A 72,089-nucleotide genomic window follows, 5' to 3' on the forward strand; every position below is an offset into this window, starting at 1 on the left:
TTTATGAACAAGAGCTTGCAAAGTGTATCATTTAGATATGAATTCTGTTACTGTAGAGTTGGTTTCGAATGCTTCCTTTGATTGTTATCCAAATAATACATTAAGTTCTTTTACAAACTTTCTTCCGGAACAAATTAATCTCGAAGGAGAATGGGAGGTTGCAATTACAGAACTATCTTATCCTTCCTTGTACCAAAACATCACGGAAGGGAAATTTTTCTATCTAGATGAAGCAAAACCGAATACAAAACCATCAGACTATTACACACTTGATCCAGGTCTATATCCTTCGATCTCTGATATTGTAAACGAAATGAACAAAAAAGTTCAAGAACGAGAAAAGTATGAAAAAACACCAATCAGATTACACGTTAACAAAATTACACAGCGAACTTCTTTGAGTCTTCCCAATGAGAATTCTTTACTTGTTATTTTTAGTGCTGATCTTTGTCATGTCTTTGGATGTGAAGAAGCTGTTTATGGGATGGTGTTTTCATGAGTGGTGCTGGTCCACTTTTTCCCAAGTTCCCTTATGACATTGTACGAATACATACTTTGATGATATATAGTGATATTGTTGAATACAACATTGTGGGTGATACAAAAGCTGCTCTTTTACGATGCATTCCTTTTATATCAAAGGTTAAGAATGGAGACATCATCTCAACTGGCCAATACATGAATTATCAAAATTTTCCAAACCTACAGTTTAAAAAAATTCTGAAAAAATCATTCCACAGCATAAAATTAGAGCTCCGAGACTCTTATGGTGAAAAAGTACCTTTCAACTCTGTTGGAGTAACTAGAGCAGTACTAATGTTTAGAAAAACTTCTGAAAATCATTTTTAGAATTAAGACTGTAAAAAATGGTTGCTGATAGTGATTTACCGTATTTTCGCGGATATGCCAGACAAAGGGGTAAGGGATTTGGAGCTTTAGCGCAAACAATTGGGAGGACAGCAATTCCGTTTTTGAGACGATATGTTGTCCCAGCAGCAAAAAGAGTGGGAGCTGATTTAATTGAAATGGCTGCTCCTGAAATTGGAAATGTTTTGACTGGGAAGAAAAAACTCAAATCTGTCGCTGCTGATGTTGGAAAGAAAACTTTACGTAAACAGCTAGGTGCAGGAAAAACAAGAAAACGTCGCATTATTCGTAGATCACCTCCAAAAACCAGTCGACGTCGTCGAACGAGAAAAGATATTTTTGCTAATCTAAAATGAATTCTAGATCAACAAACGATTCCAATTTTCGATATGGACACTTTACAAACTCTTGCTTGGAGATTTTTGACAAAATTCCTGTTTTGGAACCAATTGAATCTTCTCATGTTCAAGAAGTTTATCCTAGTACTTCACTGGATGAAAGCAGCATTGAATTTGAATTTGAAACAGATAGAAGCATCTATCTTGATATGAGAGATATCCACCTTCAAATCAAAGTTGGACTACAAAAGGGAAGATTGTTTGATGACTTTATGAAAAAAGATGAGCATGGAAAACCAGATATGGGTATGTCTTTCACAGATGACGATTTACATTATCTAACTCATGTCAACAATATTTTACACTCACTCTTCTCCAACTGTGAAGTGTATCTGAACAATCAACAAGTGTACAACTCAAATGGTCTCTATGGACACAAGGCTTTAATTTCCAATGAATTTAATGCTTCAACGAGAAATAATGAAGGCATTTTGGCTTGTCATTGATACGAATTTGAAAAAGAACCTAGTGATTATGAGAAGAGCCCGTTTATAGACCGAGAGGAAGAACTTCTGCTGAAAAATGGAAGCACTTACTACGGTAAATTAGCAATTGACCTGTTTCAATGTGAAAATTTACTGCTTCCAAATACAAAAGTAAGATTGAAATTGATTCGTGCAAGACCAAATTTTAACATGATTTCCTACAATCCTCACGTTTCCCTTAAGTTTCTTGACTGTTCCTTATTTACACGACGCGTGGTTGTTAACGAAGTGTATCACCAGACTATCCAATACCAATTAACTCATCAACTTGCTTGTTACAACTTTATGGAAACCATTGCACGTACATTTATTATTCCCTCAGGACAGAACCAGTTTATTCAGGAAAATGTTTTTAACAATGCTCCGATCAGAAGAGTAGCTATTGCGATGAACACCAATTCGGCATTCACAGGACATTTTCAAGAAAATCCTTTCCATTATTAGAAATTTGGTTTGCGAGAACTTAGAATTGTTCGCGGAGGTATAGCTTGATACAACTAATGACTGTAGAGCATACGTAACAACAATGAAAGCAATGAATTTTAACGAGGAAACTCCTGCGTTACCGAATCATCAGTTTCAGAACCACTACATACTTGTATTCGATCTCACTTCACTTCAAGATGCTGGCGAAAATATTCATTACCCTGAACTCAGTGGTGAAAGTATTCGATTGGAAATGTTTTTTGATCGTTCACTAAGAAACGTAACAGAAATCATTGTTCTGGGAGAAAGGATGTCCACTGTCAAAATTGATCAGTTTGGGATTGTTGCTAAAAATGTCTAATAATTTTTCATCATTTTTTCAATTTTATGTATTTTGTTGGAACATTTGTAGGCTTAACCTCTCTATCTAGCTGTTGTTCTCTACATCAATTGTTAATTAACTAATGGATGTGAACTGGGGTAGACTAACTTCAAATATATATATTTATGTTCCTTTGCTAATTTTCCTTGGACGTTTTATAATTATTGTTTTGTTTCATCCCAGCACCCAGGACGAAACGGTTGACAAAATCACAAAATCCAAAGATTGTTGCTTCTCTCAACAGAACGAAAGTTTTCAACTTGATTGCTCTGTCAGGAATCCTTGTACAAACGGAGCTTGTGAGATAAAGAAAAGAAAACTTATTTGTCATGGATAACACCTCACTTCGTGACATTATTGAACGTATTCCAGAGCTTAAATTCCGGTATATTGGATCCTTTCCAGCAGATTTTGTTCCAAATTTGCCCAAATTTACTTTTGCAATCATCAAAACTTCCCCAAGCAGTGAAAATGGTGAACATTGGATAATGATTCGTCGCCTCAATAGGAACTATTACTATGCGGATTCTCTAGCACGATCAATCACACAATACAAATTTTTGAATAAAAAGTATCAGAAAATGATACACAGAACACTCCAGAAACTTGTGTGGGTTCTACACTATTTATGCTGCTTTTCATCTATTTAAATTTTTACAAACAAACTTGAACAATGTTCATGATGTGCATGTACTAAATTTTATTAGTAACTATATGTAAATTTGATTACTGGGGTATACACTAAGCTGGTGCCCAATAAAGTCGACATTAGTTTTTAACAATTGTACCTTTTACTCAGTTAGCTACGCAAGTTTTTCCTTTTTGTCGAATTTATTAACCCACTCGGCTAAATGTACCTCGGTTTTCACTTATTTTAATAACAATTTATACCAATTTAATGTAAATGTTTGAGTGATTTTGTATTTTGATGTGCATAATTTATACTATGTCTGTTATTTATAACTTTTTCAATTCAATTTTTTTAAAAAGCTGTCATTTTTAACCAATCAGAAGAGAATATTTAGAAATTATTGAAAAAACGGTGTAAAGATGTACAAAAATCTCAACAATTTTTCAAAAAATACCCCTAATCTTAATATATGTCAGCGGATATAAATAATCTTAAAACATGTCAACCGCTATAACTAATCTTAATACATGTCGACCGCCATAACTAATCTTAATACATGTCGACCGCTATAACTAATCTTAATACATGTCGACCGCTATAACTAATCTTAATACATGTCGATCGCTATAACTAATCTTAATACATGTTGGCCGCTATGACTAATCTTAATACATGGCGGCTATACACAATCTTAATACATGGATAATCCATTCCTAATCTTAATACATGGAGATTCTATTCCTAATCTTAATACATGGAGATTCTATTCCTAATCTTAATACATGGAGATTCTATCCCTAATCTTAATACATGGAGATTCTATTCCTAATCTTAATACATGTACGCGCCTATACCCTATCTTAATACATGGAGATTCTATTCCCTATCTTAATACATGGAAGGGGACCCTACTCCGAAAATACCGCTATACCCTATCTTAATACATGGGGTCCCCACCCCCCCCCCCCGGGGACTATCACTCACTCTATTACTACTTAAGGTTGCTCACACAGATATTCTGACATCTCAGTTTTTTTTCTAATCACACTTTGTCAACAAATTTGAATTCAAAGAAATCGATTTTATCAACGAGCACTCTAAAATGAAAGATACATCCAAACTTATTCTAGGAATATCCTTGTTTTTATTTGAAATTGAATTATATAACACCGGTTAAACTCACAAAAAAACTTTAATAATTCGTCAGCAAATTCCGTTATCGGTTAAACATTTATATAAAAACAAATCTAAATGTTCTTTTTTATCTTTTTTATTTTGATTTTTCAGAAATCCAAAAAAATCATGATTAGAAGTGTTTGAGTTGTCGGATTCTGTTATATGGTAATGTAGGGTATATTTTAAACATTACTGTTTTTTAAGTTTTATCCAAGGCAAACATTAATTTTACGCAAATTAAATTTTATCATTTGTTGATCTGTTGGAAGCATTTATATGCAAACGACACTCTTTGCATCCAATAGGAAATATAGTTGTCTTGCATGATATGTGGATAAGGGGGTACCGACCAGCCATCCCCCATTCCCCCACAGGCTCTCCGCATATGGGGAAACGGGCCTAATTGCGCTTCTAATCGGTACCCCTTTCATCGACTACTACACCCACAAATTTATTCATCATAAAACACAGTAAATTTATTCGTAGTACGGCTAAATCTATATCTATGTAAAGAAAGACATAATCTGCATTTGTTTGTTTAACACACACACACATTTCTCATTCCCATACATTTTAAAATTACCATTTCTTGTCTCACTTAGTGCAATCCACTAGTATCGAGTTAAGCTGCTAATTAACCGTTATCAGACGGATAGTTTGGGTTCTATCCCCCTGTCTCCAGAGGACGTATCCCACAGATCTAGTGTAAATAGTGAGACCGTGTAAAAAGCACGTAAAACAAACCTGCGAAAATAACTTGAACAAAAAACCGGCTTAACTCTACAGTTTTAGATAAAGCAAGTTATTTTGCTTATTTTTGTCTGTTTTAAATCTAAAATAAAAAATATTTAGGATATTATCACAAAATATTAGAATAAGCACACTCGCATGATAAGCATAAACCTCTACCTAAAATCATGCTTTAATGCTTATTATGCTTTTTATCCTTATTGAGATGAAGGTCTAATCGAAATTTATCGAAGATCTAATCGCTTTTTTTCGAAATTTCTATTAAGTCATCAATGTCAATACAACTAGCTTCAAGTTTAGAAAATAGAAAATAATATTTACAAGAGCAACCTGGCTCTTTATTAAAATAACCACAGTAAGGCGTAAGGCAAAGGCTGAAAAATCTAACTTTGGGTTAGATCGATAATTACACTCAATGTTACTCACAGAAATGCCAAGTGATAGCTTTAACATGATTCTTATTAGGTACACATTATAATCACAATTGTCACAATTGTCAAAGAGAAAATTATCTCTCTTTCGTGATAAACTGGGCATTTTAAAAAACAATTTGGATTTTTTTCAGAAAATCATTTAACAAACGAAGATTTGTAGGGCAAAAAATTGGACGGTTCATGTAAAATTCACAAGACGTTGTCGCGCAGAACCCGAATAATCATAAATGATAACATTAATACTTTGCTTATAGTTGATTTGTCTAAGGTTTCACGCAGAAATAGCTTTTGTTTTTTTAATGAAAATCGGGATCTATTCTGTTCTGATCCCCCTTTCAGTGTTTTTCACGCCCCCGTTTTAAATTGTACGTTGTTATACAACACATAAATCTTTAAAAACAATAGCACGTGCGCCTGGGGGCATAAAAAATATGAGCCCACTAAGCTGGGTGGGGGGGGGGCAAAATATATCCCCAAGTCGAATTCAGTTACAGTTTGAGGACTACAATGACGTTTATCTCAATCTTTGAGTCCAAATTTGATTTCAAAGTGCTTCTTCGGGCGTTGAACTTTTGATGTTTGTAATGAATTTAGAGTAGTCTTTGAAACTGACTCTGCCGTCTCCGTCCAAATCAGCCATTCTCACCATATTACTAGCATCTTCGTCTGTGATATCTTCTCCGAGTGATTGCAACGACATCTGAACAAAAAAGACACCTTAAAATTTCCGAGAAATAATTGATGCTATCAAGGACAAGTTGACTTTTGATCGATTTCGAGGAAAATGCCGGCAAAACAAAAACACAAATTATTTTCAAAACCTGAGGGAAGTAGTCGACTTCTCAAAACCTTTTATAGCAACAAAACAAGCGAAACAAAACAAATCAAATTTAATTTTACTTTAATAATACACAATCAAAATTGTCCTAAGCATCCCCCATCCCAACATAATTAATTAACATTTTTGTAGGTTCCGGTATTTGGTAGGTATTGGTTTTGGTAGGTATTGGTAGGTTCCGGCTTTTGGTAGGCATGGGTAGTTTCCGGTATTTGGTAGGTATTGGTTTTAGTAGGTATTGGTAGGTTCCGGCTTTTGGTAGGTTTTTGGTAGGTATTGCTATTTCGTAGGTATTGGTTGGTTCTAACACCTGTTAGGCATTGATTCCGATAGCTATTGTTATCTTCTGGCAGTAAAAATTACTGTAACCACCAAATCATTTCTGATTCTACTCGGTTTGTCTGCATAACTGACTTCTCATTATTGGTTGAGACGAAGTCAACTTCAAACAATACACTGCCCAAAATGAGTACTAACTCATCCGATTCCCCGGATAAAACAATGTTAACTCAACAATCCGTTGGTGACTCAACAGCAATCAAGTCAAGTCAAATGAACAGAAGCGATTAGAAACGTCACAACTAATGGTTGAAAATGACACAAAGCTTCATATTGACTACATGCTTTCCAAATTTGAAGCTTCGGACGATTTGGAAAGTTTAAACGAAACAACAGAAGACATAAGAGCAACGCAACAGAGACTTGAGCCCATAATTCTTGAATTGCTAATTTTCGTTGAACTTGACGAACAAGATCGGATGTCCAGAGACTACTAAAAATAAACATAAAAATGACTTTCACGCTGTTAAGAGAACAATTTAAACAAGTTAAACACAAGAATCTAGCAAAAAACGACTGCTTCAGAACCGGACCCCAAGAAAAGTATCGTCCATGATGACAATATAATGCCACATCAACAACAACAGCCTCGTCTCAATTTTGTTTTTGTTGACTCCGTTACTGAAAAAACTCAATTACTTAATTCCGCTTCAGCGCCCGCTGGAAGCTCTTTTGCCGTTAGTTCAAGTTTTACTGCACCCGGTGGTTCAACTTATAATGGCCACACAACGTCTTCTTTTTTGAGATTGTCAACTGCTCCCTGCAGCGCATCTCAACATCTTCCGTGAGTGTTCCAGTCGGATATCCGCCAACAAATGTCACATCTCTCATTCAAAACTACCTTAGCACTCCCAATCCACCAACTTTCAGTAGTTTCTCGCAATCTATTGCTTCACAAATGCCACAATTTTCTGGACAATCAGTATCGATGTCCACTTGTTTCCAGTAATCTGCACCAAAATTAAATGCAGATCATTTCAATGGTAATCCTTTGAGTTGGATGAAATGGTTCAGCACATTTCAGGCTACTGTTGACCGAGCTACAATGACATCACCCGAAGAAATAATTCCTTTACGGTCGCTATTGACCGGCGAAGCCAAGGCCCTTGAGGACGGTTATGGTTGCAACGTTGACCTATACGTTTCAGCAATAAATCGCCTCCAAGAGCATTTTGTTAACCCAAAACGTATTGTAAACGCAAGTTTTTCTCGAAAAACTCTTAAGTTTCAAAGCCCCAAACCTAGCTCATCCAGAAAACTACACACAGTTCTCCTCTTTCTTTTAACAATGGTGGACACCTTCTCCCTTTAGGTTTTATTAACGATGTACATTCAACAAATAATCTGAATGTTGCACTCGCAAAATTTCCAACCCTGTACGGCTCGAGTGGAACAAATTTGTTTTGGAGAAAAACTATCAACAACCGTCTCTCCAAACACTATCTGAGTGGCTTCTCAACTTCTTTGAAGCATGAAATGATTTGAGCTCTATAAATCACGTTACGCAAAACAAATTCAAAACACCTGGGAAACCAGTTTTTTAGCGGATATAATAACGTTACCAATGACAAGAAAAAAGTTACCAGAAGCAATTGGGAAACAAGGTAAGTGATTATTCGCAGTCTGAGAACAAACAGACAGCAATCAAGCCATGCCCCAGCAATGAAAAATGTCAATTACTGTATAAAAGCACGCATTTCCAGTCTCTTCCACCGAGCTTTCGAAGAGACCGCATAAGAAAACCTAAGTTGTGTTTTAACTGCTTTGGAAGTCACCACGTTGACAATTGCACCTCAAAAAACGTCTGCCGTAACAACAATTGTAGAAAAAAGCACCACACCATGCTTCATGATAGTTTCGATATAAATCCTGGCTCTAAGAAAACTAACGTTAAAGCAGTCCATTTACAAGGAATAGGTCAAGTCGCCGTAGTTCCTTTGCAACTGAAAAACGGTGAGAAGACCTTAAATACATATGCTTATTTAAACAAGGGTAGTTGTCAGAGGCTATTGCTTAAGTCAGCAGCCTCAGAGCTAAACATTGACATGAAAGTCATTGGAAAAATGCCAATCAGTGGATACTACATGACAAAAGAAATTGACTGGGCTTCTGTAAAAATTGACATTCAGCCACTAAAGTCTGATCAGCAGTTCTTCCCTCTTACTGACGTAATTGCTGTCCCGAATCTGAATGGTGTCCCCTGTCGATACAGAAAAATTGAACCAACTCTGTGCATCGTTCGATCACCTCTGTCATATCAGTTTTCCTCAGTCATATCATTGGGAATAAATTTGTCTTTGAATAAATAATTCTTTGAATCGATAATCTTGATCTGATTCACTACAAGCGAATAGTGAAAGGACCCAAGAATGCTCCTTGGGGAGTAGAGACCCAGCTAGGCTGCACATGTGCAGGAAAAACAGATTTGGCACCTGACGAAACTTACCTCGTACAGTTCACTCAATTGAAAGGCCACCCTAATATGGATGAACGAAAGTTCAAAACGGTTTCAGATTAGATGAAAATAGAAAATTTAGGCATATCTTCACCCAAAAAGGCAATGTCCAAAAATGATAAAAGAGCCCTTGAAACACTGGAAAACACAACACAACTCATTGTCGGACACTATCAAGTTGGTCTCCTTTGGAAGGAAACTGCAAAACTTCCCAATAATAGACGGCTCGCTGAGAAGCAACTTTACCAATTGAACGACAAACGATCAAAGAACGCACAGCTCAAACAAATGTACGAAGAAACGCTTGAGAAGGATCTACTTAACGGATACGTCACTTAAATTGATCCTGACACTGAAGACTTGAATTCGATTGCTTCTTTTCTACCTCACCATCCAGTAACCAACGAGAACAAGCCCGGTAAAGTGGGGCGTGTAGCTGATGCGTCAAATGTTTTTCAGGGTCAGTCCTTGAACTCGAACTTTTTGAAAGGACCAGATCTGCTTAGTAACCTCGTCGGCGCTATTCTGCGATTCAGAGAGGACAACATTGCATTATCCGCAGACATTAAACAGATGTTCATGCAGGTCAAAGTAACTCCTGAAGATAGAAAATTTTGCGTTTTCTCTGGATTAATGATGGTCGCGTTGATACATATGAGTAAACCCGCCATATTTTTGGTGCTACGGACTCGCATTGCATTGCATCATATGCACTGAGATAAACAGCTCGTATCTATTTTGAACAGTTTCCAGATGTAATCAAATACATTGAACGCAACGTCTACATGGACGACCTGTATGTTGCTACTGACTCAATAGAAAAGGCAAAAAGAATACTACGTGAAATGAGAGCAACCTTATCAAGAGGAGGTTACAATCTCACCAAATGGAATTCTAACAGTTCTGAGTTCCTTGAAACTGTAGAACCGGGCGTAAGATTGGACCCATCAAAAGTTCAGCCTCAAAATCAAAAGGTATTTGGATTACCATGGAACCCAAGAACTGATTGCTACATGATTGAAACTCAGCTCTTTCGAAAAATCAGTTTAATTGAGGAGATAACTCAGAGGAAGCTACTGAGATTTGTAGCGTCCCTATTTAATGCACTTGGTTTTACTGCTCCTTTAACTATTCGACTGCAGAAAATTGCTGCTTAGAATCAAGGATCGAAATGGGATAAACCACTTCTTGTTCAAAATTTTCCAGATTTTGTCAGTTTAAGGGATAAAATCCCCAACTTCAAGGACCTACAAATGCCTAGAAACCACTTTCTAGACAAACTTATTCGGTCAGTTCATACGTTTACTGATGATTCCGAGTTTGCTCTATCAGGCGTCTGTTATATCAGGGTTGAGTACTCCGATCAGTCAATTGCCGTTAGATTCGTTATAGGAAAAGCTCGTGTAGCCCCGATGAAAAAGATGACTATTCCGAATTTAGAATTGCAAGCAATTAGAATTGCAAGCTCAACTTGCATAATTTGTTATGGACGAACAAGGTATAGATTTTGCCGAAAGCATAATTTGGTCTGACAGCACAACTGTTCTCTAATGGTTGCTATCAACTGAAATGCGACACAGAATTTTCATTGCTAATCGCTCGGCCAAATTTTTAGAAGTCTCATCTGCTTTTGATTGGAGGTACATTCTATAGGCAGCTAACCCAGCAGATGACGGAACTCGAGGTTATATTGTTTTCCAAATGACATCGGAATCTCGCTGGATTTCAGGACCGTCGTTTTTGAGTAAACATAGATCAGACCTGTCCAAACAGGAGATTCTGCAATTGCAGTATGTGACGATAGTATCTTTCCCTTCTTCAGTACCTGTAAAAGAAACAATTGTCGATTTGAAGAGTTTCAGCAGTTGGAACAGACTAATATGGGTAATCGCCTTTTGTTTCTTCTTTGGAGATATGTGCAAGAAGCGTAGTTAAGACATTCAGTTAGTCTCCTACACTAAAGCGTATCTGCATATCATTCAAACAACCCAGAAACAAGGTTTTAAGGCAGAATTCTTTGCTTTGAAGAGAGGTGATGATATATCCAGCTCTAGCACACTGAAACTTTTATCCCCGTTCATAGACAAAAACAACCAATTTAGAGCAAGAGGCCGTTTGTCAAAAGCCACTTCTCTGATGACTTCTCGTTACCCTCTGATAATTGACGGTCACTAGATTGTTTATACAGCATACAAATGAACTCAACTGTCACTGTGGTCCCGAACAAACTAGGAATTTTCTAATGGAGTATTACTAGACACTTCGGTGTCAAGCGGTAGTAAAACAAACCATTAGACACTGTCTTCCATGTCGCCGAAAAATCCAAGACGTTAGCATTCCTAAAATGGCAGATTTGCCTCAGGAAAATTTGCCTAAAAACTATCAATTTGTCGTCGAAACAGCTGGACTCGATTTTTTTGACCCTTTCCTGTTAAGAACAATGGCAAGCTGTTTAGTCGTTACGTACTACTATTCACGTGTCTACTGGTCAGAGCAGTCCATCTAGAGGTTTCAAATGACCTTAGCATCAACTCAACAATTAATTGCATAAAACATTTTGTCAGCCAGAGAGGAAAACCCATTAAATTCATTTCAGACTGCGGAAAATCATTTGTTGGTTCGAACAACAGCCTCCAGTCCAGCATCGCCGACCTAAAATTGTCAAAATCTTTTGCGTCGAAATTGCACCTTATGAAAGTCGCAATTGTATGGAAGTTTAGCCCTCCAGCGGCCCCGCATTTCGGCGGAATTTGGGAGCGATTAGTGAAGATAATTAAACTGTCTCTCAATAAAGTCATTGGGTCACGAACGCTTACCGATGAAATATTATGCACAGTTACGTGTGAGATAGAAGCAAATATGAACTCTAGCCCCCTAGCAAACGTTCCAAGTCATATAAATGATCCTTTACCTCTTACGTCAATCCACTTTCTTCTAGGTAGGTCCTCGGTCAATTTGCCTCCTGGCGTTTTTATTGGAGACGAAAAGAACATTTCGAAAGCTTGGCGTACATCGCAACAAACAGCTGCTCACTTCTGGAAATGATATCTGCGAGAGTACTTTCCAGGCCAACAAATTCGTTCCAAATGGAACAAAAGTTCAAAGAATCTGAAAGTGGACGACTTAGTATGGATCCTTAAGGACTTCATTCCCCGAGGCCTGTTGCCTGTTGCCCGAGTAACGCAAGTTTTTCCCGGAGATGATGGGATTACTCGATCAGTCAAACTGAAAAGCCTGAGCAGTGAGGGCATTAGACCCGTCGTAAAATTGAGCAAATTGTTTCCTGACTAACCTACTTTTTAATCCATAGGTTCTACGATAAAAATTGCAGTTAACGGATTTTGTTTTTTAGGTCCCAATTTTGGTAATATATCGACACCATAACTTATTATTCCTTTTGCGCTAATTCAAATAATTTCATTATGAAACCGTCATTGTAGCAATTGCTTGCATACATTTGGTCGCATACGCTTTCATAAGTGTTACCTTGTTATACCATTACTTTGCACTACTTTCCCGATTACTTTGCTTATATTAAAAATAACGCTTTCCAATTGCCAACGATTTTGTTTTATTGCAAATTCTTATTGATCGCACCCGTTTTTACCTTTTATTGATAATATTTCTTGGAGGTACGTCTCAAACCCCCTGGCTCTCATCTGAGAATTTTGGTTATTTCGTTTGGTAACTCCGTTATTAATTTAGGTGAATCGCTTTTACGAACCACAAGATTAGATTTGTACCTTTGTATTTCCATTACCCTTATTTTGAATTTATTTCAATATTCAGCTGGATGGATGATTCAACACTTTCTCCAACAGTATTATTCATTGTTGCAATCCTGCAAATAGGGCCGGCGATGTCAAAAACAAGTTGATTTTTGATCAATTTCGAGGAAAATAAGGCAAAACAAAAACACAATTATTTTCAAAACCTGACGGAAGTAGTCGACTTCTCAAAACCTTTTATAGCAACAAAACAAGCGAAACAAAACAAATCAAATTTAATGTTACTTTAATAATACACAATCAAAATTGTCCCAAGCATCCCCCATCACAACATAATTCATTAACAGATGCCGATTCACAAACGTGTAAACTCAGAAAAACAGATAGTTCTTAATAACCAGATGGTTAATTATTGAACTGTTCTTCAACAAATTGATTGTATTCAAATACGTAAATATAATGGCTTATATAAGAAAAATTTATTCCGTCAATTTGGTCGTTATTGCATTATAGGTAAAGGTAGGCCAGTGAAATATCCTGCCTGTCGACTAACAATTATGCTCCTAGTGATTTTATATTTCTTGAGGAGTAGTCGCTCCACTGTGAAATCTCTTCTCACGTGAATAGAAATAATAAAAATCAAATATGATCCAATGCTTCAATTCCTTTTTAGGATCTTCGATTGAGTTCCAATGCCGTTTAGTACCTGATAGATTTTAAAGCCAGTGAAACTTTTTTGATTAGTTCTCTAGAGCTTGTCTACAACTTTGGGTACAGAATGATACTTGGTATCAATTATATTGGAAAAATTGTTAAGAAATTTTTTTAATATGCAACGTTAGGTTTCAGAATTCTTTTTTCGGGGGGGGGGGGTGGGGAAGAAATTAACTGAAGTAGTGTTTTTGATTTTTCACAAACCGATTGAACATAAACTGTTAAATTGAACATAATTGCACTTTATCTACAGCCTGCTTTTGCAAGAAAGTATGTAAAAATGAATCTAGAGTAATGTCACTATAGACCTATGATCCGTAATGTGTATATGGGTGCCTGCGCATAAAGGAGCCAGCTCCATCCATGCATAAATTTGCAAGTTTTTTCATTTATGTATACACTGGATTATCACAAAAACTAATCTCACCAGTAGTTAAAGCTTGTACCATAGCAGAAGCATACAATGAATTGAAGTCTAAATACTTTAGATAATTCTCTTTCCCAGTATACTCAGAATCTAATTGTTTATTGTTTCATTTTACATGACAATTACCTATATCTAAATCTAACCCGCCTCTAATACCTTGTTGTATTGTATCATAAATATAAACTGTATTTTCTTTATAATATTTAAGTTCAACACTAGTATGTTTTAATCCACACAACCATGTCAATCCGGGAGTGGAATATGTGTAACAAGGATCTATTTCAAAATATTCTAAACAATTATCTCTAAACTTTTCAATTACATCTACTGATAATAATACATCAGTTTTAAGATAAAACATCATATAATCCTTTTTTTGTCTCACATCGAGTATTATTCCAACAATCAATTGCTTGCTTATTTTCCTTATCTGTAAAACTACTTTGTTTCAACTTAGAATAAAATGCATCTCTATGTGGTAGTTCTATGTTATTGAGTTTATTTATACTATTAAACCATTCGTAAGGGAATATACCTTTACGTCTCTCTAATCCATCAGTGAAACTGCTTCGCAGATGTTTGTCTAATGTTACACACTCTCTATCACCCAATGTTTTACTTATGGCATCCAAGCTATATGGATGGAAGAACCTAAACATATCTAATGCTTTTGCATGTGCCATATCAATACATATATAATTCTCATCAGTTTTAGTTAATACTTTAAGTCTAATCATTTTTGCTAGTTTAGTTATAAATAAGTGGTTATCATAATTAGTAGAATGAAATGCATATATTGGTTAGAAAATTATTCTTAGCTTGAAGGTTACATTAATTGTGAGCATATCCTTTAAATTTGCCATTTAGGTGATCATGGTCTCTAACAATATCTTTGAAGCCACTTCGCGGGTCTTCACCCATTTCCTCTTTACAATAATAACAATCTGGGAAGCCGCTTTGCGGACTAATATTTAACGGAGTAATACTATCTTCTTTCAATAGAATATTAATATTAAAAAAGTCTTTGAATAATTTATTATAATAACTCATCCTTCCCATAAACCAATTGACTACTTTTTCACCAGAGTGACTTTCATACTCATCTTCTAATATATCCGGATAATCACTTTTTATTCATAACCCACAAGCAATAGGTTTGTGTTTCCCATCCTTTATTATACATTCAAAATCATAATACATAGCAAATGGTACTCTGTTCCTATAATGTTCTTCCAGTATCATTACACATCTCTAAATGTTTATTTAATGCATCTTCAGTTCTAAATGACACACAACACATAAGACATGGATAACTTTTATGATTAGATGAACTTTATAAGAGTGATACATTTTTACATAGTAGATAATGATTATCTCAATGCAATATATTACATCCTTTAGGATCATTATGATTGATTAAAACAGGATTAATAGTTTTATTTTTATTTAGATTAAACACACTATATAATACTTTATCTTTATTTATCTCTTGTTTTTTCTGTAAATCTTTGTATCCGCAGGGGGTGGAATCTTTGGTAGTTTTATCTCATTATTATATTCAGGTTTATTATAACTACTAACTTTATTAGAATTAAATTTAGCAGGATGTAGATAAGCAATTAAAAACCATAGTTAACATTTATTATCAGTATTCTTTATATTAAGTATATATCTACATGTGAATGGTAACTCAGTAGTACATCCACCAGTTGGATAAAACCTGTGTATATACATTGTTCTTTTGATAAATCTTTGCATACTCCATCCAAATTGATTCATTTCTTGTTCTTACATTCTAGTCTCCAGTCCACCGTTCAACATATCCAACTCAAAAGGTCCATTATATTGTCTAGTCATTAGTGTAAACGTGAATTCATTTTCTTTTAACCTATCATCTGTAGTTTTTGTATACCGAACTACATCAAAGGTGTTAAACTTAATATGGGGATGTATGTTTTGCAATGCCTCCAATGCTTCCAAGAATCTGGGATCTTCATAATTACTACTGAATATTATTATTTGATTTTGTTTCATGTTATGATCTAATCCTAACTCATTAACTTTCTCTCTCCACTTTCCATCACCAAGTTTTTTCTCTTTATCATTTTTATTATGTTGTTCTGATTCAATGTGTTTCTTTCTATTGTGATATCTAGTGTTACATATATTACAATAACCTATTTTATCAGTGAACGGACTCTGTCCGTGGCATGCCAAGCCGCCTCGCAGATCTTTACCCTCAACATCATCCTTATCTTTACCTTCAACATTATCCAGATGCAAAATGCTTTGTTTTAAAATGTTGTTCTACACTATATTGACTTAGGGAAGTCTTACACGTTACACAATCAAACTTATCTCCATTCTTTGTTATTTCTCCATTAATTAGTCTTACACTATTTCTATGTTTTAATGTTGTCACATGTTTATTATAAGCAGTATTATTATCAAGATACATGCCACAACTATCACAATACTTTATTCCTTCTAGTTGTGAATACTGCTGATCCAACTTTTGTTCTATAACTTCATTAGTAACTTTCTTCCCACTCTCATCAGCATCCTCAATAATTTTGTTTCTGTTATATAGACGCTCATTCTTTTTATGCTTAAGTGATTGAATGTGCCTACCATAATTTTTTTGAGTTAATTCTTCATCACATTCTTCACATCTTATCTTAATAGAATTAGTTTTAGGCATTTTAGAATAGACATCTTCATCAGATGAATCTGAATCTTGAGATGAATCTGCATTTTTATCTTCATCTCTTGATGATTCTCTATCTCTAGATGATTCTCTATCTCTAGACGATTCTCGATCTTAAATCTTTTAAGTATTTAGCTTCTGCCTTTAGCAATGACTCACGCATATTCTTTCCCCGTTGTTTTGTTTTTGCAGCATTTTCCTCATATGACTTCTTTATCTCTTCATTTATTTGATTAAACCTTCTGATTGATTCCATACCTTTTTCTGCTTCCCTCTTTTGTTGTTCTTTATCTACTGGTTTGTTTTCTACTATTCTTTTGTTTTTATTTAACAACATTTGGATTGCTTCATCGGAAGCACTTGATTGAGGTTGTCCACTTGAAGATTGAGCTTGCCCACTTCCAAATCGAACTTGTTGACTCGTGGAATGAATATAACCGGTATAATCTTGCTGATTCATTTTATTTTCTTATTTTTGAAATAATACTATTTATATACCTTTTCAATACTATAAAAATAATTAGTACCAAATGTGATAAATGTAAAAATAAGGCTTGGTGTTGGAGTTGTGATGAGTGTCAAAGTAAACCATTCCAATGTGAAATCTCTTCTTACGTGAATAGAAATAATAAAAATCAAATAAGATCCAATGCTTCAGTTCGTTTTTAGGATAATCGATTGAGTTCCAATGCGGTTTAGTACCTGATAGATTTTAAAGCCAGTGAAACTTTTTTGATTAGTTGTCTAGAGCTTGTCTACAACTTTAGGTACAGAATGATACTTGGTATCAATTATATTGGAAAAATTGTTAAGAAATTTTTTTAATATGCAACGTTAGGTTTCAGAATTTTTTTTTTCGGGGGGGGGGGGGGGGGGGGAGAAATTAACTGAAGTAGTGTTTTTTGGTTTTTCAGGAACAGATGATTTATCGATCGACGTGATTAATTGCACATTATCTACAGCCTGCTTTTGCAAGAAAGTATGTAAAAATGAATCTAGAGTAATGTCACTATAGACCTATGATCAGTAATGTGTATATGGGTGCCTGCGCATAAAGGAGCCAGCTCCATCCATGCATAAATTTGCAAGTTTTTTCATTTATTAAATTAAGCTTACTTTTGCTAATATTTTCAAAAAGTTAATATTTCTTGTTATTTTACTCTAAAAAACAATAATAATATGTAAAATAACACCATCCATGCTTAAATTTGCAAATTTGTTTTCATTTTTTAAATTAAGCTTACTTTTTCTAATATTTTCTTTAACTTAATATTTCTTGTTATTTTACTCTAAAAAACAATAATAATTTGTAAAATAACACCATCCATGCTTAAATTTGCAAATTTGTTTTCATTTTTTAAATTAAGCTTACTTTTTCTAATATTTTCTATAACTTAATTTTTCTTGTTTTTGCTCTAAAGGACAATAATAATATGTAAAAAAACTCCATCCATGCATAAATTTGCTATTTTTTACAATTATTAAATTAAGCCTTTTTTTACTAATATTTTCAAAAATTTAATATTTCTTGTTATTTTACTTTTAAAAAAAAAACAATAAAAATAAAAATAAATTTATATAAACTTTCTCTATTTCATTCATAGAATGTAAATTTACCATTACTATCTCTAATGCCTTTATCATCAAATGGATCTATAGCTATCTTATACTGTTCACTAGTTTCTAAATGATGCCTATTACTATCAATAGTATTATTAGTTACATACTTAGTTTTACCTTCATATATAGCATTTTGATAATCTTCTATATTAATTTGGTTTTTAATAGTAGCCTTAGTTATTCCTTTTAAATTTTTCTCTTCTTCACCTTTAACTGTAGTATCTCCGAAGGAGCTTGGGTCATCAACAGAGTTGCGGTGTAACCGATAACCATATGCTTTAGCTTTAAGGAAACAAGCTTCTACAATAGTATCATTAGGCAACTCATCTTTCAATTTACCAAACTCAATATTATGTAATATATCACTTATCTTATTCATTTCTTTTTCTATAGTACTATCCAATTGAAGATTAATATTTATAAATATACAATCAGTGTCTGTATAATTGTAACTACAATCTAACTCTTTCTCAAACTATTCATTTATAGCTTTATACATAAATAGTTCAGCTTTCTCTAATATTTCAAATCCAATATAATTAAACGTATCTAATTTAACATTACTTCTTGTTTTATGTACTGCCACGAGGTCATCATCAAACTCTACAGCATATTTAAAACTAATATTCTTTACTAATTTAATATATCTATCTACATCATTTATTAACTCTACATCTTGTCTATCATACACATTCTCTATTGTTTTTTTCCAAAGAAGGCATTATTCATTAACTTAAAGAATACATCACCAAATTTATCTCCCTTAGCTTCAGCTTCTTTTCTTTTCTGAATATAAAACTCAATATAAGGCTTTAGCCATTCGCTTTTACCTTACTCCATCTTTTGCTTAATTGTAACATCTTCCAACCTTAACCCATTGTCCAAATACCAATCTAACATCTCTACATCAATTATATAATCTACCTTATCTGTTAAATTTAACATCAACTTCTCATTAGGTTTATATCCTTTCTTTTTATTTTCATTTTGATAGTCAGTGAACTGATCAATGTTTGCTTTAGTCTTTTCAGGACAGAAAAGATACTTCTTTGTTTTCTGTTTCAACTCATCGTTATACTTGATATCAATGGTATAGATATATCCAGTATTAGAGCTAGATCAAGTATACACTGGATTATCACAAACACTAATCTCACCAGTAGTTAAAGCTTGTACCATAGCAGAAGCATACAATGAATTGAAGTCTAAATACTTTAGATAATTCTCTTTCCCAGTATACTCAGAATCTAATTGTTTATTGTTTCATTTTACATGACAATTACCTATATCTAAATCTAACCCGCCTCTAATACCTTGTTGTATTGTATCATAAATATAAACTGTATTTTCTTTATAATATTTAAGTTCAACACTAGTATGTTTTAATCCACACAACCATGTCAATCCGGGAGTGGAATATGTGTAACAAGGATCTATTTCAAAATATTCTAAACAATTATCTCTAAACTTTTCAATTACATCTACTGATAATAATACATCAGTTTTAAGATAAAACATCATATAATCCTTTTTTTGTCTCACATCGAGTATTATTCCAACAATCAATTGCTTGCTTATTTTCCTTATCTGTAAAACTACTTTGTTTCAACTTAGAATAAAATGCATCTCTATGTGGTAGTTCTATGTTATTGAGTTTATTTATACTATTAAACCATTCGTAAGGGAATATACCTTTACGTCTCTCTAATCCATCAGTGAAACTGCTTCGCAGATGTTTGTCTAATGTTACACACTCTCTATCACCCAATGTTTTACTTATGGCATCCAAGCTATATGGATGGAAGAACCTAAACATATCTAATGCTTTTGCATGTGCCATATCAATACATATATAATTCTCATCAGTTTTAGTTAATACTTTAAGTCTAATCATTTTTGCTAGTTTAGTTATAAATAAGTGGTTATCATAATTAGTAGAATGAAATGCATATATTGGTTAGAAAATTATTCTTAGCTTGAAGGTTACATTAATTGTGAGCATATCCTTTAAATTTGCCATTTAGGTGATCATGATCTCTAACAATATCTTTGAAGCCACTTCGCGGGTCTTCACCCATTTCCTCTTTACAATAATAACAATCTGCGAAGCCGCTTTGCGGACTAATTTATAACGGAGTAATACTATCTTCTTTCAATGGAATATTAATATTAAAAATGTCTTTAAATAATTTATTATATTAACTCATCCTTCCTATAAACCAATCGACTACTTTTTCACCACAGTGACTTTCATACTCATCTTCTAATATATCAGGATAATCACTTTTTATATATAACCCACAGGCAATAGGTAAGTGTGTCCCATCCTTTATTATACATTCAAAACCATAATACATAGCAAATGGTACTCTGTTCTTATAATGGAACTTATCAAACTTAAGATAATCATTATTATGGAATGTTCTTCTTCCAGTATCAATCATTATTATGGAACTTATTAAATAGATATTGTATGCAAAACATGACAAGGACAAAGTCAACCAGTAGTGGTTCAGACCTATTATGTCCACATTGCTCGTCAACAGTTGATGAAACTACAAATTCTATTGGGTGCGACAAATGTGGTTGCTGGGTACACCACACATGCACAAAGATTCCAACTGAAGCGTTGACATACATGTCCACCGAAGGTGTCTTCTGGTTTTGCAATGAGTGCACTAAAGCCGTGAAGAAGCTTGTGAGATTGAAGACAACCACAGAGATGGAATTCAAGGAAAACATAAACAACAGTCTACAGGAAATCAAATCGACACTGTCAGACCTGAAAGCTAAGACAACTACCCCTGTAATTCCTCCCCAACCAAACCTGCTTAATGTCAACAGTGAAAGCTCCCCAAAGATAGATACTAGCTTGGAAATCAAAATTTCGGGTATACCAGAATTTTCCCCGCAACCAAATTCAAAATATTCGGACATTATGCAGCTTGAGATTAAAGAGACTCAGCCAATCATTGACTTTCTTGGAGAAAATGAAAACACAGTTTCGAATATCAGACGATTAGGTAAATTTACCAAATCAAGTTCTAAACCAAGATCGCTGTTAGTGACTTTCAACAATTCCTGGACGGTAAGAAAATTGATTGCAAACGCTCATAAAATTAAATACTTTAATCAAGACAACGGAACAAAGATCTTTGTTAGCAAGTCTCTGACCAAGGAAGAACAAATCAAAGAGAAGTAATGTCTGATCAAACGATATAAACTAATTAACGAAGAAGGATACCTGCGCAACAAATTTCGAATCTTCAATCAGAAACTCTTCTATGATGGGACTGAAATTGAGGTTTGTCAATCGTGACTAAATGTTAAACAGGAGTCCGAGGAATATCTCGAGTCATTTGTATTCAACATACGTAGTATAATCAATCGAGATAAACGCACTGAACTTGCTAACTACGTAATTTCAAGAAGTGTAGACTTCTTCATGCTTACAGAGACTTGGCTTCATTGCTCATTTCACGATAACGAACTCTTTCTTCCCAATTATGCAATATTTCGATCAGAAAGAAAAGCTGACAATAACACATCGAAAGACGGAGGTGTTTTGATTGCTATCAAGAATACTTTTGTCTCCAGAGAAATTCCCCTTTATACAAGAGTTGATGGAGGCGTCCTAGCATGTTCTCTCAGTTTTAATTCTCGGGATATTTTACTTGTGTGTTTTTATGCCCCACCAAACTCATCATATCCGAGTCCTTACGCTATATCACCTAAAGATCGTTATCTACTGTTTGAGGAAATCTTTACACTGTCAAAGTCCTTCTATTCAACAATTGTGTATGGTGATTTCAATTTGCTGGAAATTGATTGGCACAATTACTCAGCTAAGAACTCAGATACACAGAAATTCGTTGACCCAATTAGCTTTTACAGCTTTCAGCAAATCATTGATTTCCCCACTGCAGCCTCAGGTATCCTTGATCTCGTCTTAGTAAACCCAAAAACAGAAGTTATATCCTGCAAGAAAATTAATCGGGACATTAGTTTGCTATCGAATCATGATGCAATTACCCTTAAAGTTAGAGTCCGAAACCTAAGCTCCTCATATCTAAGGGAAACAAAGTCAAAGATAGTTTACAGCTTCTGTAAGGCTAGATTTGATGAAATGAATAACAGATAACTGAATTACCTTTTCATGGATTTTGTTGGAGTAATATTAATGTTCTGCTTGAACAGTGGTACGATTGGATTAGACCCATAATATTTGAAAACGTTCCAAAAATGACAATGCATTGATCTCAATTATCACCGTGGATTAAACCGCCTACGTCAAACGCCATTAAGCGCCTCAAAACAGCTAGAAGGAACAATGCAAACAATATAAAGAAAATAGCAATGCTAGAGGGCATTGCTGAAACGATGATTGAAGAAGATAAAGCAGATTTTGAATCAAATTTAGCAGCATCCCGATCCACTGAAAAACTTTTCAAATACTACAGAAACTTCAAGTCGACCGCGATTCCAAGCTCTGTCTCCTTTAAGAACGAAATAGCCAATGATCCTGTTCGTCAATGCTCTCTTTTCTCACAATATTTTGCTTCAATTTTCAAAATTTCTTCCAGCTTCGTGCCAAACAATTCGCCTCCGTTGCTACCTTTATTCACAGATTTCGACATTTCCCAACAAACGATTGAAAAGATATGCGAAAATTTAGATGTTCACAAAGCAAAAGTTCCGGACGAAATTCCTGCAATTGTATACAAAAGATGTTCGAGGGCAGTCAGTAAATCCCTAAACCAAGTTTTCTACAAAATAAAACAAAATAGTGTTTTTCCAGGTAGCTGGAAAAATTCAATAGTCGTTCCCAACTACAAAAAAGGTTGTAAGTCTAATGTAGAGAATTATAGGCAGGTTTCTCTTCTTACAATTGCATCTAAAATTTTTGAACGTTGTTTGTTTACGTGTCTTTACCGGCACTTAGAACCAATTTTCCATCAAGCTCAATATGGATTTTGAAAAGGTCGCTCTTGCGTCGTGCAACTCTTGGTTTACCTAGAATCGATCTATAAATCAATTGATTCAAAAGAAAATATTGAAATAATTTATACTGACTATGAGAAAGCGTTCGATAATGTCGATCATGGTATTCTCTTAACAAAACTATTCAATCTTGGTGTTCGCGGGAAAATTATCAAATTATTGCAATCTTATTTAATCGGAAGGACGCAAAGAGTTAGAATCAACAGTCATTTTTCTGAAAGCGTTAAGGTTACAAGTGGAGTTCCACAAGGATCCCTTCTGGCATCTCTCTTCTTTGTAATCTACGTCAACGATTTACCAGAAACTTGCAGAGCTGTTGTTCCTCTCCTCTGTGCCGACGACGCTAAATTCATATCAGTTAACAAGTCCAGTCTTATCTGTCAAATGGATCTTACTAGAGTGATGAAATGGAGTGAACAACACAAACTTCCCTTAAACGTTGAAAAGTGCTCTCATATCTCAATGTCTAATTTCATGCATCACTTCCGTTTCTCCAGACCCTTGATAGAAAAAGTACACATACAGAAAGATTTAGGAGTTTATGTAACAAAGGATCTCAAGTGGGACATCCACATAAAAAAGTCCGCGAGCAAAGCGCTCGGAGTTCTGTTCATGTTAAAAAGAAGCTCACCACGCCTAACTCCGTCAGTTAAAGTAAACTTGTACAAATCTATGGTATTGCCCGTTTTGTTATACGGAAGTGTTTGTTGGTTTGCTAATGTAACAAACACAAAAGTACTCGAAAGTGTTCAGAAAAAGAGTTTGAAATGGATCAACAACACGAGCAATAACAATTATAAAGAACTATTTGTTTTAGTCGTATCTTACCGCTTTCTCTATATCTACAATTACAGGATTTACTTTTTCTTTTTTTCAAAATCTCTCACGGGTCACTTCAACTTTAACATTGACCAATTTGTCTGCATGAGGAACACCACACGCTCATTACGTAGTGACAACGATCTGAAATTCGACCATTCCAAACCACGTCTTGAAATTTGCCAGCAAAGCTTCTTCTATAGAACTTGTGCTCTTGTGAATAGACTTCCACAGAGTTTACAATTTGGAAATGTAGCGGGTTTGAAAAGTCGACTGCTCAACTTTCTGTGGCATCATTTTGAAACGAGTTACAATGAACTAGTCAGCGATACGTGGAAAATTTAACAGCAACCATGGACAAAGAAAGGGGACACGGTCCCCGCGCCCGACGACATCGAAGGGCCAAATCCCTACTACTACTACTACTACTACTACTACTACTACTACTACTACTACTACTACTACTACTACTACTACTACTACTACTACTACTAATACTACTACTACTACTACTACTACTACTACTACTACTACTACTACTACTACTACTACTACTACTACTACTACTACTACTACTACTACATCTCTAAATGTTTATTTAATGCATCTTCAGTTCTAAATGACACACAACACTTAAGACATGGATAACTTTTATGATTAGATGATCTTTATAAGAGCGATACATCTTTACATAGTAGATAATGGTTATCTCAATACAAAATTTTACATCCTTTAGGATCATTATGATTGATTAATACAGGGTTAATAGTTTTATTTTGATTTAGATAAAACACAGTAAATAATACTTTATCTCTTGTGTTTTCTGTAAATCTTTGTATCCGCAGGGGGTGGAACCTTTGGTAGTTTTATCTCATTATTATTTTCAGGTTTATTATGACTACTAATTTTATTAGAATTATTTTTAGCAGGATGTAGATAAGCAATTAAACACCATAGTAAACAATTATTATCAGTATTCGTTATATTATGTATATTATATTATATTATATTATATTATCTACATGTGAATGGTAACTCAGTAGTACAACCACCAGTTGGATAAAACCTGTGTATATTGTCTACTCATTAGTCTAAACGTGAATTCATTTTTTGACATATCATCTGTAGTTTTTGTATACCGTACTACATCAAAGGTGTTAAACTTAATATGGGGATGTATGTTTTGCAATGCCTCCAATGCTTCCAAGAATCTGGGATCTTCATAATTACTACTGGATATTATTATTTGATTATGCTTCATGTTATGATCTAATCCTAACTCATTAACTTTCTCTCTCCACTTTCCATCAACAAGTTTTTTCTCTTTATCATTTTTATTATGTTGTTCTGATTCAATGTGTTTCTTTCTATTGTGATATCTAGTGTTACATATATTACAATAACCTATTTTATCAGTGAACGGACTCTGTCCGTGGCATGCCAAGCCGCCTCGCAGATCTTTACCCTCAACATCATCCTTATCTTTACCCCCAACATTATCCAGATGCAAAATGCTTTGTTTTAAAATGTTGTTCCACACTATATTGACTTAGGGAAGTCTTACACGTTACACAATCAAACTTATCTCAATTCTTTGTTATTTCTCCATTAATTAGTCTTACACTATTTCTATGTTTTAATGTTGTCACATGTTTATTATAAGCAGTATTATTATCAACATACATGCCACAACTATCACAGTACTTTATTCCTTCTAGTTGTGAATACTGCTGATCCAATTTTTGTTCTATAACTTCATTAGTAACTTTCTTCCCACTCTCATCAGCATCCTCAATAATTTTGTTTCTGTTATATAGTCGCTCATTCTTTTTATGCTTAAGTGATTGAATGTGCCTACCATAATTCTTTTGAGTTAATTCTTCATCACATTCTTCACATCTTATCTTAATAGAATTAGTTTTAGGCATTTTAGAATAGACATCTTCATCAGATGAATCTGAATCTTGAGATGAGTCTGCATTTTTATCTTCATCTCTTGATGATTCTCTATCTCTAGATGATTCTCTATCTCTAGACGATTCTCGATCTTCATCTTTTAAGTATTTAGCTTCCGCCTTTAGCAATGACTCACGCATATTCTTTCCCCGTTGTTTTGTTTTTGCAGCATTTTCCTCATATGACTTCTTCATCTCTTCATTTATTTGATTAAACCTTCTGATTGATTCCATACCTTTTTCTGCCTCCCTCTTTTGTTCTTCTTTATCTACTAGTTTGTTTTCTACTATTCTTTTGTTTTTATTTAACAACATTTGGATTGCTTCATCGGAAGCACTTTATTGAGGTTGTCCACTTGAAGATTGAGCTTGCCCACTTCCAAATTGAACTTGTTGACTCGTGGAATGAATATAACCGGTATAATTTTGCTGATTCATTTTATTTTCCAATTTTTGAAGTAATATTATTTATATACCTTTTCAATACTATAAAAATGATTAGTACCAAATGTGATAAAAATGTAAAAATAAGGCTTGGTGTTGGAGTTGTGATGAGTGTCAAAGTAAACCATTCCAATGTTTTCTATGTAATGAAATCATAACATATAGAGAGAGACATGATCATTTGCAACTGCACTTTAATAGTCCCAATCGGTATTTTGTATGCAGAATGTGTAAAATAAAAAGGCACATCTCTCAGTATAGATTTAAACATTTCTATTTTAGGTTATGCATATATCTCCATAGATATAGGTTTCATAATACAAAAGAACGATTCAAAGAACATGCAAAGAAATATAATATCAGCGAAGCTGGTTCCAAGATTGGAATTAAGCTATAATTAAACATGGAATAAAAAATTGTAACATGAAATTTAATTTTTTTATCTTTACAATTAGAAAATGACTGAGCTAGATAAACTTATAGAATTAAATAAACTAGAAAAACTAAACAGAAGAAATAGATTAGAGGATAAACTACAAACGCTGCATCAATGCAAGCTCTTCAAAACAAAACTTTAGCCGCATTAGATAGTAATACTAATGCTTTAAAGTGTCTATGGCACCATCAACAAAACAGTTTTCTTGATAAACGGGCTGTAATATTAAAAGATGATAGAGGTAAATCATTTACTGTGGACAAGGATATGATTGATATTTTGTTAGAAATGGGTAAACAAACAAATAATCAATTCCAATTAATAACAGTTGATGCGATTTCAAACAAATTTAAAATAAATGGTATAGATGTATCTCTAGTGCCTGATGGTATAAAAATGAAAGGTAAAGTCTATGATTTTTCTAAGGGCTTCCTTATGTTTATTACTAATAAAGGTGTAACCGAAAGAGATATAAAAGGTGATGAAAACAAAATAAAACAATTTCTAAAGGAAATTGGTTATAAACAAAGAGGAGATACTAAATGTAATCGATCAAAACTTATAAGCAGAATGTTTGCTAGTATCGGCTAACCCTATTCTCAGGTTATATCAATACCAAACTCCAGTGAAGATGAAAAATATCAACGTGATACTAGTGATGATGAAGAAGAAACTGATTACAAGACTGATAAACAAATAGAAGCTAGTGGTCTTAAAAACCCTCAACCAAATAGTTTAGTAGAAAGACTAGAATTACTTATACAAGAAACAAAAGCTGGTCATGATGGATTATATGATTAAATGTTAAATATATGTAAACAACTATTATCTATGAATATTATTGATAAAGAACAACTAGATAATTTTGTTTTTAATTATGGTAAATGAACAACGCTCCTGCAAAGCAGATGAGCAAAGCTACGACTACTTCCATCTGGGAAACTGCTTCGCAGATGAGTAAGCTTACAACCATGCCCACAACTATGTCCAGGAGTAAGCCCACAACTACATCCATTAGAACCCCTTCGAAGATGAGTAAACAAGACTCAATTAAAACTAAACAACAACTACCAGCTAAAGAAGTATTCAGTCCTCAAATAACAAAATTTAGAAGAGAAAGAATAATACCATTATATAAAGATGAAACATGGTCAGCTGATTTAATTGATAAGTCATCTCTAAGTAAATACAATAATAATTATAAGTTTATTTTAACAGTTATAGATATATTCACAAAATATGCTTGGGATATTCCATTGAAGAATAAATCTGGTTTATCTGTAACTAATGGCTTTAAAATAGTATTAGGTGAAAGTCCACAAGGTGGTTTCGAAGATCGAAAACCAGAAAAATTATGGGTAGATAGAGCTAGTGAGTTTTACAATAAAACAATTAAATCTTTACTTAAAGAATATGAGACAGAACTATATTCTACTTATAGTGATTTAAAGGTTGTATTTATAGAGAGATTCAATAAAACTTTATTACACATATTTAATAAACCAATGTTCATCAATGGTGATGGTAATTGGGTAAATATATTAAAAGATGCTGCTGTAACATAAAAATAACATTCACTCTACTATTAAAATGACACATGTTGATGCTTCTAATAATCCCGATAAGATTAAATACACTTTTAATTTTAAGAATATTAAACCCAAACTTAAAGTCGGTGATTCGGTGATTATGTCAGGAATGCTGACAAACGTAACAATTTCTCTAAAGTTTACACTTCTAATTGGAATAGAGAATTGTTTAAAGTGAATGAAGTTCTTTAAACTCAACCAGCATCATATAAGCTAGAATATATGAATGGAGAGATAACAGAAGGTAAATATTATGAACAGGAACTATTAAAAACTGAGTTTGACTTTGAATCTAATAATAAGGTTTTGGAATCTTTAGGTATAGACCCCCGTTCATAAGAATAAGTCTAAGTCTAATTCTAAGTCTAATTATAATTCTAATTATAGGTCTATTTATAATAAATCAAATACAAAGATGACAGGAAATAGATTCAATCAGACTAAACATCAATCAACTTCAACATCAACATCAATGATCAACTTAACACTAAGTAAGGCTCATGGTGTATTCCTAGAAGATAATGATATTATTGACATGAAAGATACCTATAAAATTACAAATGTACACCCTCCCATAGATCAAAAAGATGTTGTTAATAAAGAGTATTGTGTTAATAACCTATTATCATCTAAAAAAAATTAAATATTTTAAGTAAATACATAACTGAATTAAGAAAAGGTGAATTTGAAGAATTTACAACCGGTCAACTAAATGCAAACGTTATTGGTTTGCACTCATCTACAACCAATGGAGATACTGTATGGATTGATGGTGATACAGTTGAACTAGTTTCTCTTTACTCATCTAACATATCCACATTAGCCTTAAATTGAAACTAATATTGTTCACTTTGGCAACAAAGTTTCGCTGATATCATTTTTAAATATAATGAATTAAAAGTGGAGTTCGATAAAAATAAATGTAATCAGTCAATTACTAATATTCAATTGGGTGATGCATGTATTGATAGATGGAGAAGTTTAAGAGAAAACCATACATTAATGATGAAGATAATTATAAAATATATAATAGCTTCATTTTTAGAAAGTAAGCTAGTAGACAACAAACAACAAGCAAAACTAGAGATGCATTATGATTTGAAACAAGAAGATATAATGAAAGATATTGAGAGGTATTTTACTACTGAAAATGAGTCAACCAACATCACCGAGTGAGAGATTATTATATCCCAACTTTTCAACCGTTGGTGAACAATACATAAACGATAAAATTCTAGCTAATAATAAATTTAATAAAAACATTAACATAATAAAAGATATTAGAAACTATTATGAAACTGAAAATAATAATTATAATAAGAAGTTAAGTAGATATAAGATTTATATTAACATAGCTGAGATAACAGAAATAGCAACAACTGCAACTACATCATCAGTTGCATTAACAGGTATAGGCTTGCCTTATTCTATACCTACAGCTTTTGCTACAGCAACTGTTTGTGTTTCATTATCAAAAACAATTATTACTAAAATAAGAAATAAAATTATAAAGTGTTCACAAATGTATATTTTAAGTAAACAGTTTAGTTATAAGTTTAATAAACTATCAACTAAACCAATGAGTGATAATAAAATAGATAATAACGAATATAATGAATTAGTTAAGGTATATGAAGAACATAAGAATAATAAGAAAAATAAATTGAGTTTTTTAAAACTAAAGTTAATAGTGTTTGGTTATAATAATGTATTTAGTAATAATAATTTTGTATTAATATTTAATAATATTTAACGTTAAATATAGATATACTCATAGTCGTAGTCATAGTTATAGTCATAGTCATAGACTTACACTTATAGTCATAGTCATAGTCATGGTCATAGACTTACACTTATAGTTATAGTTATAGTCATAGCTATAGTCTTAGTCATAGTCATAGTCATAGACAAAGTCATTATTTAAACTCTCTCTTCTTAATACCTAATTATAACCCTCTACCTTTCTTTACTACTTTTATACCTTCGCCAGTAGTTGCAAATTTAATTAAATCAGGTGTGGCTGATAAAGCAGCTCCTGGGTTTCTACTTGAAGCTGCACTTCCTATTTTACTTGCTATTTCTAATGCTCTTACTGGATTATTAGCGACTTTCTTTCCAAAGTTAACTGCGGCTCTACCAACACATTTAAAGAAATCTTTCATTCCTTCTGTTTCTATTATTGCATCACTGACAGTCATTGACTTATTTCTCTTACACTTAACACAATTACTCTTTAACATCTTAGTTCCTTTAGCTGAGACAACCCCTCTTATATTATTAGTAACGCTATAATTTCTACCACCAACACAATAAGAATTAGTTTTAAACTTATTAAAGCTACTCATATTTATATATAAAAAATAATGAAAGTTAAAAAATATAATCCCTTTGTTGTTTTTGTTAAACCATTACCTAAGCCCGAGACTATGCCATTACATAAGGCTAAGATTAGGCCAAAGCCACAAACAAAACTTGAAGCAAAAGGTATATCTCTAGAGAATAAAAAGAAATTAGATATTATTTATGCTAAAGGTTTTGTTAAGACTAGTAGGAAATAGTTAGATTAAGATATTGACTAGAGTAGTGACTAGAGTATTGTCTATCAGGAACTGCTTGGCATGCCACGGACGAAGTCGTTCGCAGATAACATTGAATAAGACATTGACTATGGGGCCTCGCCCATGTTTCACCATAACATTGACTATCAGGAACTGCTTCGCAGATAACATTAGCTATAACTATAATTATGAAACTATATCAACCATCTTATTACCATCACTATTAACACTAATAACCTTTCTAGTTAATACTAATGCATGACATATAACATCTGCAACTGCAACACTAAATTTAAAATTAAGTTGTATTGGTTGTGGGCCTATATGATAATTTTGATATCTAGTATCAAATACATATATTCTATAACTACTTTTGAATTTTCTATTATTTATATATGGTTTAATACCATGAGGTAAGCCAGTATAATCTTTATTAAAATTAACAATCTCTTTAAAAGCCTCATTATAATTATTAGTACCAGAATTAATATTCATTCTATCCTCAGGATAAATTTCACTAGCAATCTTACGATAACATTCAGCAACATTGATTATATCAAATGTACTTGCATCATGAGTTTTTTCGTTAACATTACTATTTTCAAAACCAATTATTATGTATTGGGGTCTTTCCATACCACTTTCCATACCATGATCAAGTAAGAAGTTAGTAGCATTGGGTACATTCTTATAAAATGTCTTTATTTCATAATAACTGAAGTCTATATTATTATTTTTATTTAATCCTTTCTGTACAATAATTCTATTATCATTACTGGGATCAATACTAGGTACACACCATGATATATCTCTAATTTCTATATTACCATCATTAGCCACCCGGCGAGGATCAGCTTTAACTTTATATAGAGCTCTATCATTACTATTTCTTTTTAATACTAGTTTAAATCCTAAACCATATATAACCTTTTTTAAATCATTCACAAATCGAAATAGATCACTTATCTTAACCATCATAGATATATGGCCTATTTGTGCAGCAGCATGATCACCTTCAAGTTGACTATCTCTGTTACCTTAATTTCTAACAAAACCACTCTCATATTCATCATCTGTACTAGTTAATAACTTATACATCAATAGATTGGGATGACAATGATCTATATATTCAACTGACCTGCCACCACTAATTTCAATCTCAATTGAACTGAATAATGCCAGCATACCATAAAGAACTAATCTGATATTAGCATTATTAGCAAATACGCCACCAGCATCATCTGATACAACAAACTCTATCTCTAGATATGAATCGTGTATATTTAAATGATTCTCTTCCCTATTGAGAATGATATTAACGTTAGTATTAACTGTATTCATTGTTGCTAGATTATTATTATTTATGAACTTACTTTTGTGTATATCATTATTATAACCATAAGTTGTATTCAAATTAAAATCCATTTTTATAAGTCAAAAAATGACTGACAGCTTTAACTAAAATTAAAGAAGAACATCCACTTAACTTTAGAAAGATAAAGCCAACAGAAAAGTTTAACTTTAGTGAACCTATACTTAATACAACAAAATTAGGTTTAACTAGATTATCTGTTTATAATTCGCTGTTTAATGTGAAAAGAGGGAATAATCAATTTGTGTATTCTAATTCTAATATTAACAAAGTCATTACACCAGGAGCATATGAAACAACTGAAATAGCAGAATTAATAAAAAACGAAACTGATGGTAATGTTATAATAGAACCAGATAAGAATACAAGGAAATGTTTAATGGAAATAAAACAAGGTGCAATTAAATATGATATAGAAAACTCAATAGCCCCATTACTAGGATTTGTAAAAAAGTATATAAACAAGGTAAAAATGCATCTCAAAAAGTTATTGATATTAAGGGTTTTAGTACTATTAATATTCCATGTAATCTTAAATCTGGTGTTTAAGATAATGGCAATAGCACAGACATACTATATACTTTTATTCTAACAGAACCACCAGGTTACTTAATAAATATTATACAAACTAATATCTTATATCAAAATGTAACAAAGGATAGAAAAGAGTATATTGAATTTCACATCAAAGATGAGCATGGAAGACCAATTGATTTCAATGGTGATGTATTGAGTTTTACTTTGCATCTAATATAGTTAGCAGACCGAAGGTTAGCAGACTTAGACTTAGTCCTAGATATAGATTTATACTTAGACTCAGATTTATACTTATACTTATAGTTAGACTTATACTTAGACTAAGACTTATACTTAGACTTAGACTTATACTTATATTTAGAATTAGACTTAGATTTAGACTTAGACTTAAACTTAGGCGCATAGTTATACTTATGCTTAATTATAAAACTCTCCAATCCCAATTATTTCTTAGTTTACCACAATTACATCTGATTTTAGATTTATCAATGACAATGTAATTATAATGCCTGGACAACACCTTGTCACATATGTTACTAAAATCATTAGAACTAAGTTGAGATCCAGTAAAATGATCATAATATATAGCAGTGATGGCTTTGCCTGTTCGTTCAAAGAAAATAAATAGATTACAATTTTCTCTAACATTCTGTCTATCTGCTGAGAATGTATTTTGTTTAAGATATATCATATCACAATTTTCATGTCTAGCTCTACAAAAGTTTTCATTAATAATTGGTTCCTTAGCTATAACATCATCAAATATCATGAGTTTCCTTATATCTTTTAGTAGTTCATCAGGGTGGGGTAATTCTTTTATATCCTTAATAAACACGATATCTTTATACTCTAAATCATTATATTGATTACCAGTAGGACCAATGATATATAATCTATCAAATTGTATGCCAGGTATAAATAGATTCTTTAATAAGACTGTCTTACCACATTCACTAGGACCAGATAATATACATCTAAGATTTTCTGGGAAGTTGGCATCGACTGTTATATTATTATCAGTTTTCCATGATTGTAGACATCCATTAACATCGATTAATATTTTAGTTACACTATTTCTTGGAGTACGACTCGCCAACTTTCTCACACCAACAATTCCGGAGCTATCTTCACATCCACATCCTTATCCACACAGTGAACAACTAAAGCAAAAACACTTATCATACATCTTCGGACATTTAACTTGGTTAACTAGAATATCCAAAGCACCATTTGTTATAAATCTTCTATGAATAAGATAGATTATGTATACGAAATAAGCCCCGCAATAAGATTCATCATATTCTTGTATTCTTTCATTAGAGCCTAGATCAACATATTCTTCTAAGAATATTGATGGAGTCTCAACACCAAAACTGTCAAAATAATTAACTTTTCCACCTCCCCTTCTTATAATTAAACCCAGTGAGTGCCATCAGTTGGATGTAAATTAACAATAATGTTGAAGTTGTTGTCATTAATGTTATCTGGTTCCTCATCTCTCATTATTATTCCTATTGGAGTTAGACTTATATCTTTACCTATATCTTTTATTCTGATATTACTCAGTGGTTCATTATTAATACCAAATTCATTATTGACTTCTTCAAAGCTTAGGATAAGCATTTTTTATATAATACAAATTAACGTTTAATTGTAAGTCTAATTATAATTATATATTTAATTCTAATGATATTTATAAATCTAGTTCTAATTATAATCTGTGAAGCAGTTTCACTGATTCTAATTATAATTCTAATTCTAATTCTAATTCTAATTCTAATTATAAATCTAATTCTAATTATAAATCTAATTCTAATTATAGTTCTAATTATAAGTCTATATTTTGTTTATAAAAATGGAGAAAGTCTCTTCAATTCTTATACTCTTGTTAGTGGTGGCGGTTTGTTATATAATATATGATTCGATGCCAAGTAAATATCAAAACTTTGGTGCGTCTATACATAGAGGATTACTTAGATTTGAATTTGAAAAGTCGCCATTACATACTATTGTTTACGCTGCTTCTGGTACGAGGAAGACTTATTTTGTTAGACAATATTTAAAGTTATACTTAAATAGCAATTCACCGGTGAAGCCTGATCAGCGAAGCTGTTTCACAGATCAAGATCAGGAACAAGTTGACCAAAAAAATAATAGAGCAAGGTCAAGTTGGCAAAAACGTTATAGAGCAAGGTCAAGTTGATACAAACATTATAGAGCAAGGTCAAGATCAAAAGTCTCTAATAATATTATGTAAAGATGAAAAGGATTGGATTAATCCCGGGACTGGTTTGGATTATGTTGGATTTGAAATGGGTGATATAAACATGATTAAAACTAAAAATATAGACAAATTCAAAAATAGTATAATTGATGTTCTTGATGATATGGGTAGCGAGATTATCCGCCATATAAAATATTATTTTACAGAAGGAAGACATAAAAATATTCAAATGATTGCAATGTGCCATAAACCAGCTCAGATAGATAATATGTCCAGAATGAATTGTGATACTCTTTATATAACAACTTATAATGGACCAGATCTATTTCAAAATTTTAATACAACATTTAAGTGTGATCATAAATTCCATGAAATAATTAGTGAATTAAATAGTTCCTATTATAAATGTACAAATGGAATGGCTGATGAACTTCGTTATGGTATGATTAAGTATAATATTAAAGAGCATACTTTTATTTTTGTTGATAAAGATAGAACTTAGATATATGACTCGAGAATTGGTTTTATGGACTTGAAAGCTCTTAGTTTAAAAGAGGAACTAGAACGTAAACAGATAGATAAACTTATATCATATATGAAACCACTAATGAGTAATGCTACAGATAGAAATACTACTAATGTAGATAACTATCAGTTCTATTTTAATAAACTTCTTGCTTCAAGAGATATTAATATTCAGAATGATGTTCTAACTAAAGAAACAGTTAAAGCTGATGGTTTAAAGTTTTTATCGACCATGAGTTGAATTATAGCTTCATTCTTTATGATATATAATTGTTTTAAACCAGATCCAGCAGTAAAAACAGCAGCACAAGCGACAGCACATGCAAGTCATATGATAAATAGAACGGGTGCATTATTGAACTATGGATTGGGGAAGAAGGGTCACCACCTCCATATCAAGAGTGTGAACAAGATAGTTTATCTAGTAAATCAATCCAACTAGATAAATATGAATACATAGACGAAGATACTGAAGCTCTAAACAAAAGATGGTAGAGATGATTTAAATAATATGTATGAAAATAATCAAAAATTTAAAATAATCAAAGATGAAATTATAAATTTTATTAGAGATGAAACTGAATTGAGTAATGAAAAAATTTTAGATAAAAGATATAAACATAATACTCTTAATAAGTTAGGTACGGAATCATTAGCTAAGTTTGCTTCAAAGTGTTCTAGCTCTAGCTCTAGCTCTAAATTTAGCTCTATCTTTAGCTCTAGCTCTAGCTCTAATCTGCGAAGCAGTTTCACTGATTCTATTTCTGATTCCAATTCTAATCTGCGAAGCAGTTGGGGAAACAAGGGCGAAGCCCCTTGGCATGCCATGGACAGAGTTCGTTCACTGATTCTAATTCTAATCTGCGAAGCAGTTTCACTGATTCTAATTCTGATTCTATTTCTAATTCTGATTTTATTTCTAATTCTAATTCTAATTCTGATTCTAACTCTAATTCTGATTCAAATATGCAAAGCAATTGTAGGGCCAATGGCGAGAGTCCTCATATAGAATTTGATATAACAAATAAATATTGTAATCGATGTAGAGTTATGAAACAAATAACATGTTTTGATAAAAAGAAGTCAATATGTAAAGAATGTAATTCAACTAAAGTTAAGTGTGAATATTGACCTTCGATTATTTGCTTTAGTGGGTTAAGGAGCCATATAAAAAGTTCTCATAAGGATATAGATCTAACTAAGGGTGTTCATCCTGTTAAAGAAGAATCAGAGCATTATAAATTTTGTTTATTATATTATAAATTAATAGCCAAAGGTGTAGATATAGATAAATTATTAGAAGACTAACCTTATCTCTAGCCTTAATTTTAATAAAATTTTCGAAAAAGTTAAGTGATGAGCGCATATCCGCATGCGCGTTGTCTCCCTACTCTGAATAATGCGCAACAATGCTGAGCGCATGGTATGCGTGAAAATGCGGGTTTGTCTTATTTTTGCCAATTTTAATGCTATACATGAAGGTAAAACTAAATATGTAAAAAATTATACTATTGATAGTAATAGGCATCATTTAGAAACTAAGGAACAGTATCAGATAACCATAGATCCATTCGATGATAAAGGCATTAGAGATATTAATGGTAAATTTAGATTGTATGAAAGAAACAGAGAAAATATATAAATTTGTTTTTATTTTTATTGTTCTTTTAGAGTAAAATAACAAGAAATATGAATTTTTTGGAAAATATTAGTAAAAATAAGCTTAATTTAAAAAATGTAAAAAATGGCAAATTTATGCATGGATGGAGTTATTTTACATATTATTATTGTTTTTTAAAGTAAAATAACAAGAAATATTAAGTTAAAGAAATTATTAGCAAAAGTAAGCTTAATTTAACAAATGAAAAAAATTGCAAATTTAAGCATGGATGGAGATATTTTACATATTATTATTGTTTTTTAGAGTTAAATAACAAGAAATATTAAATTTTCGAAAGTATTAGTAAAATTAAGCTTAATTTAATAAGTGAAAAAAATTGCAAATTTAAGCATGGATTGAGTTGGCTCCCTTATGCGGAGGCACCCATATACACATTACTATGATCCTGTGCACGTACTCACTATTAGAAGATACAGGAAACTAACTCCTAAAGATAATTTTCCATATATATGGCATCTCTTTTGAAAATAATGGAATACAACGTAAAACTTGCAAAAGGCGATAAAAATTGACAAGATAAATATTCTTGAGTTGTTCATTTATTTTTTTATTTGAAATGACAAACCAATCTAGAATTTAAAAAACGCAGGCAGAATTTTTCTAAATATGCTCAAAAATCCGCAACATCCACAGTCCAGGACATCATTTGAAAAATTCAAGAAATATAATTACGAAAAATTAGTCTCACAAATCGTTTGCTTTCGCAAAAATGAGTGTTTCGTAACTAGTTGTCAAAAGATCAACCTGCACAGTTTTATGTGTCTTTTTTGCTGTTATTAGGCTAATCAATACAGCCAAAACAAGAAATTGTAACGTATTTGCTCAAAAATAACAGCAATTTTTTGTGTGAACTAAATTAGACTTCCAAATTACTTTTGAAAATTTTTTAAGGTTTTCTTTGAGTTGAGCTTAGAAAAATTCAAAAACTATTAAATTAGAGGTATTTGTTGAAAACTTTAGAATACTTGAGTTGTTTTAGTCAATTTAAACACATTTAAAACAGTAAGGTTCCTCTCTTTAAAAATTTAGAAGCTTTAAATTGCTTTTTACAAAAAAAAATCAATCGGTGTTCATCATTATTGTCAATTGAGTAGATTAAATGAATGCTGCCTCAAAAGTACTTAGTTTTTTCCAAAAGGGTGATTTTTTCAAATGCCTAGAGTTGTTCCTTATTTTGAATCATTTATTGAGATGTTTTATCTAGATGTTTATCACTGCTATTCATCTTTATAAAATTTTCAGATACACTCAATCTGGAAAACAGAACAGAAGAACAATGTTTGGCGGTATAATTTTACATATTAATAATATTTAGAATAATAATTTTACATATTATTATTGTTTTTTAGAGTAAAAAGACAAGAAATATTAAGTTATTATTAGTAATAGTAAGATTTATTAGTAATATTAGTAATAGTAAGAATTATTAGTAATATTAGTAATAGTAAGAATTATTAGTAAAAGTAAGCTTAATTTAATAAATGAAAAAATTTGCAAATTTAAGCATAGATGGAGTTATTTTACATATTATTATTGTTTTTTAGAGCTAAATAACAAGAAATAATAATTTTTGAAAATATTAGTTAAAGTAAGCTTAATTTAATAAGTGAAAAAATTTGCAAATTTAAGCATGGATTGAATTGGCTCCTTTATCCCCATATAAACACGACTGATCATAGGTCTATAGTGACATTACTCTAGATTCATTTTTACATACTTTCTTGCAAAAGCAGGCTGTAGATAATGTGCAATTAATCACGTCGATCGATAAATCATCTGTTCGTGAGAAAACAAAAACACTACTTCATTTAATTTCTCTCCCCCCCCCCCCGAAAAATAAAAATTCTGAAACCTAACGTTGCATATTGAAAAAATTTCTTAACAATTTTTCCAATATAATTGATACGAAGTATCATCCTGTACCCAAAGTTGTAGACAAGCTCTAGACATCTAATCAAAAAAGTTTCACTGGCTTTAAAATCTATCAGGTACTAAACCGCATTGGAACTCAATCGAAGATCCTAAAAAGGAGTTGAAGCATTGGATCTTATTTGATTTTTATTATTTATATTCACGTGAGAAGAGATTTCACAGTGGAGCGACTACTCCTCAAGAAATATAAAATCACTAGGAGCATAATTGTGAGTCGACAGGCAGGATATTTCACTGGCCTACCTTTACCTATAATGCGATAACGACCAAATTGACGGAATAAATTTCTCTTATATAAGCTATTATATTTACGTATTTAAATACAATCAATTTGTTGGAGAACAGTTCAATAATTAACCATCTGGTTATTAAGAACTATCTGTTTTCCTGAGTTTACATGTTTGTGAGTCGGCATCTGTTAATGAATTATGTTGGGATGGGGGATGCTTAGGACAATTTTGATTGTGTATTATTAAAGTAACATTAAATTTGATTTGTTTTGTTTCGCTTGTTTTGTTGCTATAAAAGGTTTTGAGAAGTCGACTACTTCCGTCAGGTTTTGAAAATAATTGTGTTTTTGTTTTGCCGGCATTTTCCTCGAAATTGATCAAAATTAACTTGTCCTTGACATCGCCGGAGATTGTTTTATCGAGAGGTTTTATCTAGATGTTTATCACTGCTATTCATCTTTATAAAATTTTCAGATACACTCAATCTGGAAAACAGAACAGAAGAACAATGTTTGGCGGAACAGTGATCAATTGTCGTTCGCCAAAAATTTTAATCTGAAAAATTGGTAAGAGAGAAAAGCATCTCCAGAGTTTTATTGCATTCCCAAAACAAATCGTTTGCACGTTTAATTATTTTCTAGAGTTTACCAGAGATATACTCAAACGTATATAAGTAAAAAGAACAAAAAGAATAAAGAAATGAAATAAAAAATTAAAAGAGGAAAAAAAGAAATTTCTTAGCCACATTTTTAGAAATAAGTTGCTGGTTGATAAAACGAAAGCATTAATTGATATAAAATAAGTTGATACATATTTTTATCATTGAAAAGAACAAACAGAAAAGGGCAGATAAAACATAAAAAAATAAAGTATATGCAAAATGTTCAAAAATGCCAACAGTTGGCTAAACAATTATGTGCTAAGTTTTTACATTTAAGTTTTTTTTCGAAGTAATTTAAGTTAGTTCCACCTGGATTGTTTGCAAAAAGTCAGCAATATGTGTGACCAAAAGAAAATAGTAAGCGCATAAAAATAAAAATAATAAATTTGTTGGATTATGTTACAACCAATATATCGCGTACGTCAATTAGGCTAGAAGCCTGTTTTCAGACGCCGTACAACGCCGCAGAGAGCATTTAGTACTCACCCATTTTTTGAACACTTTTCAAAAATGGATGTTTCTTTTATAATTTGATTCTATGTAAAATTGACCAAAAGTTTTGGGAAAAATTTAGAGCTTAAGATAGAGCTGAAAAATAAATATTGAGGGTGGTAGGTCAATGCGGTTAAAAAAAGAGTGACATCAAAACAAATAATGATTTTTATTATTTAATTTATCCAAATGTTTTTGAAGATATCATTAATAAAACGAAATGTATCTAAATTTAGATTGTGAACGTAAGTTTTGCAACTAACTAAAATAAAAGAATAATTCATATTTAAATATATCATTTTCAACTGAGAAAAAAGTAGTTCGATTATTTCAATGACTTGTTATTGACGAAAAAGAATAAATACACATGTAAAACGGAAACTTGACCAAAAATTTTTTTCTTGAACGGACGCTTCTGAGGAAACTACTGCATAGATTTGCAAATCACGATTGTTTTTACATCTCGATGGACAAAAATGAGAATGACATGTTTGCTTTAACGAAGTCATTCATTGCCATCTAAACCGAACTATTGATCCTAAGATGGCTCTGTTGCACTGCCACTATAATTGTTGCCCTATAATAGTTAAATTAATCCTACTCCAATCCATTTTTTTATGAAGAAAGCGAATGCACAAAAACTAGAATCATATTTTCTTCATAAAAAGTCTTTGATGTTGCAATAAATGATGAACAATTATGCAAAAAGTAGTTGGTTTTTGTGTTTTTTTTTCAGAAAACGCTAATGTTCCTTGTCATAATGTACACACATCAGGTAATTTCAATTTAGCCGCAAATAAATTTTGGGAATCATTTTGGAAAAAGAAATCAAAAATTTATTTCCAAAATAATCAAGAAAATTTGATTTGTGATTTGTTCATGATTTGAAAATCCAGCGAATGACAATTTCCGCATTACATTTTCTTATTTCTGCTTCTCTTTGATTTTTTGGAATTAGGTAGATTTATATTTCGTTTTTTTTTGGACCTTGAAGCCCAAGATAGATCTTATTGCTCAATATTGTTTTAAGATATTTTTTTGTCAGTTGCTTCTTTGCAAAGGTGAAATTTGGTGCTAAATGACAGACGTTGAGTGAACGTATCCAACTATAAGGATCCCTCACCTTGATATCTTCAGGTTCAATGAAGTTGCTCCTGTTCGTGTCAAAGTTGAGGAACGCAATCTAAAAAAAGTCAAATTATAATCATTGTTCTAAAAAGATTAAAGAGTTCTGCTGAATAATTTCTATGTGCATTGCAAAAAAAAATGTTTTTTTTTCGCTGTCAATATAAGTTATTTATAACCTCAGCATGTTAAAAAGCCAGTAATTTCTCATTAATTTAATCGTATTAACTTCATCGTATGCTCCGCTAAAAAACAAGTGAAAATCATCATTATAGTTTAATCCAAGCCAGTGCACTAGAGAATAAAAGTTACAACAAGCAAGTTGTCTGGAAGTGGATAAATTTACAAGATAGGGTGCAAATTTATGCTGCGTTAGGTAACATGGAGAAACAAAACTTAGAGACATTTAAAGGTTTTGAAAAAATAGGCCTGGTCTTTAACAGTTTTGTCCAGTTATAGTTTTGCTACAAACAGACATTGCACCAAACAGTTGCAAAAGTTTTCCCAAATTTCAGAATTATTCTTGAAATATTTTTCTTATTTTCAATATAACGTTAGCTTCAAGGATTAACGATCTAAAAGTCTTCCGGCGCCACATGAAGTATTTAGGAGTCCTGATTACAGCTTCTTCTTCGGAAAGCTTGAGGGCAAACTGAATTTTGTGATAGAACAAATTAATTTTCTGAAAGACTGTAACAATTTTGCTATCTTGAAAAAAATCAAAAAGGAGTAAATGTCATGTATGAAAAATGGAATTCCAGCTTTTTCATAATAATTGAGTTGAAAAAAAAGTGTGAGAACCCTGAGCAGAGTTCCCTGGAGATAACGCAATTGGGTGATAAATTAGCAGAAGTATATTTCGTCTTGCCTAACTATATTATTTGACCTTTAAGTCTTCAAGTTTATCGGAGAAATTTTTGATAAAATATTTCTTTGCAAGGCAACAAAAATTGGCATTGTTGTTTATATATTGTGTTCTAAATATTGTGTTCTACAGAAGAAAAACAGATTGCACTGATAAAAACATTGAAAATAAAATCTCATTGAACATAGTTTTTGTTTACCTGACTGCGTTCAGAGAAATTTCAAAAAAGAAGAGTCAAAGTTCGTTGGAGTTAGCGAGAAACATAGAAAGGCGGCTACTTTGAGTAGAAACTGAAGAAGAAAATTAATAATTAATGATTAGGTTTGCTCTAGATTTTGTGCGATTAAGTTTTGAAACAGCCTGCTAGTTATGATGATTTCAAACCTCTTGTACAAAACAATTGAGACTAGGCAAATATTGGGCATAACTGTATATATGCTCTGTCGCTCCACTTATAAAAAATAGTCGGTGTGCATGGTGATCGGTATTGTGCATAGTGATATTGGCAGTCAAATATTTATTTCAGGCATCTCGTACATAAAGAGGAGCAACAGCCTTTCAAGATGAACAACAGCCTTTCAATTTTATAGGCTAACCTTTTAAAAGTTTATTTAACGCAGAAAAAGATGTTCGCGTTTGAATGAAAATATGGCGCCAGCAAAAAATGAGAATTAATTGGAAACACGTAGAGCCGACTGCATTATTTTTTGCATTCATCAATTTAATTTAAAATATAATGTGTAATCTAATCTTTTAAAAAAGACATAAACAGCTTGATAAAACAATGAAAAAGCATATTATACAATAAAATGCAAAAACACTTATTCAAAATGAGACACTTCTAAACAAAAAAATCATAAAAACTTCCTTGTATGAAAAATAGTTAATGTTTAGGTATCCAAATTTTGCTAAAAAGTACTTTTCACCAAAGAAATAAGACAAAAAGTTGAACCTAATATTTATCATTTTTTATTCACGAAACAAAGCAATTGCGTTTGGGGAAAAGTGATTAAACTTCTCGCAAACCTATCGAAACGCTTCTTTTTTAATATCTTTGAAAAATTGTGGCCGTCTAGAAATTAAAAAAAATATCTTTGTGTTCGAAAACTGTAGATTCTTGTTGCAGACCACAGCACAAAATTCGGCCACATTCTGAGAAATTACGTCTCATCAGCAAGCTGTTGTGGGTTCATTAATTTTCAAACCTTATGTCGACTATTTCAGTAAAATTAAAAAAAATTAATTGATGCTTTTGCATGTCAATTAAATGTTATGCAAAATGCGAAATATAATATTAAGTGTTGACATAAGATACATTAAACCAAACAAAGAAGACGTGCATATGAGTTAGAGGAAAGTAGAGCGGAGGAAACAGTACTGATGATAGTTAGAAAAATATCAAATTTAGAATTTTGTTACTCAGAAGTTATTTTCGATGAGCAAATTGTAGATGCTTATGTTTAATTATTGATGTAAAATTTAAAAACTATAAATAAAATGACGTCACTTGAGTCGTCTTCGAATGTCTGAAAACAAAAAAAATTCAATCAAACTATTTTTGGTGCATTTAAAAAGAGTTACTGAACAAAAACCACAACAATTTCATTCCTTTGATAGAACAAAAACTAGACTAACTTTTCTTCGAAAAATACAATTCCTTGTATTTATCTTACCGCAGACTTTCTTCGATAATCGAAAATTCTTCCGCCTGGACTCCTCTTACCAAAGTTTAGTTGAACATGTTTTAGAAATTTATAAAACAAAATTGGAGACAAGAAGTATAGGTAACCTTACTAAGTGTTTTTCACCATAAAAAAAAACGCAATGATGAAAAAAAGTAATTATCTAAATATTTTGTTCGAAAATAAGCAACACATTCAATTACAAGCTAGAACGAAACATCGAAGTTGCAATTGACTTAAACTAAATGGATGTAATAGATGATTGTAATCTGCCTTTGCGTGTATAAGAACTTTATGGACAATTATTCCTCTCAACATTGGATCAAAACTATAGATACGTTTTTGTTTTGGGTTGCCTTTTATCTGCAATATGGAAACGCTAACTAAAAAATAGATTTTTTTCGACAGAACGTAAATCAAATGCTATTGATGCATTTGCAGGACATGAGCGTTTTTACGCTAACGTTTTTTTTTTCATGCTTGATTGCAGCTTACTTTGCCCTTGCTTACACTTAAAACCAAAAATAGGAAAAAACCCGCATGGATGAACAAAATTACGGCTATGAAAAAACACAGCCATACAAATACGTTTTTAGTGGAAACATAGCTCAGGAAGCAATTTTTAGTAAGCTTTTACACTTACTATAATTAGCATCTATGGTAACATTTTTTGCTTGGAATTTTCAACAAAAATTTAATGTGAATTCATGGGTTCGCCAAGTTAACCCATTATAAAAAACATTACTAATTCGCATATAACTTCAATATAATTTTCCTTAGTCTTCAATTAACGAGTGGTGAACTTCAGCGACGCCTGGGAAATATATGGTTCTCTGAAATTTGTGCCCTAATTTTCATTAATTGTTTTTAGTCTGATGATGATCTCTGTGAGTTCCTGAAACAAATTAAACGAAATAATCTCTTCGCTGCTGGAGCCTTGCACCTAAAATTTGCCTTGAATTTAAAAATGTATAGTTCATGAAGAGAAAATGCTTACCGCTCTGTTTTTTTTGCTCTATGAACTATTTCTGTAGATTTTTTTTTAAAAAAATCAGGCTTAATTAGCTAAACCAAGCGCACTTGATGTTCTTGATAAGAAGAAAATGAAATGATGACAACGAGCGACAAGCAATTGTTTTTTCTATATCATTACCGGTTTATATTAGGTCACTGAATTCATTTTTAATTGTCTTGTTGAGATACCACTATTTTTCAAGGCTCTGCTTTGATTTATTTAGCCATTATGTGCACCTCCCCTTTGGCCGAAGCCTCAGGTATTTAGTCATCAGACCTTTAGAGGAATTAATTCCAAGTCATGAAGACCAGAGCATCGGTGCTAAGACCATCGGTGCAAAAGTGGTTGTTGGCGGGACCCTGTGAACAAAAGTGGCTCTTGTAGTCATGTCTCGATGACTTCAACTGTTGGAAATGTCTCCAATATGCAAAAGATAGCCATTATGTAATTTTTAGGACACTTTTAAGAACTCAAATGACTCAAAGTTTTGAAAAATTTCGACCGCAACTGTCCCTTTTTTCAGTTTGTTGAACATTTGAATGGAAAGTTCTCTTGGGCTCGTTCTAATTAAACTGTAAACAAATTGCAACAGTCCTGACACTTCTTCAGTTCATTTTTCAAACTCTTCTGTTGAAAGCGAGATGGTCTAGATAGCAAAATGTTGAAAAAACATAGCAAGTAAGTTTTCAACAAAAATTTTACGAGTAAAATTTTTAATTGTTACTGGGGTTGCACGCTCTAAAACGTTTTTAGTTTTTTTCATAATTCTTGAAAATATTAGTGCCAGAAGAATGAATATCCATCCAGAAGAAATAAATTATTTTCTAAGTGATTAGGATTACAGGACTATACTTCATACTAACGCCCTTGTTGGTGACAATTTCAAGCAACGTATACTAATTTTTTTCCAAAAAAACTAATACTGTTTCATTGACATGCTGATTATAAATTAATCAAGTTCTGATGACAACTGGTTAAATTTCCCACATGTGGTGTGAGACTATTTGCAGATGGAAATACCCATAGATCGTCCAGATCCTCAATGTCGTCAGAGGTTGTGACAATGTTATTTTTGAGTACGATCAGAAAGTCATCAAAATCCAGTGACTTCTGGGCTGTCGTCATATCTCGCAATACGACAGTTATTTGCTTCTTACTCAGCTTCTAAAACGAAATTGTTAGTAGAGGTCAGCTAAAATAACCGAAATAATTTTGGTTGTAAATTGACAAAATAAAAAAACACAAATCTATTATTTCAAAGATCTGTAAAAATTAACAAGTGATTATTTGAAGAGAAGCCGGCGGCGAACAATAGTACCTAATAGAACAAAGCATGATGAAATATAATTCCGTTAATACGCGAATTTAAATTATATGCAGTTGAGAATTATTATAACAATGTACTTGAAGGTGACGTCTCATTAAATAGACGTACCTAAATATAGAACCTAATTTCGACATATTCTAATTCTAGATTATATGTTTTACCGCATCTGGCCATGCCTCACGGGAAAGGGCCAAGCCTCGGCAGTCCGTGGGAATTGATATGAATCTGTCACAACCGAACGTTTACAAATTCTAGCATGGGTTTCTCCGAGGTTACGTGATCAAAACACACGGATTTGTGAACTAAACTTGCAAACATTCTTAAGCGTTTCTCAAGTCTGTGTTTTGAGGCGTTACTTACATGCGCAAATATAATTTGAACGCTTTTACGTTTGGCTTTTGCGAATTACATTTTCGCGTTTTTTTAATTCTTTAATCTGTTCAAAATTGCTATCTTAGGTGAAAATCACAATGGAAAAAATTTTGAAGAAAACGTTGAATGATTTGTTAGTCTCAGAGCATGAAACAATCATTTGAATAGTAAGAACAAGTTTTTGTAAACCACATCCTGCAACTCCAGGACCCATCTTAAAACCCCTTCCTTTTTGTCTTCGAAATTAAATTCCGGGTTGGATATGTAAAGGCAGATTATCCAGATTATCGAGTTCAGGCCGTGGCAGCTCGTCAAAAGTGGTTGGATCCAAACTTTACGGCCCACCCGGAGCCCCCTCGTCCTCCCTTTCGCCTTTCAGATCATCGAAACATACGATTCATGGAGCAGTTTGCTTATTGAATCGTTATCGCGTATTGACCATGAAATACACCTAAGAGATAAGGAACCTTCAGTTCATCTGGTTCAGTTTGAAACAAACCACAACATAATTGATAATTCATCCCCCTACTCAATATTTTCTAAAAATCAGTAAAAAGTTCCAGTTTCTATATCTCCTGTCAGAAGTATTTCACAGGAACAAAATCAATAGAAGTTCAGGATGGAGCGTTTTGTCAGACACCTCAACTGGTTTAACACAGAAGATAAATAAACTGAATTTCAAAGATTAAATATCTCGTTTCCTGATTCCAGTTGGAACTATCCTTCTTTATCCCCACAGAAAAAATAAACTATACAAAGTCTCCATCTTGGAGCGCGACTTGGTCAGGTTCAAAGTGAGGTACGGTACTTGCAGTGGGATCCACACTACGATGAATGGGAGCGCTCTAAACCAATTTGGGGATATTCACAATTCACTCAACTTTTTTCAATAGTGAAAAAGATACCGAAAGATCTATCTGCGCACGTAGACGAATTGGTTATTTCAAAACTAATTCCAAAAAATTCCATTGATCCGCTACATCCCCGTGAAGTTTGGTATGCCATCATTTGGGATTATTACGTCAATCATAGAGGATTGCATCTCAAATCCAGATTGTGTTGATAACTGGAAGAAGTTTTTGCATATAGTGAATGTCTGTTGCGTGCTTCCAACAGAGGGGGTAAAAGAAACAAAAAATGCCGCAGGATAGCTCAATCATGAAAAGAATTGAGCGACGGAAATCGGCTGATTAGGCTGCCCTTTGGTTTCAGTATGAAGCGGTTTCAATGAAGCAAGCAAAAGTTAAACGCAACGGCACAAAGGAAGCTCTTGCCTCCCGAGCAAGAAAATTTTGTCTTCAAGGACAATTGGTTGGGCGGTAGAGATATTTTTCTTCAACGGGAACAGCACTCAACAACAGAAAAGCCCTCAGTGAACCCGAAAAATTGCATCTAGGGGATAACCGAATTCTTTATTCGATGAAAGACTACAGTTTCGCCTGCTTTTCAAATCGATGAAGCAACAATCTTTTGACAACTTCAGTCTTTCAGTCTTTTTCGAATTTCACAGCAGTTGCGCCGTCTAAAATCTACCCAAAGTTTTTCTTCCACAAAATCAATTATTCAATTTTCGATCAATTTCAGCAAGCCGAGCATTGATTTCCCTGATTAATTTAGCAAAATTGGCCAGCAGAGGCCAGCTCTAAAGCTTCGTTGCTCCAGATTTTGTAGCACTACATTAACAGCATTGAAAACAAAAAGAAAACTGTTTTGAGATCTATTGCTGCGGGTAAATATATTCTGCGTCTCGCCGCCAAGTGCATTTCAAAACAAGGAATCTTCGAGGTCTTTGAATTGTTTCAAGCAAAGCACTTGGGATTTGCTATCAGGGAGGATCCGAGAGCATAAAGCATACCACAAAAAAACTTTCGAAGAAAAGGAAGAGAACATAAAGCGGGGCATATTTCAAATTGATTTCAGAAGCGCATTTAATTCGCTGAAGCGCAATCATTTCCTCGGCTCAACAACAAATTGGATGTGTAGTATATTGTCTTTTGCATCTTTTTGTGACTTGAAGCACTATGATGAGTTCTTCAACAGCTCAACTGTTGACAGTCAGTCATCAATGCAACAAGGAGATCCACTGGGTCCACTTTTGTTTTCACTGTTCGTCTGGCCTCTTATTGACGAAATTGAAAACAAATCACCAAAATCTCCCAACATTGCTTGTATCTCGGAGTTAATGCAGGTGCCGAGATCAAACTTTGTAAAGTGTAGGAAATTCTCACAGAGATAAATTTGGTTTAGAATTCAGGAAGGATAAGTGCGAGCTATGGTCAATCGAAAGCATGACAAAAGTTGACAGTTTGATGAAGAGGAACTGTGTAGATGGAATAGAAATTTTAGGAGCTGTCATATGATCTGGTGCTTTTGTTTCTTCTTGTTTAACTAAACGCGTTAAAAATTAGAGGCATTTCCAAATAATTTAGCATATATGGACGATCCACAATGTGCCGTTGGCATTTTGAGTTTTTGTCTTGGTACCCCCGAAATGGTCTACACTTTGCGATGCATTTTCCCAGATGACGAATAAAAGGAAATTCTGAGAAAATTCGATTAGTTTAAGCGTGCAATCTTTGAAGGTTTTCTTGTAGTTTTGATTTCAGTTCCCTCTTGGGACCGCGCATGCCTCCCAATTAAAAAAAACCGGTGTAGAAATAAGTGTAACAGGTGTAGACGATCAGCAGATCAAGTTCAGGTTGAATACGTTGGCTCCACTTTCCAATCCTCTGTTCTTGTAGAAAAACTAACAGGTTATAATCCAACTGAGGACATCTCCTTTGTTAAGGCAATTGAAGAACTGGGCAAATTGCGACGAAATATCCCTCTCAAAGAAAAGTTCAGGAAGAACTTGATAATTCTTACGGTAACTTGCTACAAAAACGAAATTTTAATGGAGAAAAAAATCGTTTGCAGTCTCTTTCTCTGCCGCAGTTTGGTGCCTCGTTATCCGCAGCCCCCATTCCAGCTCTGGGACTACAACTATCTCCCAATGAGTTCCGTGTTGCTCTTAAGTACCGAATGGGTGCTAAATTGAACGAAAGCGAGATAATTGTTTTTGTAAATCTGGGACGCTACAAGTAATGGGTGACCGTGCCCTGTCATGCTTTGTTCGGGATGATATGATCTCTTGTCATGATAGTATATGAGACAACATTATAGCAACTTGCTCGGGAGCTCTTTTGTCTGCCATCTGTGAAAAGAAGAGTTTACTACACGACTATAACTCAAGATCGGACGATATTTTCCTACCTGTATGGAATGCCGGTCAACCAGCAACATTAGACGTTACCATTAGGAAGTACGAACAGTACGCCAAGAAGAATAGTGAAGTCACATTCAATTCATTCCTCTGGTTTTCGAGTTGTTTGGGCGATTCTCAGCGAAAGTTCGTAAGACCCTCGAAGAAATCGCTACTCTGGCTGATAACAGAAGTCTGCAGAGGGCGATTTTGTCTTTACTTTTCAGTAGGTTATCTCAATCAGTCTCTGTTGCAGCAATTCGGGGGTCCGCAATCATTCTCCTTGCAAGGCATACGAGATTATAGTCACATATGATACGCTAGCCAATGTTTGAATCCTCGCCCATGCAGTTAAGAGTATCCCAATTGAAACTCAAATTGTAGGGGTTCCACTATACCAATTGACAAACTGATTGTGTGAGTTTTATTATTCCACATGAAGTTCCGATTGTGTGAATTTTACTAGTCCAATTGAAAACCAGATTGCGCGGATTTTTCATTCACATAATAAATCATCATCCCAGTGATGAAGGGCCATTAATCCAAGTGTTGCTGTGATTCCAAACCTGGATTATAACTTTAAACTGATAACTTATATAGCAATGGCATGTCAATGAGTTAAAAAGGTCGACTGAGATTATTTTACAAAGCCATATGTTAATTGAATTTGGCATTTAAAAAACAAGAGAAAAAAATGATTTATAACGTGGGAACTTTTAAAACTTTTTTTCACGAAGAAAACAATTCAAAATTCTTTTCCTGAAAGTGATTTTTGAAGAAAATTGATGTCTTTAATTTTATACTTAAATGATTTGAAATTTTTTATTGTTTTTGTTTCAAGTATAATTAACCACCTGGATAGAATTTTAATTTACTTGTTTCAAAATAAAGCAACGTTGTGTTGCATGGGTTGTGATCATTGCCCATTTTGGGGTGCACGGTTGCACACAGCAGTTCTCAAAATTGTCAAAGGCCGTCAATTATATGATTTCTAAACAAAGCATTATCAAAAAAAGTCATTTCGCTCAGATTAACTGAAATAAACATACACAACGCTTTTCACGAGATTGTTTTTCATTGCTATGTACAACAGATTTTAACAGAATAATGTTGCTGCGCAATAGTTAAAAACCAACGTTGCAAAAAATGCCTAAATCAAAAGTATTTGTATTTTTTCAAATTGGAGATTTACACGGCATAATATGTGACGGAATACAAACAAAGTGCTTTGAGAAAATAATGAATGAAAGAACATTTTTTTGCTTCTAAATCAGAAAAATTTGACACAACTATTATTTGATTTTTTTGTTCCAGAAATTTTAATGAAAAGTTGGCTAACTGAATGTTGACGCAGTCAGAAGGAATTTTTTATGGAAGTTTTATTTTGATCAGATATTTGAATAAATTCGATCTGTTTTGGTCATATTTTGCTATTGAAATCCCTATACGGATTTCATTAGAAAAACATCACCAAAAAAGATTTAAAAAATTTTCAAACCTGTAAAAAAGTTTTACAAAAATTTATTTTTTGACTGAATCAAATTTCATTTAGCCCTTTTTTTTAAAGTTTCAATACAAAAAAAGTATTTGAATAATATTTTATTTATACAGCTTCGACAAACAAATAGTTGTTTTGGAAAATAGTTGTTTAGCCCATACCCAACAGAGGAGCTCCTTAAAAGAAGTCAGTATTTCCAAACAATTGATTGCACCAGAGTCTATAATATTTCATTTTCTAACATTTACGCTGTCTAGAAACACAATTGAATTTACAAAAGACACAACAAACATCCTTGAAGGCGCAAAAATCTGAACATGAGCACACACAAAAAAGTTAGTGTGTTCACGATTTCGCGATTAGACTTTCGTCAGTTGATCAAATGGATTATTTTGGGGCATATATGTACTTGAAGGATAAAAACAAGAGCTTTTCCACGATTTCACAAACAAAGATTTTAAAGCCCATAACTGGCAACGCGAGGCTTATATATATTTCAATGCCCATTCCACCGGCGAACAATAACTTTTTCCGTCTGGAACGGTCTGAACATGCCAATTTTTGACCTCGGACCTCAATTTGGGTTCAGCTCTCGCATTTTTAGGGTCTTCCCTTTACAGTCCCCAACGAATGTACAGCCCCCATTATGCTATATTTACAATAATTTGGGGTGGGGATATATGTTACATGACTACTAAACTGGGGGTAATATAATGCGAATTAAGTACAGGTGACGTGACTCTGTTTGAAGTCACAGAGAACCTTTATCGTTTATCGGGAACTGCAAAGCGGTTCGAGATGCTCCGGCAGCATTTGGAATTGACTTAATTCTGCAGAGTCACGTAACCTTCCTTAAAACGCGTAACTTTTTAAAAATAATGGGAGTTCATGGAAGTCAAAGTTTGGCTATTCATAGAGCAATTTCTGGCATTTTGACTTCTGGCACTGCCGACTTTAGGCATTTTAAAATGTGCACGTGAATGTTTCAACCCATTTCTGCTCATTTTTTCATTCACTTCTCGTTCTGGGGACAGAAAGTTCATTTAAAACACTCACGTGCGCATTTTAAAATGCCGAAAGTCTGCAGTGCCAGATGTCAAAATGCCAGAAGTTGCTACTTAGCCAGAAGTTGAATTCCGCTGACTTTCGTCATTTTAAAACGTGCGTGTTTCGCGTTTTAAGCATGGTTAAGTGACTCTGCAGAAGTCACTTCGAAATTCTGACTTAATATCTCGAACTGCTTCACAGTTCTCGATAGACGCCAGAAGTTGTCAGTGACTTCAAGCAGAGTCACTTAACCATTACTTGAAAATCAACTCACCACTCCAGCAATTGACAACAACCGTATGAGCTGATTTCTGTCTATTCTTCCATCTCTGTCCGAGTCAACCCTCTCGAAATCTTCATGCAACTTCAGTATTTGGTCAACAGTGTAATGCTCGTCTGTGTAGTGGTTTGGGTTAAAATATCTTTTAGGTGTATGAGACATCTTTATTGATAATTTCACAACCGCACGCCCCGGGTCGAGGATTTTTCCCAAAAGTAGTTTGGGTACGTATTAAGGTGTAGAATTTCAGTGACATGCTATTGTGAAAAAGGGGGAGCCTTTCCATTATACTGCCTCACCCCACCTACGCTTTTCAGGATCTATTCTGTTTTGCCCCCCCCCCCCCCAGCTTAGTGGGTTTATATCTTTTTCGCTTCCCAGGCGCACGTGCAAATTTTTTTGCATAATAACGTGCTATGCAACAACATATAATTTGCAACTGGCGGGGGGGGGGGGTAAAAACACTGGGGGGGGGGGGGGCAAAAAAAACAGAATAGATTTGCTTTTTCTTGTTATTGGGGCGATATGAACACTTCTATTGTTTGTATCAAAATTTTGGAAAGGATTGGCAAAGATTGGCGCCATTCGTTAATGAAATTTGTGATACTTTGGCCCAGCACCCAAACGAAAGTAATGAAAATTGAAGCTGATATAGATTTAAAAAATTTATTGTCAACTACTTGAAACAATTTGTTTTAGAATGAAGCATCAAAACGAACTCAATGATACTTAAAGGTCAAGTGAAGAAAATCAATAAATATTTTTCTGCTTTAATTGCAGAAAAGTTAACATGAGTTGATTTGAGTATCATTTGGATCTAATTGAAATTGATCAACTGAGCTGATTAACTGAGAAAACAGAAGCCACAAAAATAACAACACGACCTAAAACTGGCTAAGAAAACAGCTGAGAAGGATACTAACTAGAAGCTAAGCTGTTAAATCCGATTGGAACAAACCGTACTAAAAAGAGATGAATTGAAATGTCTTCGTACCACTGACAGAAACTCACAGACTGCACCCCTGCACCCAGCTGGGACTAAAACCTCTCTACAATGACAGTCGTCATATTCGTTCCTCCATTCCGTCGTCATAGTCCATCCTGTATTCCGTCGTTCTAATTCTGTCGTCATTTTTTTCAAATTAACAACTAATTTACTTTAATAACCACCCGGGTCACCACTTCTTAGTAGACATACAAGGATCATATATGGTATCATACAAATCATAACGTATTTCCTAGTACGATCCTTGTATGACTACTAAAAAATCATATATGACTACTAGGAAATCATATATGAACCTTGTATGACTACAAAGAAATCATATATGATCCTAGTATAAATACCAAGAATCATACATCTATTTTTCATAAATTTTTAACCTTTTATGTCTTTTAAAAATTTCATTCCGCGAGGACTCACTTACTTGATTCCCCGACATCAAGAGTTTGTGAGTTTGTGAGTTGTCATTGAATTTGGGACTTTGACTCTAAACTATACAATGTTACTGGGGTACAAAATCTTTATAAACATCGTGAAGGGTTTCTACTGGCTTTTCCTGATTGCTATTACTTGTCTTTGAGTACTGCTGGCTAGCCGCGTTTGCAGTTGTTATTGGAAATTGTTAGGCATGAAGGTAAGTTTTGTCAGAGAGGGTGAAGAAAGAAAGAATAGGTAAATAAAAGTGAAAGAAAAAAAAGGATTTGAATTTGAGGCAGGGCTGAGCATCAGTCAGCTATGTCTCTTTACTCGAGACAGCTGCGGAGCGTTGGGGGATCGAACTTCCGCTGTGTATTTCATATCGTGTACTGATGTGTTGCGCCAATATACACACGTTTGTGCTAGAAAATCGCCATAACGGTACAATTATCGTTCACTTTTTGTGGCTGATGAATATGTCTCGAGTTCTGAATTGAATTTGATATACATAAATTAGATACTCTAAATCATTGATTCTAAAGTTTGCCGGTTTTCATTTGTCTCGTATATTGTACGATTGCTGGGTTTTCACGCTTGAGGAGAATAACAAAATGTCTGCACGCTTTACATTCGAGAGTCCTCCTCCACATGAGAAGTTTGCTCACGGCTTGATTTGGGTGATTCCTCTCGAAAACTTCGGCGACGGAGCCAGGGATCCACGGAAGATTACCCGAAAGAAGCTTCCTCTGTTTGAGGGTTTGTTACCGGATGGACTGTCGGAGGCTTATGGAACTTGGAAGCGTCAGAAGCGTATTTTAAAGCCCAGTAAACGTCGAGAAAAATTTGGGCAAAGTTGGGCACGCAATTAAAGAGTAAGTCCAAATAAATAAAAAAAATTCAGATATTATCTGAAGCCAGCTGACACCTATAAATGCTCATTTATAAAAAGTATTTGAAAAATTTTTTGCAGAAAACCTCAAATTCTTTTTGTGAATGTATTTAAGTTTGAAAGTTATTCTTTTCGCACGCACAAAGAATCAAATGTGGAATGCAAATGCGAAGTAATAATTTATTATGTCCTCTGACTACATTATACGGGAATCTGTGGAACCAATCGGTGCTTTTTGTGTCCTATATGACCTTGTATGATTTCCAAAATGTTTCTTCAACATCAAAAGAAAATGAAGGATATACAGTTTTTAGGCATTGAGTTTTTTGTATGATCCCTGTATGATTTCTAGGAAATCATATATGATCCTTGTATGACTACAAAGAAATCATACAAATCTATGACCTTGTATGAATACTAGGAATCATATATGACCTAGTACGACTACTAATAATTGTGTATGATGAGCAACCGTAAAATGACCGTTTGGAGGATCATGCTCTTTGAAAAGTCTCAATTAATAAAAAAAACTCAACAATTGATTGAAAAACAAATTTAAAACCTTTGATGTCGCAAGGAAAACACTACCCGGGTCGAGGTTTGGACAAAAATAATGTAAATTAGCGGTGAATATTGGTGAAAAAAAACTTTTCACAGCCAAGCGCAGTCATCTTATAGCGTTAAATGCAGTGAACTTTTGTAAGATTTGCGGTTTTTAGCGGCGAAAAAACATTTTTTCTCCGCATTCCTTACAAAAAAGAAACGGATTTACACGGTTTCGAACTTCTCGCCTCCTGCATGTCAATAAATTTTTATTCCACTCCGCCATCTGCCACTTACTTCAACAATATTTCCTGTGAATTTAAGATAAGCGATGAAATTAGCGGCAAATATTTAAAAAGCTTTGAAATTTTAGCGGTCACAAATTTTTTTCACAACATACTGCTGGTAGCCGCGAAGAATTATTTTCACCGCATCCGGGTTGGCGCTTCCTTTCCTTATACAAATCATAACGTATTCCCTAGTACGATCCTTGCATGGAACCAAGGAAATTATATATGATCCTCTTATGGAGCCAAGGAAATCATATATGATCCTTGCATGAAACCGAGGAAATCAAATATGATTCTTGCATGGAACCTAGGAAATCATATATGATTCTTGAATGTAATCCGAGAAATCAAATATGATCCTTGCATGGCGCCAGGGAAATCATATATGATTTTTTCATGGAACCTAGGAAATCATATATGATTCTTGCATGAAACCGAAGAAATCATATATGATTCTTGCATGGAACCTAGGAAATCATATATGATTCTTGAATGAAATCCGGGAAACCATATATGATCCTTGCATGAAATCGAGAAAATCATTATTGATTTTTTGGGAAATCGAGGATTTAAATCACGAATAACCTCTCACGTTAACTCAAAAAACGCGGTAAAACAATTTACCTAGATTGAGCATTATTGAGCGTTATATTTGTTACGATTAGAGTCGTTTACAACTATTTTAATTTTTTGTATGAAACTTGTTTGATTACAGGGAAAACATAAAAATCATATATGACCTTGTATGATTACCGGGGATCATATATGACCTTGTATGAAATCAAGGAAAGTTTGATAATGGTCAACCCGGTTATGAACTATTTATAACAAACTTTTTGCATCCTGCATGTCAATAACTTCTTATTCCACTCCGCAATCTGTCACTTACTTCAATGATATTTCCTGTAAATATAAGATAAGGGTAGAAATTAGCGGCAAATGTTTAAAAGATTTGAAATTTAAGCGGTGACAAATTTTTTTCACAGCATACTGCTGGTAACCGCGAATAACTATTTTCACCGCAACCTGGTTGCCGCTTCCTTTCCTTATACAAATCGTAACGTATTTCCTAGTACGATCCTTGCATGGAACCACGGAAATTATATATGATCCTTGCATGGAGCCAAGGAAATAATATATGATCCTTGCATGAAACCGAAGAAATCATATATGATTCTTGCATGGAACCTAGGAAATCATATATGATTCTTGAATGTAATCCGAGAAATCAAATATGATCCTTGCATGGCGCTAAGGAAATCATATATGATCCTTGCATGAAACCGAATAAATCATATATGATTCTTGCATGGAACCTAGGAAATCATATATGATTCTTGAATGAAATCCGGGAAACCATATAAGATCCTTGCATGAAATTGAGGAAATCATTATTGATCTTTTTGGGAAATCAAGGATTTAAATCTCGAATAACCTCTCACGTTAACTCAAAAAACGCGGAAAATTAATTTATGTAGATTGAGCATTATTGTGCCTTTTAGCTGTTGCGATTAGAGTCGTTTACAACTATTTTAAGTTTTTGTTTGAAGGTTGTATGATTACGGGGAAATCATACAAATCATATATGACCTTGTATGATTACCGGGGATCATATATGACCTTGTATGAAATCAAGAAAATTTGTATGATGGGCAGTCTTTTTTAGTTTATAAGTCCGGAATAGTACATACAAATTATTTCTCCGGTACAATATTTTAAATCAAAGTTAAGGGTTCCATGCTCCGCTAAACATAAAAAACTAAATATGAATTAGCTAATTCGTCTTTTGAAATGCACATGTTCAAATTATTGGAGCAAATACTTTTTAACATATTTTGTTGATTGTTTGGAGGCTTTTCTTTCCGTATGTCAAGAAGAAGTTTATTCCATTTCATAAGGTTTTTTGTTGTGAAGAACGGTTGCTTGCTTTTATATATGCAGTTTTCTGATCTGCAATTTCTTCTCTCGGGAGATTTTCTTACCCCCTTCAACTTCTTGCCCCTTTCCCCCAGGAGTAAGTTAAAGTTATTTGTCATAGTCCATCTTATATTGCGTCATCATAGTCCAGTCTTGAGACAATTTGACAATTTGCCATCGCCATCACCCGGGCCGAGGTGTCAACGCTAAAAAACGCAAAATTATGTAAGATTGGCGTTGAATGCGTTGAATTTATGTAAGATCTACGCTTGAGCGTAGATCTTACATAATTTCAACGCGTTCAACGCCAATCTTACATAATTTTGCGTTGAAATTTGGCGTAGATCTTACATATTTAGCGTTGAATTTAGCGTAGATCTTACATAAATTCAACGCATTCAACGCCAATCTTACATATTTTGCGTTGAAATTTGGCGTAGATCTTACATATTTAGCGTTGAATTTTAGCGTAGTTCTTACATATTCAGCGTTGAATTTAGCGTAGATCTTACATAAATTCAACGCATTCAACGCCAATCTTACATAATTTTGCGTTGAATTTTGGCGTAGGTCTTACATATTTAGCGTTGAATTTTAGCGTAGATCTTACATATTTAGCGTTGAATTTAGCGTAGATCTTACATAAATTCAACGCTTTCAACACCAATCTTACATATTTTGCATAGAGTTTTGGCTTAGATCTTACAAATTTAAGGTTGAATTTTTTGAATTCCATTTGAGACCACTTTACGATTTCAAAATTTTCCAAGTTTTTTTTTCGAAAAATCAATTTCACTGTTTCGACCCCTATACTCCAAAGGTGAGTAAAAAGAAGTCAGAAAAAATCTTTTTTAGTGCTCTTTTTTAGTGCAAAATCCAATTCAGACAATTTGAAGATTTCAAATTTTTCAAGTTTTTTTTCGAAAAATTAATTTTTTTACTGTTTTTTACTGTTTTTTTTTACTGTTTACTGCACAATTGAGAAAAATGAAGTCAGCAAAAAATAACCATTTGCTCTGTTACGGTGCAAAAACCATTTCAGACCCTTTTAGGAATTCAATTTTAAATTTTTCCCAGTACTTCTCACATGATAAATGCGTTGAATACGTTGAAATTATGTAAGATCTCGGCTACATTCAACAAAAAATATGTAAGATCGAAGCTAAATTCAACGAAATATATGCAAGTTCTACGCTAAATTCAATGCAAAATATGTGAGGTCTACGCTAAAATCAACGCAAAATATGTAAGATCTACGCTTTATAATGATTGCGGCTCTTAAGGAAACCAAGGTACGGTGGCGCAATGGTAGAAGAGGCGACAAGTAAACACGAGGTCAGTGGTTCGAGTCCCATACCCAGAGTTCTACGGGTTGATTTTTTGTAAGATCAACGCTAAATTCAACGCAAAAATATGTAAGATCTACGCTAAATTCAACGCTAAATATGTAAGATCTAGGCTAAATTCAACGCTTAATATGTAAGATCAGCGGTAACTAGCGTTGACAAGTTGGAAAATTCACCGCCATTTCTTACATAATTTTGCGCTGAATGCGTTGAATTTTGTCTTTAAATTCAACGCATTCAACGCAAAATTATGTAAGATAATTGCGGTGAATTTTCCGACTTGTCAACGCTAGTTGCCGCTGATCTTACATAATTTTGGCCAAATTCCTCGGCCCGGCAAGTTTTAAAAAGGTTGATTGCTGGGCAGCTTACACAATGAGGTCTCAACTGGCCATTTAACCCCAAAATTTTGTTTCTGCTCCTAAAATATGACGTTCAATTGACATAAAATTGATAAATCGTGTGTAACTCGTTCATGAAACTTTCTTCCACGAGTCACGCCGGAAACGAGTAATGTTAGAAATTGAATAATACTAATTTTTGATAATAATTCGTCTGCAATGATTAGACATTCATAAAACAAAAAAATAATTATCGTGACATGTCGTCTAGTTTTTGGTTGCAATCCACAAGAAATGTAATTGAGTTCTCACACTATTGGCCTCTTTTCAGATGCAAAAATTCATTTCGACTTTCTGAGAATGACGAAGCTTTAGCATAAAGTACGGCTACCTAATAAAGTAAGAGAGCTTTATACTCACCGGGAAAGGTTAAACGCGCTTTTAACTTCTTGCTCCTTGTATTTTTATAGGCTCATTGGTCATTTCTTAACATGTTTCTTTTAAATCGTTGTCTTTCTATAAATTGCGGCCTAAATTAAGGGACCAGATTATTATCACCTTGAAAGAGAAGAAAGTGCTCTTTGAAAGTTTGAAAATGCAGAGGAAGGTACAAAACCAGATGTAATGAAAATCCAGTAACCAAACGCAAGTCATTGACACGTTGCTTTTGTTCAACTTTAGGACACTGTCATAATAGTTCAGACTTTTAATTCAATTTTAAAAAGTATCCAGGAGCGCTCGCTATACCCTCCTTACTTTTAAGGAAAAAAAGAACCCAGGGAAGTTCGATAATAAGCTTCAAACATGATGTTCCGACCCCGCTCGTCCACATTATTGGCGAAATTGTCTGCCAAATTTACCAGGAGAGGCACGTGCTAAAAACTGTAACTTTGAACACTTTGAATCAAGTCATAATGTTGATTATATAGATATAATTCAATGGTTAGTAAATGGTGCCGCAGCACCACCAACACTACACATTCAAAATTAACTGAAGGCGGAACACCGCACACCAAATAAAGCCGGGATATTTCAAAATTTCAAAATTCAACGGAGTATTTCAAACTGAGTAATTTGAAAATTGATGAAATCTCGAACAGACATCTATGCAAATATGGCTCGTTGTTCCGACACCTCTTGAGGGGGGGGGGGGGGACTATATACTCAAATGGGCTTTTTTTGTTCAGACAATTTTGGACGATTGATATAATAATCGTAGAGAGTTGTGAGTCGTATCATTAGAGAGCCCATCCAGCGTAGAATATGGAATTGAAAACATATCGAAGTTTAAAGTTTTGTGAATATTAGACGTAATTCAGCTGTTTTTATTCAAATTTTAAACCAAATTTTTTTCAGTTGTGACCAAATTTTCGTCAAATTATGCTAAAATAGTTAATTTTAGTGTTTTTGATTTTATCTCTAAAGATAGAGGAGGGTTACTGAATTGATTCATCCCAGGATTTTCGTCGAAAAACTAACTTTTTAGCCCACCTGTTTTAAACTTGCTGAAAGTAAACAACTGAAAATTGCAGACATATTCTTCCTAAGCTCAAAAAAGCTATACGTATTCTTCCTAAGCTCAAACTCCGGCTGGATCAAAAAATTCTCTGAAATTACAATTTTGTCAATTTTTTGCAAATTTAAACTCAATAATTATACAAAATCCTTTTTTAGACAAATTGAAAAATTTTTAAAGAATTGATCACATTCGCAACCAATTCAGCAATTGAATGTTTTGTTGGGCGCGCAATATCGGGGCTGACCTTGATCTCACGATGGATCCTTTTGATAAAAATTTTTAGATTATAATGGGGCGCGACCTTTTTTTTCACAACATTTCCGCTGTGTAAATATCTTTTATGTAAATTACGAACAATAATTTCAATTCATGGCTCAAAAAATGGTAGACACGTTTTACAATAAAGGAGACACAACGAGATTATATTATGGTTTCAGAGTTAAGCTCATGGTTTTCATGGCTCTGACCAACTGTTTTCGTAAAAACTTTATGGACTTCTTGCGTTTTGGTCTCATTTCTTATACTTCTTTGTAGCCCAATGACTTAAGGTCCCCAATCAAAGATCCCGTTCACCATCAGAAGGTATAAAAGAAGCCAGACATTTTTTCAGTTGATATCTAATGTCTGTTGTGACTTTGAATATATTTGTTTTGATTTGCTTTAGGTGAGATTTTGAGTTTGCCACTATTTTATATTGTTTCTCCCAACTTTGGGCGCAATCTCATTAAAAAAGGCAGAAAACAACTTCCTGCGAGTTATGGATGAATGTCATTAACGGTTTTACATTCAAATAATGCTTTCTTTGTATTGGTACAATGCGTTTTCAATTTTTTCTTTTATTTTTGATCATAGTTGCATATTTTATGAGTTCACTTTGCTTCCTTGTCCAAATATCACATTATTGACAAATCCATTTAAGGGAGGGCATTGTGGTGAAAATACACAACGTTGGAAAAAGGGTTACATCTGGATATGTTAATCGTTTTTGTTGATTAGTTTATGATTTTTGGGCTGTGACAGAGTTATCTCCCATAACTTTGTGGCTCTTTGATTCTGCCTGTGTTTGTTTTTCTTTTTGTTGTTGTACAATATACCCGATAACAATAGATCTTAGTTGCTTCACTAAAACGTAAAACTCAACTTGGTTAAAAATATCAGTTTATAGCTGTTTGTTTTAATGACTTTCAAATTAAATTAAAAAACATTTTTTTTATATAATTTGTCTACATTTTGCTTGAATTTTGTCATCATATTACTTAATCTCACTCATTAAGAGTCTCAATTACTTTTGTTGATTCGAAAAATTTTTTGCGCTGAGCTATACGTTGTGTTTGATTGCTTCGACCAATAAGTTTTACAAAAAGTTTTCAAGATTTAAAAACCGTTCAATTTTTGTGTATCTTTTTCTGGTCATTTCGATGTAGTCCTTTTATAATGAGGACTGGTTGATTTTAAGATGAAAAAAATGACAATGTACTATTCTTGCGGGAAGCAGCTTATAATTAAAGTGCCTTGGACAGCGTCATGTCGCAAAATTTTTTGACGTTTCGGCTTCTTTAAATAATTTTTTGTGGGCTCGTAACTAAGTCTTATTGTTAACAGGCTCATTTGGCATCCTGAAGTGTCGAAACTTAATCCATCGCTTTTTGTCGTAATTTTAAGCGTGTTATGACTTTTCAAAATTTTTGTTTTTACAAAAAGTTTTGGGTTTTTGGGCTTCGTCTTTTTTAATTAGTTTTTCGGCCGATTTGTAGCTCTTTTTATATTAACACAGGTCACAACCCGTTTCCAGTGAGCTACAATTTAAATTTTATAACAGTTTTTGCCTTAAATAATTGCTTCTGCGCTTTGTTACTACTGTTTCAACGAGATTTCATAAAAGGTTAGACTTTATTATATTTGTACATTTCGAGTGATTTTTGGTTTCTTTTTAAATTACAACAATAGTCGTTGATCAAATTGTTTTTAAAATCTTGCACAACCAAATAACAATCAAACATTGAATAGTGACATGACTCAAATGCTTTGTATGTAGATATATATGAACATTTTGGTGATTTCAGTTGATATCTAATGACATTAATAACTGTGAAATTAATTGTTTTCAAAAAAGGAAAAGTACTTTGAACTTCACACCTTTTTGCTCTTTTTGTCGATCTGCTAACCAGTTGAACCAGTTGCATTTGGGGAAGGTCCCATACCTTTCCAAAGAAGTATAGGTTAAATTGTTTTGTTTTGGTCGCCATCTGATGCGAGTTTGATTTTGTTATGATTTTCTTTATTATAGACATCGAGTTTTGGTCGTAAATAATGTTTGTTGTTTGATTTTTATTATTGTCTTTTCTAGTAGTCCTATTTTCAACAAGTTTTATCGGCCCTCTAGCGTGGCTTCATTGTATTTCATTGCTTGTTTAATGAACGTTGTGTATGTTATTGAAAGTTTTCTATCTCTTCATCATTTGGTAGCCAATTAAGTCAAAAATGTGAATGAGCTGTGTCGGAACATTATGTGCGTACGCACATTATCGAGCCTCCTTGTTTTATAAATTCATTAGAGTGGACAAAAACGAACTAAGCGGATCATTGGAGATGTTTTAATCAAGCAAAACAATTTCAGAGTTTATCAAGTATACACCTAACTTTGCTAAACAGCAAAAACTTAGATTCTGATTTAATGTCAAATCCTCTTCGAATACGGTTTTAGACGTCAAAGCAGTATATTTAGACGTAGCAGTATATTTTGAGTAAAGTCACCTGATAAATATCTAGCATGGGCAATCTATTCATTTTTTTTAAATTTTACACTCTCTCAATTCAAATCTAATTAGGGGACGCATGCTAAAAAAACACAATTGTCCTCTACACACATAGAAAACGTAGTAACAAATGAATGAACTCAAGTTGACAATATTAGCCGTTGAGTTGCAGAAGGCACCAACAAAGTTGCTTATTGACATCTAGGCGAGTGATCAGATGGTTATAGAATAAATTGAGGAACACAACGAACAACAGCAGAACAAGTCCTGCATTTCAAACCAACAAAATAAAAAAATAAATGACTTGAGTACCATTTTTTAAAAAATATTATTAACAGCTTTTGAGTGTTAAAAAAATATGACTTTTAGTACGCAAAAATAGGAAAAAGCCGGAAAACTAAAAAGAACTATATCTTCCCAAGATCTTGGTGTAATGTTTATTAGCACTGATCAAAACGTTTCGAGAAATTCCCAACACTGGCCTCTTGAGACCATATTCCAGACTAGGAGGCTCGGTAATGTGCGTTCGCACATTAAATTCCGACCCCGGTCTTCTACATTTTTCACCTAATTGTCTACCAAATGAGTAAGAGATAAAAAAAATTAACATATCAACATATCGTTCAACAAACTACTAAAAGAAAAAAACAATCTACTCTAGAGGGCCTATTAGACCTGTGGCTACCAAAATATGACTACCAGAAAAAACGGCAATAAAAATCAAATAGTTACTAATATTAATTACGACCGACCAAAACTCCTTGTCCATTTTTTGAAAACCACTAATAACCAAATCAAAATGGCATCAGATAAAATTTATATTCAAAAGATTCACTGGCACTTTTTTGGAACAAAATATGGGAATTTTATTCAATGCGACTTGCCAACAAGTCGACTAGAAATAAGCAAAAGGGGCAAAGTTTATTAAAACATTGCTTTTTAAAAAAGAATTAAATTCGAACTGATTAGAAACATTACGCATCAAATGAAATTTTACCAATCAATTAAACAATTAATTATTAAGCTGATCACTAAAAACAAAAAATCTTCGTTTGCAATTTTTGGAGGTAACAAAATTTGTAAATCAAATGACGCCCATTATTCTGATTCTGTGAAAAGAGAACAAAAACCTAAAAAGGAGCAAATATGCAAAAATCGCGAAAAATGGTTTGATGAAAACTGGTTGTTCCATGAAGAAAGACCATGAAGAAAATGAAACCATTATTAAGAGCAAATTGTACGTCATTAGATAAAAGATGTGAATTTTATATAGAGATGCTTAGCTACAATTTAACAGAAATAAAATTGGCAGAACTAAAAAATTTTTTTTTAATTAAAAACAAAACTCTTCTGAATTCATACCAACAAAAGCTTTCGACTAAAAGAGTAGACAGTTTGTCTTGCAACTAATTGGAAAACTAATCGCGACTGTCATTAATGAGACTAAACCATAAGACTACAAAATAACATTAAATACAAGCTGAACTAATAACTTTCACAAACAACTTTACGAAACTACAGTTTCGAAGCCATTAAATTTATAAGAAATTAACCGCGAAAATATAATATATTCATTTGCGTCTCCTTTGACCACCATAACGTCTTTTTGTAAAACGATTATCACAAAATGACAACAAAAAGAACCACAAAAACTGAAATGTATCTAAACTACACAAAATTCCTCTGAAACAAATTGTCCAGGCCCTGAAGACAGTTTAAAACGTTTAAACAACAGAAAAATTTTTGCTTGATACAACGAAACAATAAAAAAGCTTTAAACAATGAGGCTAATTTACGAATATGATACAACATTGTATAATATGAAAAAACGCAAACCAGAACAAAAGGGATAAGTTGAAGAATACTATTACTCTTTTTTTAGAAACTTAAATCGAAAAACAAAACAACCATTAGCTACTGACCGAAATCAAATGTTATGTTCATTTGTTTATTCATTGTTGGCCACTGAGACAATTCAACAATATTTGGCATAAGACAACAATAATTAACAACAAAAAGGGCAAAAATAAAAAACTCTACCAATTTCTGCAAGAGAACGGTGTCGCATACCTTCAAACCATATGTTATGAAAACAAAAAATAGGTTCAGTTCCACATGTTTTAAGGCGTTTTTCAGTTATATTGTTAAATAATAATACAATTTACATAAGTAAAAAAAAACAGGAGCAAAAGTGGGAAATTAAGCGCAAAAATCAGAAAATATTGTATGAAAACTCGTTGTAGCAAAAGCAAGAAAACCTTCTGTTAAAACAATTGGCCACAAATCTAGTTTTTATTCTATGCGGAGGAAAGATTGACCTGTACTTACTGAGAACGAACAAAAGGTTGACTAAAATAATACAAAAAATTACAGAAATTTCCTTAAATCAAATACATTCAATAACATATGAGACATTAGGTAACAACCGAATGAATAAAAAAGGTTCACTTGCACCTCTTGAGGAAAAAATGTAGGTTTTGAGTGCTTAAACTTAGAAATCATATTGGCAAAAGAATAACAATTGAAGGCAAAAGACAAGAATTCAATTAAATTTTACTAAAACTCTTCCTCAAAGCCATAAAAACCCTTTGGCTCTCTGAAAACAAACTGCATCTACATTCGGCCTCAAGCTTACGTAAATTGGAGCTGGCATTAATGGAGCCGTGAATAAAGAATATTTTCAGTAATTAACATTGAAAAAACGAAAGCAAAAAATTTTGAAAAAAGGCAGCATCAAAAAGAAACCAAAAAGTCTCTGATTCTAAGAATCCATGCTATTGTCGAACCTCTCCCTAATTTTGTCGCGCGCCCAGCAAACCGACCAAGTGTTTGCGAAATAGACCAATTGTCGCGTGAAAGTTTTCAAATATTAAAAAAAAGAACGATGCATTTTGTATAATTATCGAGTTAAATCTGCAAAAAACTGCAAAGTTTTAATTGCAGAAGACTTTCATAGAGCGCTTAATTGGAACTAGCGCTCTTTTTGAGATTAGGGAGTCTGTTCTAAGATTTCTAGGTCACGAAGTCTGGTAGACTTTAACAATGTGGACCAAGAATTCATACTTTGTGCCATTTTTGACGAAAAAAGTTTGAATTTTGAATATTTTATCAAAATTTTTAGCCAAAAAAAACTTCAATCAAACAATTCAGCAACGCTTGTCTATCTCTAACGGTAACAACAACACTCTGCCGTTAAAAAATTTCAACTTATTTTGAACTATATTATCGAAATTGTGCGAATTTTTAGCAAAAATTACTGAAAATGAACAAAAGCAGTCGAATTTTCACAAAATTTTAAACCTCGATAACTCCCTGTAAAAAACGAATATCTAAAAACTTTTTAATTCTACGCTGGACGGGCTTTTCAATGATACCACTCACAATTCTCTACGATGAATATATCGACTTTTATTATAACGAATATAACTTTTTTTATTTCACAGAGCTACATATTTACTGAACTGCAATCAATACAAAAGAAAAAAGATGAAGTCAGGAAACAATTTTTAAAAAAGTTCATAATAATTGGAATCAACGAGACTTGCTTTTCGTCAACGAGACTTGCTTGAAACTTGTTTTTTTTTTCTTGCACAACAAGAACCAAACAATTATGGGCAAAAATCAGAATAAAACTTTTTTAAGAAAAAGCAACAAATAGTAACAAACTGAAACTAGATTAAACCAAATCTGAAAGCAATAAACAGATTATATTATTTTTGGCTGGAAAGCAGAGAGGATCTGTCATTGAAAACACAACGAAACAAGATCATAACGAGAACAACAAAAAGTGACATGATCAACAACTTCAGTACCGCTTTTGAAATCAATAGATATCAAAGTTAGAAAACGTTTAGCCATTAACTAAAAACGTTTTTAAGACCAATCATGCCTCCTCGGGAAGCATGGCAATAGGTTTGGAAAAGTTACCCTTTCAAATTATTCCTTCCAAATTATCCCTCCCAATTTTACCCCTCCAAATTATTTACCCTTCCACTCTGTAGCTCCTTTATGAGTCCAGACTAATTGGAACCGACTACCAATCGTTGACAAAAAAAGAACAGCTCAAACGAAGCTCAATGTAACTGTTATATTTGAGCTCAGCAAACAGAGTTGTAATAGTGTTGCAAACACACTATCTCAAAAGTATATCGGAATCGCGGAGCGAATACGAAAATTAGTGTGCGTTACTAATTTTGCTTATTGGAATTGCGGAGCAAATCCAAGCTAGAATTTGGCTTGCGTAAATTAGAAGCGTTTGCAGAGCAACTTGAATTCAGAATGATAAATGAGATTATGATTACTTATAATAAAATACTGTGAACAAACTATGAAATAATTTAGTAGACTAGCGGGAACATATTTATACGTGAATAATAAAAAGTCATAACCTTAGTTATGATATATTTATGATATGAATATAAAATAGAGGATAGATTGATAATTAAGTACACATGCAGATTTCGATATATATATATAGGTATTCATATGTATCACATTTCCCCCATGACAGAAAAATTGAAATATATTTACAATTTTTTTAAAAAAAAAACAACACAAAGAATTAAGAGATTGAAACACAACATAAATTAGGCTGGAGAGGCGTCGCAAATGCTAAATTTAAAGGACAATAAGATTAAACTTGTGTATATGCAAAGCATATGTAATGAATTATTGTAATGAGGAATTGAAGTAACAATTACAGCACATTAAATTGGAAAATCCGAATAAAGTTGGATTTGCAAAACAGATACATTGTAAAGTGAAAATGAGTAAATGAACAAGTTGAGAAGCATAAATTAAATTGCACATACATATTTGAGTGGATTCGCGGAGCGAATACATGAACTAATTAGAAATTGGAATGAAACAGCAAATGAAATAAATTAAGTTTGGTATACGCATTGCAAATTGGAAATGCAGGGCAAATACATAAATAAATGATGAAATTGTAGTTCCTCAGAGTTTGCAAAGTTTTAATTTTTCATTATATTTCATTCTCCGCATCCCACACTGACATTTCTCGTTCTTGCTCATATTCATAGTATCTAGTTCCGGGATCAGATGGTGAAACTTGTCCCAATTGCAAATCGGGTCGGGGTGGTGACGGGATTCTTGACTGTTCGGCATCTTGAATGAGGGCTACTACCGAATTTTCAGTCGCAGAAGTTTTCTTATCTTTCTTATTTTTACGGTTTTTTGGTTTCGCTGAGCTTGAAGAGGCCAAAGAACTTGTTGGGGATATATCCGCATCGGTGAAACCATAGAATTGAGGTCATTTACGCTTGCCGCCTTCGGTTTGATCTTCATGTGCAGGGTCTTCATGTGCAGGGGGTATGAGTGATGTTTGCGGAGCTTGTGAGGTGGGTGCAGGTAGTGCCGGTACAATTGAGATCACTGGTTGTTCGAGATCTGTCACATTCTCGTTTAAGTCATCTGGGATGATGTTACGACGGCGTTTGAGCTGTGGCTTTGTTGGCTTTCGTACTGTCAGCGCACGCGAGACATTTGAGTTTACCGATGAAACTACCGAAGTAGTGTCACGTTGACGACGCCTGATCTTTACTTCGCCCCTCTTTTGCTTTTTGAGATCGTTGCTATGTTTTGCAATTTTGGACTCCGTCGTTTTTCATATGGAGCGGGATGTCGTTGCGCATATACCCACAAATTTGTCGATCTTTCGGCTTTTATTCCGAATTTAGCCAGATCACTGTCTCGAACTTTTACTGGGGATCGTCCGGGCTCATTGATAATCGTTGTTGTGGATGACGACTTCGTCACGAAATATCCGGGTTTGAGGACTTCATACAGGCCTGCCAACTGTCTCTTTGCTCTCTTTTTACTCGGGAGTTTCCGTGCTAGCTTGACTTTAAGAGACTGTTCCGTTCGCGGTATGGGGTCCGTGAGTTGCGGGTGTGTTTTGAAGCGGGATTCCTTGTTGTCCGAGTCACAATAGCGCTGACCCGCGTCTAATGATGCCTGACACATGTTGTTTTCAATTTTCGTATCACTTCTGTCAATACTGAGCCACCCAGCTTCATCCAGGAAGTCATCCGCAGGAACTGTTTCAGCATCGATTCTCGAGATTAAATCAGGAAAATCAGGTGCAATCTGTTTTTTGATTCAACAGTATTCTTCTTCTACCTGGTTAATTGTCGTTTGATTATTTGCCTGTTGAATTGAGAATCCAAGAGCAGGAAACAAATCTCTACCCAACAGTGGGCGGTGACCATCCGTCACGACTTGAATTTCTATTGGATTCGCGTACCAATTGTTGCTTTGAATTGAAGTTTGAAGAATGCCTAGCGTATGAATAGGCTCGTTGGAGAAAATTTTCAATTGTTTGGGATTCGCCTCGCGTATCCACTTGGAATTTGAGTCTTGGGAAACAATTGAAGCTGCCATTGATTTGTTTATTATTGTGCATACGCTGCCCGAATCCAACAAGACATTCGTTGCTGTATTTCCGAACGTTACAGGGAGATTGATTGCTTCCACAGAAGTTGTGAAAACCGTCGAAGATACTGCGGCCACGCAATTATCTTCATCTGATGAATAGTTCGATTCCAAATCGGGATCAAAATCAACCGAAATTTGATTGACGTCGTCAGCTTGGTCATCTTTTTCGACATTTTTAACCCGTGGCCTAGGTTTTGGGTACGAATTGGGTTCTTTAGGTTTTCGACAGACTTTTACGAAAAGATTTTCAATACCACAATTATTCCATTTCTTTCCTCGAGCAGGACATCTATTGCGATGCTCAGAAGTCCAGTTCATTCCACAAAAATGACAAGTTGTGGGCTTCTTCCGTGCAGTAGTGTTCATAGTAGAGAAAGGGGTAGCATTCGCGATGCGCATCCGCTGCACTTGATTAACGGTTGAATTGAGCTCAGTTTTGTTTGCATTCATTTTGAGTTGATTGAGGGTACCCCTTTCGATGTTGATTGCTATTGCCGATGCTTTGTCAGGTTCTACCGTTTCTTTCAGAAGTTCTTTTTGGATATCCTCATTCTGCATGTTTGCGATAAAAACGTCTCTGATGATAGTATCCCCTTTTTCTCCTAAATCACAATTCTCCAAAAATTCTTTGAGATGACCATAAAATTTCTCAATTGGTTCTCCCTTTTGCTGTTTCCGTGTAAGAAAGAGATATCGATCGAAAGTGATGTTATGAATTCGTGTGAAGGTTGTGTTCAAAACATCCCAAAGATTTCTTGTTGAAATTTCATCCAGATTAACAGTCGAATTTTTTGAATTGAATACTCGCCGCCCTTCTGTTCCCAGACTTAAGTACATCAATGACGATGCTTTTCGGTCGCAGAGTTTCCACGGTTTATCTCCGCATAGTATGCCTACCGCAACAATGCGTTGACAATTATTCTTCCATGTTGTTTTTGCCTGCTCATTACGGGTGCGTCGGTCTCGCTCCGATTGTGCTGTCGGGTTTTCAACTGCGTCTTCATAAAATGTTTCAGGAGGCCGAATAACATTTTTTAGGGGAACGGCTAATAGTAGATCCACTTGAATTCCTTCACGAGCAAGGATTGCAAGTTTGAGCTGCGTCCTCCAATATTCCCATCGAAGTGGGGGCTCGAGGGTTGCCTTTTCCCAGAAGGGTTGAATTCCAAGTGGAGATTTGCCACTGTCCTTTAGTGCTGACTGCGCCATGTTATATTTGAGCTTAGCAAGCAGAGTTGTAAAAGTGTTGCAAATACACTATCTCAAAAGTATATCGGAATCGCGGAGCGAATACAAAAATTAGTGTGCGTTACTAATTTTACTTATT

The 72,089-nt window shown here is 33.5% G+C and overlaps 1 protein-coding gene across 2 annotated transcripts; it reads right to left on the minus strand.

The window, feature by feature from the left end:
- Positions 1 to 6,004: 6,004 nt before the first annotated feature.
- LOC142337327 (uncharacterized) lies at positions 6,005 to 53,580 on the minus strand. Of its 2 annotated transcripts, none has more exons than XM_075386534.1 (4): positions 53,280 to 53,580; positions 46,541 to 46,684; positions 41,957 to 42,016; positions 6,005 to 6,249 (listed from the first exon to the last, which is right to left on the minus strand). In XM_075386534.1, the coding sequence occupies exons 1-4, from the start codon at positions 53,445 to 53,447 to the stop codon at positions 6,094 to 6,096; spliced, it is 528 nt and encodes a 175-aa protein (XP_075242649.1). In that variant the 5' UTR covers positions 53,448 to 53,580; the 3' UTR covers positions 6,005 to 6,093. The 2 variants fall into 2 exon arrangements, with proteins under 2 accessions (XP_075242649.1, XP_075242648.1); XM_075386533.1 differs by having other exon boundaries at positions 46,508 to 46,684.
- Positions 53,581 to 72,089: the final 18,509 nt, after the last annotated feature.

This window comes from Convolutriloba macropyga, chromosome 3 (assembly GCF_964194025.1).
Source record: "Convolutriloba macropyga chromosome 3, txConMacr16.3, whole genome shotgun sequence".
Taxonomy (NCBI): domain Eukaryota; kingdom Metazoa; phylum Xenacoelomorpha; order Acoela; family Convolutidae; genus Convolutriloba; species Convolutriloba macropyga.

Coding starts and splice junctions, on each gene's coding strand:
- LOC142337327 (XM_075386533.1), bottom strand. CDS start 53,447: ATGTCTCATACACCTAAAAGATATTTTAACCCAAACCACTACACAGAC. Junction 46,685..53,279: donor TGTTGTCAATTGCTGGAGTG/GTGAGTTGATTT, acceptor ATTTCGTTTTAG/AAGCTGAGTAAGAAGCAAAT. Junction 42,017..46,507: donor CAAATAGTCTCACACCACAT/GTGGGAAATTTA, acceptor GACTTTTTTTAG/ATTGCGTTCCTCAACTTTGA.